At 47.2% G+C, this 72089-nt stretch overlaps 1 protein-coding gene across 1 annotated transcript; it reads left to right on the top strand.

Moving 5' to 3' along the window:
- Positions 1-23661: 23661 nt before the first annotated feature.
- On the top strand, positions 23662-70156 carry ALDH8A1 (aldehyde dehydrogenase 8 family member A1). Its single transcript, XM_063919724.1, has 7 exons — positions 23662-23837; positions 25413-25560; positions 39960-40115; positions 40193-40342; positions 43058-43314; positions 68305-68466; positions 69576-70156. The coding sequence occupies exons 1-7, from the start codon at positions 23700-23702 to the stop codon at positions 70026-70028; spliced, it is 1464 nt and encodes a 487-aa protein (XP_063775794.1). The 5' UTR covers positions 23662-23699; the 3' UTR covers positions 70029-70156.
- The last annotated feature ends 1933 nt before the right edge of the window (positions 70157-72089 follow it).

Here is a 72089-nt window from a genome sequence, read left to right as displayed (position 1 = left end):
AGGCTGGAAAAAAGAGGAGGGGGGCACTTTGGCGACGCAGTGAGTGGGAATTGACATAATATATATATAAAAAAGCGCTATCTGGATATATATATTTTTTTCCAGTGTTAAGCGCTGGTGTGTGCTGGCATACTCTTTCTCCGTCTCTCCTTAGGACCTGGTTGGGGTTTTGTCACCTTATAGGTTAATCCCTGTGTGTGTGGGGTGTCGGTACGTGTGTGTCGACATGTCTGAGGCGGAAGGCTTCTCCAAGGAGGAGGTGGAGCAAATGAGTGGTGTGTCCCAGTCGGTTGTGCCGACTCCAGATTGGATGGACATGTGGCATACGTTGCATGCAAGTGTGGCATCTTTACATAAAAGGCTTGATAAGGCTGGTTTAGGGGGGACATCAGGCGGTCAATCCTCAGATTGGACCGACTCACAGGGCCCGTCGGGGTCTCAAAAGCGTCCCTTAACACAAGACACTACTACCGTCACGGATTCTGATTCCAGTGTCGACTATGACGAAGTAAAATTGCACCCTAGGGTGACTAAAACCATTCAGTGTATGATTGTGGCAATAAGGGATGTGTTGCATATTGTGGATGAACCCTCGGTCCCCGACACAAGGGTACACATGTTTAAGGAAAAGAAACAGATTATTAATTTTTCCACATCTCATGAATTAAATGAGTTCTTTGGAAAAGCTTGGGAGACTCCGGATAAGAGACCGCAGATCCCCAAAAGAAATTTTATGGCATACCCTTTCCCTAAGCAGGACAGGGAGATTTGGGAATCACCCCCCACTGTGGACAAGGCCCTGACGCGCTTGTCCAAGAAAGTGGCGCTACCGTCTCCTGACACAGCGGCCCTTAAGGACCCTGCAGATCGCAGGCAAGAAACTACCTTAAAGGGTATTTATTCTCATACGGGTGCTGTGTTAAGACCGACAATTGCGTCGGCATGGGTGTGTAGCGCAATTGCAGCTTGGACAGATGAGCTGACAGATCAATTTGATACTATGGATAAGGATACTATATTCCTAACTCTAGCCCATATAAAAGACGCAGTCTTATTTATGAGGGATGCTCAAAGGGACATTGGATTGCTAGCTTCTAGGGCCAATGCCATGTCTATCTCAGCGAGAAGATCCTTATGGACTCGCCAATGGACGGGTGATGCGGATTCCAAAAAACATATGGAAGTACTACCCTATAAGGGTGATGTATTGTTTGGGGATGGGCTGACGGACCTGGTTTCCACAGCTACAGCAGGTAAATCAAATTTTTTACCATATATTCCCCAACAGCAAAAGAAAGCAACACCCTATCAGATGCAGTCCTTTCGGTCGCACAAGTCCAAAAGAGGTCGGGGATCCTCTTTCCTCGCCAGAGGTAAGGGCAGAGGCAAGAAAGCACCTGCTTCGGCAGGTGCCCAGGAACAAAAGTCCTCCCCGGCTGTTCCAAAAACCACAGCATGACGCTGGGACTCCCCCGAGGGAGTCCGCATCGGTGGGGGCACATCTTCGACTTTTCAGTCAGGCCTGGGTCAGTTCGGACCTGAATCCCTGGGTGTTGGAAATAGTTTCCCAGGGTTACAATTTGGAATTCGAGGATGTGCCCCGAGCCAATTTTTCAAATCGGCCCTACCAGCTTCCACATCGGAAAGGGATGTAGTGTTAGCTGCAATTCAAACGCTGTGTATACAGCAAGTGATAATCAAGGTTCCCCTGCACCAGCAGGGAAGAGGTTACTATTCAACCCTATTTGTGGTCCCGAAACCGGACGGTACGGTCAGACCGATTTTGAATCTGAAATCCCTAAACCTGTACATAAAAAGATTCAAATTCAAAATGGAATCTCTCAGAGCAATAATAGCCAACATGGAGGAGGGGGAGTTTATGGTGTCTCTGGACATAAAGGATGCGTACCTTCATGTCCCCATATATGCCCCCCATCAGGAATACCTGAGATTCGCTGTACAGGATTGTCATTACCAATTTCAGACGTTGCCGTTTGGATTTTCCACGGCCCCGAGGATTTTCACCAAGATAATGGCGGAAATGATGGTGGTCCTGCGCAAGCATGGAGTCACAATTATCCCATACTTGGACGATCTCCTGATAAAAGCGAGATCAAGGGAGAAATTGCTGAGCAGTGTGGCGCTCTCTCTGAGAGTGCTCCAGTAACACGGTTGGATTCTAAATCTACCGAAGTCACAGTTGATTCCGACAACTCTACTACCGTTCCTAGGTATGATACTGGATACGGAACAAATGAAGGTCTTCCTCCCAATAAAGAAAGCCCAAGACATCCAGAACATGGTCAGAGACCTGCTAAAACCGAAAAGGGTGTCAGTTCACCAATGCACTCGAGTTCTGGGGAAAATGGTGGCGGCCTACGAGGCCATTCCCTTCGGAAGGTTCCATGCAAGGACTTTTCAATGGGACCTTCTGGACAAGTGGTCCGGGTCCCATCTGCACTTACATCGGAAAATAACTCTGTCCCCAGGAACCAGAGTGTCCCTCCTGTGGTGGTTGCAAAGTGCTCACCTGCTGGAGGGTCACCGGTTCGGGATTCAGGACTGGATCCTGGTTACCACGGACGCGAGCCTCCGAGGATGGGGAGCGGTCACACAGGGAAAGACTTTTCAGGGTCTTTGGTCAGACCAGGAGTCCTGTCTACACATCAATGTGTTGGAACTCAGGGCCATTTACAACGGCCTTCGTCAAGCGGAGAGTTTTCTTCGAAACCTTCCGGTTCGGATTCAATCAGACAATGTCACAGCAGTGGCTCATGTGAACCGCCAAGGCGGGACAAGAAGCAGAGTCGCGATGGCGGAAGCCACAAGGATCCTTCGCTGGGCGGAAAATCATGTAAGCGCTCTTTCGGCTGTCTTCATTCCAGGAGTGGACAACTGGGAAGCAGACTTCCTCAGCAGACACGATCTCCATCCAGGAGAGTGGGGACTTCATCAAGAAGTCTTTGCAGACATAACATGTCTTTGGGGAACTCCTCAAATAGACATGATGGCGTCACGCCTCAACTAAAAACTTCGGAGGTATTGCGCCAGGTCTCGGGACCCTCAGGCAGTAGCAGTAGACGCACTGGTAACACCGTGGGTGTTCGAATCGGTCTACGTGTTTCCTCCTTTTCCTCTCATCACGAAAGTGTTGAGGATCATAAGACGAAGAAGAGTACAGACGATACTCGTTGACCCAGACTGGCCTCGAAGGGCCTGGTACTCGGATCTACAAGAGATGCTCACAGGAGACCCCTGGCCTCTTCCTCTGAGGGAAGACCTGTTGCAGCAGGGGCCCTGTGTATTTCAAGACTTACCGCGGTTACGTTTGACGGCATGGCGGTTGAACGCCGAATCCTAGCAAAAAAGGGGATTCCGGAAGAGGTCATCCTTACTTTAATAAAGGCTAGGAAGGAGGTGACGATAAAACATTATCACCGTATCTGGCGAAAGTATGTGTCTTGGTGTGAGACAAAGAATGCACCTACGGAAGATTTTCATCTGGGTCGTCTTCTCCACTTCCTACAGACAGGAGTGGATATGGGCCTGAAATTAGGTTCGGTTAAGGTACAGATTTCGTCCCTCTCGATTTTCTTTCAGAAGGAATTGGCTTATCTTCCAGAAGTCCAGACGTTTGTAAAGGGAGTGCTGCACATCCAGCCCCCTTTTGTACCTCCAGTGGCACCATGGGACCTGAACGTGGTGTTGCAGTTCCTAAAATCACACTGGTTTGAACCGCTTAACAAGGTTGAGTTGAAATTTCTTACCTGGAAGGTGGTCATGTTGTTGGCCTTAGCATCAGCAAGGCGAGTGTCAGAATTGGCGGCTCTATCACACAAGAGCCCCTACTTGATTTTTCATGTGGATCGAGCTGAATTGAGGACACGTCCGCAATTTTTGCCTAAAGTGGTTTCGTCGTTCCATATGAATCAACCTATTGTGGTGCCTGTGGCTACCGGTGACCTGGAGGATTTCAGATCCCTGGACGTAGTCAGGGCCTTAAAAATGTATGTAGCCAGGACGGCTAGAATTAGGAAAACAGAGGCTCTGTTTGTCCTGTATGCGGCCAATAAGATTGGCGCTCCTGCTTCAAAGCAGACTATTGCTCGCTGGATCTGTAATACGATTCAGCAGGCTCACTCTACGGCTGGATTGCCGGTACCAAATTTGGTTAAGGCCCATTCCACTAGGAAGGTGGGCTCTTCTTGGGCGGCTGCCCGAGGCGTCTCGGCTTTACAACTTTGCCAAGCGGCGACTTGGTCGGGGTCAAACACTTTTGCTAAATTCTACAAGTTTGATACCCTGGCTGATGAGGACCTAGCGTTTGCTCAGTCGGTGCTGCAGAGTCGTCCGCACTCTCCCGCCCGATTGGATGCTTTGGTATAAACCCCATGGTCCTTACGGAGTACCCAGCATCCTCTAGGACGTAAGAGAAAATAAGATTTTAAACCTACCGGTAAATCTATTTCTCCTAGTCCGTAGAGGACGCTGGGCGCCCATCCCAGTGCGGAAACTCTGCAAGACTTGTATATAGTTGTTGCTTACATAAGGGTTATGTTACAGTTGACATCGGTCTTGGACCGTTACTGTTGTTTTTGTTCATACTGTTAACTGGTTATGTATGTTCCAGGTTACATGGTATGATTGGTGTGGGCTGGTCTGAATCTTGCCCTTGGATTGCTAAATCCTGCCTTGTAGTGTCCATCTCCTCTGGGCACAGTTCTCTAACTGAGGTCTGGAGGAGGGGCATAGAGGGAGGAGCCAGTGCACACCCATAGTCAAAGTTCTTTTTAGGTGCCCTATCTCCTGCGGAGCCCATCTATACCCCATGGTCCTTACGGAGTCCCCAGCATCCTCTACGGACTAGGAGAAATAGATTTACCGGTAGGTTTAAAATCTTATTTTCTCTCTACAGGCTTCCCTGTGGGTCTGTCCCCGTGTTTGTGGCCAGTGTGTGTGTGTGTCGGTACTCCGTGCCGACATGTCTGAGCCTGGGTGTTCCTCCCCAGAGGAAGTTATTGGAGGTGCAGAGAGGGATTTAGGTATGACTCTGTCGGCGCAGCCGACTGCTGATTGGATGACTGCTGAGTACTCTGAATGCAAATGTGGCTTTATTATCTAAGAGACTGGATAAATCTGACTCGCAGACACAAACTTGGAGAAAATCCATGGAGTAGGCTTTGTCTCAGGTACAGACCGTCTCAGGGTCACAAAAGCGTTCTTTTACCCAGATGGCAGATACAGGTACCGACACGGACTCTGATTCCGATGTCGATTTCAATGAGGCTTCTTTACATCCACGGGTTGTCAAGAGTATTCAGTACATGATTATAGCCATCAAAGATGTTTTACATATATCTGAGGAACCTGCCGTTCCTGACACAAGAGTTTGTTTATTTAAAGGGAAAAGGCCTGAGGTAAAATTTCCCCCCTCTCATGAAATGAATGCGCTTTGTGAAAAGGCTTGGGAGTCGCCTGACAAACGATGGCAGATTCCCAAGAGAATTTTGATGGCATATCCTTTCCCCTCTGACGACAGGGACAAATGGGAGTCGTCTCCCAATGTGGACAAGGCTCTATCCCATTTGTCCAAGAAGGTGGCGCTTCCGTCTCCGGACACAGCTGTTCTCAAGAACCCAGCGGATCGCAAGTTGGAGACGACATTAAAGGGTATTTTCGTTAATACTGGTGCATTGCTCAGATCTGCTGTGGCGTCGGTATGGGTGAGTAGTGCTATTGCTAAGTGGGCTGAAAATGTGGCTTCTGATATGGATACCCTTGATAAGGATAATATTCTTTTGACTCTTGGTTATATCAAGGACGCTGCAGATTACCTAAAGGATGCGGTGAGGGATGTTGGCCTCTTGGGATCAAGAGCCAATGCCATGGCGGTCTCGGCCAGGAGAGCGCTGTGGATTCATCAATGGAATGCAGATGCCGACTCCAAGAAGAATATGGAAGCTCTCCCTTTTAAAGGTGGTGTCTTGTTTGGTGACGGCCTGGCTGACCTGGTGTCTACCGTTACTGCGGGTAAGTCCTCTTTTCTTCCTTATGTTCCCACACAACAGAAAAAGGCGCCCCATCAGCAGATGCAGTCCTTTTGGCCTAATAAATACAAAAGAGGTAAGGGCTCGTCTTTCCTCGCCTCAAAGGGTAGAGGAAGGGGAAAGAAGTCGCCTGCAGTGTCAGGCACCCAGGACCAATAGTCCCCCCCCCGCCTCTACCAAGTCCACTGCATGACGCTGGGGCTCCCCTGCGGGAGTCCGTACCGGTGGGGGGGGCATCTCCGATTCTTCAGTCAGGTCTGGGTTCAATCTGCACTGGATCCATGGGTCTTAGACATAGGGGTATATGCAATTGCCGGCGAATCGCGGCAATTTTTCGCCCGTTTTTTAATTCTACACAATTCGACCGTTGAATTCCGGCAGGTGGGTGCCGGAATTCAACATATTCAATAAAAAACGGATTCGATAGTCCCGCCATTGAAAAACGGCCGATTTGACGGATTTTGATTAGATTTAAAAAAAAAATTAAAAATTGGGAAAAAACTGTAAAAAACCAGAAAAAAAATTGCGTGGGGTCCCCCCTCCTAAGCATAACCAGCCTCGGGCTCTTCGAGCCGGTCCTGAATCTAAAAATCCGGGGGGAAAACTGACAGGGAATCCCCCGTATTTTTAAAACCAGCACCGAGCTCTGCGCCTGGTGCTGGTGCAAAAAATACGGGGGACAAAAAGAGTAGGGGTCCCCCGTATTTTTTACACCAGCATCGGGCTCCACTAGCTGGGTAGATAATGCCACAGCCGGGGGTCAGTTTTATACAGCGCATGTATGAAATAAACTTTTACTTTCACGGTGTCTGTGTCCTGTTTTTATTTGGGTATTTTTTTTCCAGTAGAACTACAGGTACCAGCGGGCCCGTTTTTCTCCCGCATGCTGGTACTTGTGGTTCTCCAAGTACCAGCTTGCGGGGGAGGCTTGCTGGGACTTGTAGTACTACTGGAAAAAACAATATTCTTTCATTTTTCAAAAGGCTATCAGGCCCCCATCCGCAGCCCTTGGATGGGGGGGACAGCCTCGGGCTTCACCCCTGGCCCTTGGGTGGCTGGAGGGGGGTACCCCTTGATTGAAGGGGTCCCCACTCCTCCAGGGTACCCCGGCCAGGGGTGACTAGTTGCGTATTTAATGCCACGGCCGCAGGGCGCTGTATAAAAGTGACCCCCGGCTGTGGCATTATCTAACCAGCTAGTGGAGCCCGATGCTGGTGTAAAAAATGCGGGGGACCCCTACTCTTTTTGCGGGACTGTCGAATCCGTTTTTTATTGAATATGTTGAATTCCAGCACCAACCTGACGGAATTCGACGGTTAAATTGTGTCGAATTAAAAAACGGGCGAAAAATTGCCGCGATTCGCCAGCAATTGCATATACCACTAGAAGTTTTATCAATTGCGATACGATTTATGTAATTTATCTTTTGACATGTGGATGCAACAACAAAAAATATGTGGGTAGGACGACCCGGACCTTTAAAAGTCAGGTTTTTAGAGCACCGTAGGAACATTGTTAATAGAGTGCAAACCCACAGTGTATCCAAACATTACGATGATTATCATAATGGGGACCCAAAATGTCTGAAAGTGTTGGGTTTGGAGTCTATCACTACGACAATAAGGGGAGGAGATCGTTATAGGTTGTTGTGTAAACAAGAGATATTCTGGATGTTTAAATTTTAACAGCATATTCCCAGAGGGTTTGAATGAGTCAGTAGAGCTCAATATAGTGATCTAGTTCTGTTTTTCTGCTGGAAATTTTTGCATGATTGAGGTATTACAAATGAGAGAGTTAAAATATGTTTTTTTATCAGTTAACTTATTGTTGTTGTCACGATCCGGGTATCTGGACGCCATTACTTACCCTTCAGATGCCTCCTAAGGCTGGCTCAGCATTCCAGGACCGGATCCCGCTGTTTCTGAGTTTCCACATGCAGAATGTCAGAGTGGTGATTTCATCAGCCGCGGCCTCCGCTGTGCCCGCGTGGTTAAATGTGCGCTTGTCAGTCTGGCGTCTCCTGTCTCCTGTGGCCGGCGTCGCCATTACTGTTTCAATTCTCACATGGATTACAAACCAAACTTCCCTCCAAGTGTCTGCATGGGCGCAGCCATCTTGGTTTTTGTCATCTGATCATTTCCACCAATCTGCTGTCTGTATTGTTGATTTGCATAATTGCCTAGCCAACCCCTTCCTTGCTGCAGGTATAAGTAAGCTGTGCCTGAACAAGGAAGGCGTCAGTGCTTTGGTTGTCTAACCTAGTTCCAGTTTGTCTCTCTCCTGTGGTTGTCTTCCAGGTTCCAGCTCCTGTCTCCAGACTTCTGCTATAGAGACCCGCACCAGCATTCCATCTGCGGTGTAGCCTGACTCTCCGATCCATTCTGGACTCACCTGTTTCCAGCTACAGCAATCACCTGCTTCCAGCCGAGCTTCCAGCAGTGTACAACTTCTCTTAAAGGGCCGGTGTCCTTTCTGCAGTTTACCACTCTCCACCGGTATTATTATTTCATCGCTCTCAAGTCAATCACCTGCTTCCAGCCCAGCTTCCAGCAGTGTACAGCTTCCCTTAAAGGGCCGGTGTCCTTTCTGCAGTTTACCACTCTCCACCGGTATTATTATTTCATCGCTCTCAAGTTCGTTTATTATTTAACTGGTTCCAGCCAGTATCCACTCCGTACCAACAACACTCTGGTTCCAGCCAGTATCCACAGCAGCCGTTTTACCTTCAGCAGCCCAGCCTTTCCTGGAACACCAGCTGGTACGATCCTGGGTTCTCTCCATTGCTACAGTCAGGCCTGGTAAGGACTTTCCAACTAGAAGATTATTAGAACTGTCTCACACTACCAGTGCCTGTGGCCCTTGCCACCCTGTAGTACCCAGGAACTGTATTATTGCCCTGCTGACTTTTATGTTTTCTTATTTTCTGCTGTGTTACGGAGTTTGTCATAATAAACATCATTGACTTTTATCCTGGTTGTCGTGGTCACGCCTTCGGGCAGTTATTCTACATGTTACTTACATGTCTAGGGGTCTGATACAACCTCCCAGGTTCCGTTACATCTCAGCCCCTACAACTGAGGTTGCCTCCCGTCAACTCAGGCCCTCAGTTGTGACAGTAAGCACTGACCTAATGAATCCAGCCGGAGACCAGGATCAAGCGGCCAGGCCGATGCAAGAACTGGCAGCCCGACTTGAACATCAGGAGGCTGCACAGGGCCACATCATCCGCTGTCTCCAGGATCTCTCCACACGGCTGGATGGGATTCAAACGACCCTCCGTGGACCTGGCACGTCCGGTGCGTCCACTACAGTGACACCAGCTGTAACCCCACCCACCTTACCCATTTCCAGTCCACATCTTCATCTTCCAACGCCAGCAAAATTTGATGGATCTCCAAGGTTCTGCAGGGGATTTCTCAATCAATGTGAAATCCACTTTGAGCTTCTACCTGGCAATTTCTTCAGTGACCGTACCAAAATTGCCTATATCATCTCCCTTCTCAGTGGCTCAGCCCTTGACTGGGCATCACCTTTATGGGAGAAGTCTGATCCCCTGCTATCCTCCTATACTGACTTTGTAGCTACATTCAGGCGCATCTTCGACGAGCCAGGCCGGATAACATCTGCTTCATCTGAGATTCTTTGTTTACGCCAGGGAACACGTACCGTGGGACAGTATCTTATACAGTTTAAAATCCTGGCATCCGAACTGGCATGGAACGACGAGGCCCTGTATGCTGCATTCTGGCATGGCTTATCAGAACGCATCAAGGATGAGTTAGCTACCAGAGACTTGCCCTCTAAGTTGGATGAGCTAATTTCTCTTTGCACGAAGGTTGATCTACGTTTTAGAGAGAGAGCAACCGAGCGAGGAAGATCATCTACTCCTAAATCTTCTGCTCCTCCTTCTCGTCAACCATCTCCATCCAAGGATGAGCCTATGCAAATTAGTCGTTCCCGTCTATCTCCTGCTGAGCGCCGAAAACGTCTCTCTGAGTCTCTCTGTCTCTACTGTGCAGCTCCGTCGCACACTATCAATGCCTGTCCCAAACGTCCGGGACTCCAGATCCTAGTTCGCCAAGGAGAGGGCCGGCTAGGAGTGATGATCTCCTCTCCATCTCCTCATGACTGTAACCTCCCAGTGTCGCTCCAAATTGCTCAACGTTACAGGAACGTCATTGCCCTCCTTGATTCCGGAGCAGCTGGGAATTTCATAACCGAAGCTTATGTTAAACGGTGGTCCCTACCCACCGAGAGACTGTCCTCGTCCATCTCTTTGACTGCCGTGGATGGCAGCAAGATTTTTGACGCAGTCATTTCCTTAAGGACTCTTCCAGTTCGTCTGAGAGTGGGAGTTCTTCATTCTGAGTATATTTCTTTTTTAGTGATTCCAAGAGCCACACATCCAGTGGTTTTAGGCCTTCCATGGCTCCGTCTCCACAACCCATCAATTGACTGGACGACTACGCAAATACTGGCATGGGGTCCCTCCTGTGCTGAGACTTGTTTAGCCAAAGTTCTTCCTGTTTGTTCTTCCTTCCCCAGGTCAACTGATGTTCCGCCTCCTCCATATCAAGACTTCACGGATGTGTTCAGTAAAGCCTCTGCTGATATCCTTCCTCCTCATAGAGAATGGGACTGCCCAATCGACCTCATTCCAGGGAAGGTTCCACCGCGAGGCCGAACTTATCCGTTGTCTCTGCCCGAGACACACTCCATGGAAGAGTACATCAAAGAGAACCTGGCGAAGGGTTTCATCCGACCATCTTCTTCTCCAGCCGGCGCAGGCTTCTTCTTCGTTAAGAAGAAAGACGGTGGTCTGCGTCCGTGCATCGACTACAGGGGTCTGAACGACATTACCGTCAAGAACCGATACCCTTTACCCCTGATTACTGAGCTCTTTGATAGAGTTAGTGGTGCAACCATTTTCACAAAGCTGGACTTGAGGGGTGCCTACAATCTCATCCGAATCCGTGAGGGTGACGAGTGGAAGACCGCCTTTAACACCCGTGACGGACATTATGAGTACCTCGTCATGCCCTTCGGATTGAGCAACGCTCCAGCAGTCTTCCAGCACTTCGTGAATGAGATCTTCAGGGACATCTTGTACCGCCATGTCGTGGTTTATCTAGACGACATCCTCATCTTTGCTAATAATCTCGAAGATCATCGTTTCTGGGTAAAAGAGGTTCTTTCCCGTCTCCGTGTCAATCACCTCTATTGTAAATTGGAGAAGTGTGTGTTTGAAGTTAAAACCATTCCGTTTCTAGGTTACATTGTGTCCGGTTCCGGACTAGAGATGGATCCTGAGAAACTCCAAGCAATCCAGAATTGGCCTATACCCTTAAGCCTCAAAGGGGTCCAGAGGTTCTTAGGGTTCGCCAATTATTATAGAAAATTTATACGAGACTTTTCCACCATTGTGGCGCCTATCACTGCATTAACCAAGAAAGGTGCTAATCCGTCCAAGTGGTCCGAGGAAGCTACACAGGCCTTTCACCTTCTGAAGCAACGGTTCATCTCTGCACCAGTTCTGAAACAGCCTGACACCGACTCTCCTTTTATCTTAGAGGTAGATGCCTCCTCCGTTGGAGTAGGAGCAGTGTTATCCCAGAGGGCCAAAGATGGACATCTACATCCTTGCAGTTTCTTCTCCCGGAAGTTCTCCCCAGCTGAGCGCAACTATGCCATTGGCGATCAGGAGTTGCTAGCCATCAAGCTCGCTCTGGAGGAGTGGAGATACCTGTTGGAGGGAGCTTCCCACTCAATCACCATACTTACCGACCACAAAAATCTTTTATATCTCAAAGGCGCACAATGTCTCAACCCTCGTCAGGCCAGATGGGCACTTTTCTTTTCCAGATTTGACTTTAAACTCCAGTTCTGTCCGGGTTCTCAGAATCGTAAGGCCGATGCCCTTTCCCGCTCATGGGAGCAAGAAAATGAGTCCGAGTCTGCAGACAAGCATCCTATTATTAATCCGTTGGCATTCTCCACGGTAGGGATGGACTCTACGCCTCCACCAGGGAAAAGTTTTGTTAAGCCAGTTCTAAGGAAGAAGCTCATGCATTGGGCCCATGCTTCCCGTTTTGCTGGACATACAGGCATTCAGAAAACCCTTGAATTTATTTCTAGGTCCTACTGGTGGCCAACTCTGAAAAAGGACGTTATGGAATTTATTGCCTCCTGCCCAAAGTGTGCCCAACACAAAGTCTCCCGCCAGTCGCCTGCGGGGCAACTGGTTCCATTATCTGTTCCCCGTCGACCATGGACCCATTTGTCGATGGACTTTGTTTCCGATCTACCTATCTGCAACAAGTTTAATACCATCTGGGTGGTAGTTGACCGGTTCACCAAGATGGCACATTTCATCCCTCTCACCGGTCTTCCGTCAGCTTCCAAGTTGGCTCAAGTGTTTATACAAGAGATCTTCCGACTTCACGGTCTTCCTGAAGAGATCATCTCGGATCGTGGAGTACAATTTGTAGCCAAATTTTGGCGAAGTTTGTGTCAAGCCCTCCAAGTCAAGTTAAAGTTTTCCACGGCTTACCATCCTCAGACCAATGGTCAAACCGAGAGGGTGAATCAGGACTTGGAGGCCTTCCTCCGTATATATGTGTCTTCCTCTCAAGATGACTGGGTTCAACTCCTTCCTTGGGCCGAGTTCAGCCACAACAATCAATACCATTCCTCATCTTCTTCTACACCATTCTTCATTAATTATGGATTCCACCCTAAAGTCCCAGAATTCCAACCGCTTCCCGCAACTTCTGTTCCAGCAGTGGATGTCACCTTGCGTCAGTTTTCAAATAACTGGAAGAACGTCCGCGCAGCCCTGCTTAAAGCCTCATTCAGGTATAAAAAGTTTGCCGATAGGAAGCGTAGAGCGGTTCCTGCTCTCAAGGTGGGTGATCGTGTGTGGTTGTCCACGAAGAATTTGAGGTTGAGAGTTCCCAGCATGAAATTTGCACCTCGCTACATCGGACCCTTCAAGATTGAACAAGTCATCAATCCTGTTGCCTACAGGTTACAGTTACCATCCTTCTTGAAAATACCCAGGACATTTCATGTTTCTTTGTTGAAACCGCTGATCCTGAATCGGTTTCATTCCGCACTTCCTCCAGCTCCCAAAGTTCAGACTCAACGGGGAGTCGAGTACGAGGTGGCCAAGATTTTGGACTCACGTTTCCGTTACGGTCAGTTACAATACCTCATTGACTGGAAGGGCTATGGTCCTGAAGAACGCTCTTGGACCAATGCCTCAGACGTCCATGCTCCTGCCTTGGTCCGAAATTTCCACGCAAAGTTTCCTTTAAAGCCTAAGAAGTGTCCTGGGGCCACTCCTAAAGGGGGGGGTGCTGTCACGATCCGGGTATCTGGACGCCATTACTTACCCTTCAGATGCCTCCTAAGGCTGGCTCAGCATTCCAGGACCGGATCCCGCTGTTTCTGAGTTTCCACATGCAGAATGTCAGAGTGGTGATTTCATCAGCCGCGGCCTCCGCTGTGCCCGCGTGGTTAAATGTGCGCTTGTCAGTCTGGCGTCTCCTGTCTCCTGTGGCCGGCGTCGCCATTACTGTTTCAATTCTCACATGGATTACAAACCAAACTTCCCTCCAAGTGTCTGCATGGGCGCAGCCATCTTGGTTTTTGTCATCTGATCATTTCCACCAATCTGCTGTCTGTATTGTTGATTTGCATAATTGCCTAGCCAACCCCTTCCTTGCTGCAGGTATAAGTAAGCTGTGCCTGAACAAGGAAGGCGTCAGTGCTTTGGTTGTCTAACCTAGTTCCAGTTTGTCTCTCTCCTGTGGTTGTCTTCCAGGTTCCAGCTCCTGTCTCCAGACTTCTGCTATAGAGACCCGCACCAGCATTCCATCTGCGGTGTAGCCTGACTCTCCGATCCATTCTGGACTCACCTGTTTCCAGCTACAGCAATCACCTGCTTCCAGCCGAGCTTCCAGCAGTGTACAACTTCTCTTAAAGGGCCGGTGTCCTTTCTGCAGTTTACCACTCTCCACCGGTATTATTATTTCATCGCTCTCAAGTCAATCACCTGCTTCCAGCCCAGCTTCCAGCAGTGTACAGCTTCCCTTAAAGGGCCGGTGTCCTTTCTGCAGTTTACCACTCTCCACCGGTATTATTATTTCATCGCTCTCAAGTTCGTTTATTATTTAACTGGTTCCAGCCAGTATCCACTCCGTACCAACAACACTCTGGTTCCAGCCAGTATCCACAGCAGCCGTTTTACCTTCAGCAGCCCAGCCTTTCCTGGAACACCAGCTGGTACGATCCTGGGTTCTCTCCATTGCTACAGTCAGGCCTGGTAAGGACTTTCCAACTAGAAGATTATTAGAACTGTCTCACACTACCAGTGCCTGTGGCCCTTGCCACCCTGTAGTACCCAGGAACTGTATTATTGCCCTGCTGACTTTTATGTTTTCTTATTTTCTGCTGTGTTACGGAGTTTGTCATAATAAACATCATTGACTTTTATCCTGGTTGTCGTGGTCACGCCTTCGGGCAGTTATTCTACATGTTACTTACATGTCTAGGGGTCTGATACAACCTCCCAGGTTCCGTTACATCTCAGCCCCTACAACTGAGGTTGCCTCCCGTCAACTCAGGCCCTCAGTTGTGACAGTTGTGTATTGTTAAATTGTGTACTCAGTGCCACTTTGATTAGTGTTTTAGCTCAATTAGTGGCTGGTTAACTTTGAAACAAGGTATCGCTTTCCATTCAACAGAAGTTCCACATATGTTTATTCTAGTGATGTGCACCGGAAATTTTTCGGGTTTTGGTTTTGGATTCGGTTCTGCGGCCGTGTTTTGGATTCGGACGCGTTTTGGCAAAACCTCCCTGAACATTTTTTGTCGGATTCGGGTGTGTTTTGGATTCGGGTATTTTTTTACAAAAAACCCTAAAAAACAGCTTAAATCATAGAATTTGGGGGTCATTTTGATCCCATAGTATTATTAACCTCAATATCCATAATTTCCACTCATTTTCAGTCTATTCTGAACACCTCACAATATTATTTTTAGTCCTAAAATTTGCACCGAGGTCGCTGGATGACTAAGCTAAGCGACCCAAGTGGCCGACACAAACACCTGGCCCATCTAGGAGTGGCACTGCAGTGTCAGACAGGATGGCAGATTAAAAAAATTGTCCCCAAACAGCACATGATGCAAAGAAAAAAAGAGGTGCAATGAGGTAGCTGTGTGACCAAGCTAAGCGACACAAGTGGCCGACACAAACACCTGGCCCATCTAGGAGTGGCACTGCAGTGTCAGACAGGATGGCACTTCCAAAAATAGTCCCCAAACAGCACATGATGCTAAGAAAAATGAAAGAAAAAAGGAGGTGCAGGCATCGCAACCGACACAATTGGACTCTCCTTGGGGATTTGTGATTTAGAAGAACGCACAGTTCTTTGCTGTGCTTTTGCCATCTTAACTCTTTTAAGTTTTCTAGCAGGAGGATGAGTGCTTCCATCCTCATGTGAAGCTGAACCACTAGCCTTGAACATAGGCCAGGCCCTCAGCCGTCCCTTGCCACTCCGTGTCGTAAATGGCACATTGGCAAGTTTACGCTTCTCCTCAGACGATTTTGATTTAGATTTTTGGGTCATTTTACTGAGCTTTATTTTTTTGGATTTTACATGCTCTCTACTATGACATTGGGCATCGGCCTTGGCAGACGACGTTGATGGCATTTCATCGTCTCGGCCAAGACAGTGGCAGCAGCTTCAGCACGAGGTGGAAGTGGATCTTGATCTTTCCCTATTTTACCCTCCACATTTTTGTTCTCCATTTTTTAACGTGTGGAATTATATGCCAGTAATATATCAATAGCAATGGCCTACTACTATATATACTGCGCACAACTGAAATGCACCACAGGTATGGATGGATAGTATACTTGACGACACAGAGTTAGGTAGAGCAGTGGCCTACTGTACCGTACTGCTATATATTATATACTGGTGGTCAGCAAACTGCAAAACTGAAATGCACCACAGGTATGGATGGATAGTATACTTGACGACACAGAGGTAGGTAGAGCAGTGGCCTTCTGTACCGTACTGCTATATAGTATATACTGGTGGTAAGCAAACTATGCAAAACTGAAATGCACCACAGGTATGGATGGATAGTATACTTGATGACACAGAGGTAGGTAGAGCAGTGGCCTACTGTACCGTACTGCTATATAGTATATACTGGTGGTCAGCAAACTGTGCAAAACTGAAATGCACCACAGGTATGGATGGATAGTATACTTGACGACACAGAGGTAGGTAGAGCAGTGGCCTACTGCACCATACTGCTATATAGTATATACTGGTGGTCAGCAAACTATGCAAAACTGAAATGCACCACAGGTATGGATGGATAGTATACTTGACGACACAGAGGTAGGTAGAGCAGTGGCCTACTGTACCGTACTGCTATATAATATATACTGGTGGTCAGCAAACTGTGCAAAACTGAAATGCACCACAGGTATGGATGGATAGTATACTTGACGACACAGAGGTAGGTAGAGCAGTGGCCTACTGTACCGTACTGCTATATAGTATATACTGGTAGTCAGCAAACTGTGCAAAACTGAAATGCACCACAGGTATGGATGGATAGTATACTTGACGACACAGAGGTAGGTAGAGCAGTGGCCTACTGTACCATACTGCTATATAGTATATACTGGTGGTCAGCAAACTGTGCAAAACTGAAATGCACCACAGGTATGGATGGATAGTATACTTGACGACACAGAGGTAGGTAGAGCAGTGGCCTACTGTACCGTACTGCTATATAATATATACTGGTGGTCAGCAAACTGTGCAAAACTGAAATGTACCACAGGTATGGATGGATAGTATACTTGACGACACAGAGGTAGGTAGAGCAGTGGCCTTCTGTACCGTACTGCTATATAGTATATACTGGTGGTCCGCAAACTGTGCAAAACTGAAATGCACCACAGGTATGGATGGATAGTATACTTGACGACACAGAGGTAGGTAGAGCAGTGGACTACTGTACCGTACTGCTATATAGTATATACTGGTGTTCAGCAAACTGTGCAAAACTGAAATGCACCACAGGTATGGATGGATAGTATACTTGACGACACAGAGGTAGGTAGAGCAGTGGCCTACTGTACCGTACTGCTATATAGTATATACTGGTGGTCAGCAAACTGTGCAAAACTGAAATGCACCACAGGTATGGATGGATAGTATACTTGACGACACAGAGGTAGGTAGAGCAGTGGACTACTGTACCGTACTGCTATATATATATATATATATATATATAGTTATACTGGTGGTCAGCAAAATTCTGCACTGTCCTCCTACTATATACTACAATGCAGCACAGATATGGAGCGTTTTTCAGGCAGAGAACGTATAATACTGGTGGTCACTGGTCAGCAAAACTCTGCACTGTCCTCCTACTATATAATACTGCTGGTCCCCAGTCCCCACAATAAAGCAATTAGCACACTGAGCACAGATATTTGCAGCACACTGAGCACAGTCAGATATGGAGCGTTTTTCAGGCAGAGAACGTAGATATTTGCACTTGCAGCACACTGAGCACAGATATTTGCAGCACACTGAGCACAGATATTTGCAGCCCACTGAACATAGAAACTGAGAGGACGCCAGCCACGTCCTCTCACGATCATCTCCAATGCACGAGTGAAAAATGGCAGCGACGCCGCGGCTCCTTATATAGAATACGAATCTCTCGAGAATCCGACCGCGGGATGATGACGTTCGGGCGCGCTCGGGTTAACCGAGCAAGGCGGGAGGATCCGAGTCTGCCTCGGACCCGTGTAAAATGGGTGAAGTTCGGGGGGGTTCGGATCCCAAGGATCCGAACCCGCTCATCACTAGTTTATACTACTGGCTGAGGCATGTAACTAAGTTGCAATCAGACAAGGAATTATCCACTGCGGTTCACGGACTGGTAGTCACGTGACCGCAGTGTAGTACATGAACATGTCATTGAGGTCTAGCTAAACAAGGAAGTTTCAACTGCGGTTCACGGTCCGGAAACCACGTGACCGCAGTGTATTACACGAACATGTGACCGCGGTTCAGTTAAATGAAGTATCCACTGCGGTTCACTTACCGGAAGTCACGTGACCGCGGTGTAATATATATGTCTAATTATGATACACAGACTCCGAGTTATGTGGCCCGGAGTTGCGGGTCACATTATCATAAAAAGACACAGCCAGAGGGTGTGTTTTACTGAAAATAAAAAAAAATGCGTGGTCAGAAACTGAGATACTGGACTATTTAGAGCCCATATTTTAATAAATCCGAATATCCGGGAAGAAATGAGGTATGCGGTTCACGTGTAGGAAGTCACGTGACCGCACCTGCGTTTCAAACACCGGAAATGATGCAAGATTTATGATCCCGGTATTTATACTATTTTCTGCTGCGGGGTACACTGGGCTCCACAAGGAAAGACATTGGGGTGTAGAGTAGGGTCTTGATCCGAAGCACCAACAGGCTCAAAAGCTTTGACTTTCTTCCCAAGATGCATAGCGCCGCCTCCTATATCACCCCGCCTCCGTGCACAGGAGCTCAGTTTGTAGTTGGTGCTTGCAGTGCAAGCATGTAACAGGAAGAGCTGCTCGCAGCAGCTCTATAAAAGCTTTTTCTGAGGAAAAAAGAAGACTATAAGGGCTGCAGCAGAGGCACAGATTGTGCTGGATGTCAGTAGACATTGCCTGCTGCAGCTCCATCTCTCACCCAGCGGCGCTGTACACTCCCGTACCCTGGTTGCCGGGTACCTACAGCAGGAGGCTCCGGTTTTCTTCCAAGTTAGTCACACACGGCTGGGGTTCTCCGGGATCGCGTGGCCGCACTTCGGGAGGAGGTAAGTGGGTCCCGCTCGTGGGACCCGCACTTTATCGCGATCCGGCGCGGCTGGTGGGAGGCGGGCCACACGCGCTGGCGGTGGACACTGTGGCAGTATAGGCAATCCCACTAGATCACCAGGACATGGGTGCAGGTCAGGTTTTATCTCTAAACCTTTTTTTACAAGTAGCCCGCAGTACCCAGTGGTTTTGCCAGCAGAGGGGATAAGGCTTAGACCTGGAGCCCCTCTCCCAGCCCCAGGGCGCCATTTTCTGCAAATGTTCCCGCCCTGGAGCTGCATATCTGTCTCTCCCTCACTCCCTGGCAGTGTCTGCGGCGCCATTATCCCTCAGCTCACTGTTCCTGGGAATGCTTGGGCAAATTCTCCTATGTTAACCCGCCTGGTTGTCAGTGCTGTGACTTTACAAGACACTTAAGTATTCTACCTGCCTTTTTTTACTCAGTGTTAGTTAAGAAAGAGTGCACTTAGTCAGGGTTTCCTAGTACAATTATACATCCATTTCTTACTGTTTACTGTTATATCTATTGTTATATAGCTGTGTAAGCTAGTCCAGTGCAGTATTATTGTTAGTAATAACCTCTGCATTGTACAGACTGTGACTATTTGTGTGTGCATTTGATAGCTGAGTGGTGTCCATTCGTGTCTTTCACTCAACCTGCTATCCCTATATTCTATAACCTGAGGGAGCTTGGTGCATCAGGTTTTATCTAATATAGGATTTTCACAAAGATATACTGTATTACGTATTTTTCTCTGTGATTTAGTCACCATATCTCTCCTTTATCTCTGCTGGTGCTGACTACACTGTGCAGGGGTTTGAGCTAGAGGTATTGTGCTGCTGACAAATTGTACTGTGTTACCTGATACTGCAAGTTATATCATGTCTGCTTCTGAGGGCAACGGTTCTGGGGCTGAACACACTGCCGGTGTTGCTGAAGCCGCAGATGCCTATGGAGGAGAATATAGCAGCTTTGGTCTCTGGTTCTAGGGGCTCCTTACCCCCCAGTGGGACGGTGGCAACGGGGGCAAATAATGACCCGCCGTGGGCCGCTTTTTCCACGCTTCTGCATACGCTAGTTCATAAACTAACACCCCCTATGGGACCCCCAATGCCGGTACAACCGTTTGTGGTCCCTGCAGCTAACCCGCCGTCGGCGGACGATTTATCTGCTCAAATAAAGAAGTTGAACCAGTCCCTGACTACTAAAAAGTCTGACCGTCGCTCGCCTACGTCCAAGGGGTTATTGTGCACCTGCAACCATTTTCTTTGTATGCAGTTCTACTGAAAGGTCTCCGCAGGGTCGCACCTCTCATTACTGGTGTGCACCCCAGGACCCCTCCCCTGTATACCTAATGCTGCGTATTTACATACACAATAGAAGGCCAGAGACCCCTTCTGCCTGGTGGTAGCACCCACGCCCACCTGTCCTATATACTGGTTTTAATTAGGTTCCTAACATTTCTTAGACTGCATGCAGAGCAAGGTGAGTCCTGCACAAATGTATATTGTATTATCAGATGGGGGTGCATTTCCGGGGTGTGGGTCCCCCTGGACTGTTGTGGCTGTTTTGCCTCAGGAGCAACACATACTGTATTAACACTTATTTTCATATTTACTTTCATCCCTATCGTGTGTTTTGTTTCAATGTAATTCATTTCCTACCTTCACTTTTCACTACTTTACCTCTCACTAATTTACCCCTGCTCTTTTCAGCAGACTCTCTCACTAACATATTTTTAATTTTTCACTATATATATTTTTTCACTTTTGTGTTGCCCTGGGATCACTCAGCTGCTTCATTTTGGAGGGTCCTGCGCCCTAGATTTGTTAGAGACCATCCGGTTTCTGTACCACGAAAAGGTTTGAGTAGTAAGTTAGTAACCCATGTTTTGAGGAGGAACCGGTACAATAACCTGTGCCTCCACCAACTTCTGGATGGCTCCCTGTAGGGTAGCCCTGTCTGCCGGCAAAGCTGGCAAACCTGATTTGAAGAACTTGTGAGGAGGGAGATCTCGAAATTCCAGCCGGTACCCCTGGGACACAATATCTTGTACCCAGGGATCCAGGCCGGATGACACCCAGACGTGACTGAAATGTCTGAGTCTGGCCCCCACCAGCCCTACCTCCAGACCGTGCGGTTGACCATCATGCTGAGGACTTTGGCGTACCTGAAGCAGGCTTCTGTTCCTGGGAACCCGCAGCAGCAGGTTTCTTTGATTTTGGTCGACCTCCTCTATAGAAGGTGTTGGGTGGTTTGGCCCTTCTTGTTTTAGCAACCCGAAAGGACTGTGATGCAGCTGAAGAAAAAGGTTTCTTCGTAGCAGGTGCAGCTGAGGGAAGAAAAGGTGACTTACCCGCTGTAGCCGTGGAGATCCACGCATCCAACGCTTCCCCAAAGAGAGCCTGACCTGTGTATGGTAGGGTCTCCACACCTCTCCTGGATTCCGCATCGGCAGACCTCTGGCGCAGCCACAGTCCTCGACGAGCTGAGACAGACATGGAAGATATTCCTGCAGCCATTGAACCTAGATCTTTCATGGATTCCGCCATAAATCCTGTAGAATCCTGAATGTTACGTAAAAACAATTCAACATCACTTTTATCCATTGTATCCAAATCCTCAAGTAATGTGCCTGCCCACTTTACTAGCTTTGGAAATCCATGTACAGGCCATAGTAGGACGTAGTATCGCTCCTGAAGCCGTGTATATGGATTTGAGCGTAGTATCAATTTTGCGATCAGCAGGCTCCTTTAAGGCGGTAGATCCTTTAACAGGTAAAACCACCTTTTTCGAGAGTCTGGATACAGATGCGTCTACTATGGGTGGGTTTTCCCATTTTTTCCTATCCTCAGGGAAGGGGAAAGCAACCATAACCCTTCTAGGTATCTGGAATTTTTTCTCTGGGTTTTCCCTTGCTTTCTCAAAAATAGTATTTAATTATTTGGACGCAGGGAAGGTTAGCAAGGCTTTCTTATTGTCAGTGAAGTAATCCTCCTCAACCTGCTCAGGTGTTGTATCAGCAATATTCAACACATCCCTAATAGTCTCTATCATCAACTGCACCCCTTTAGCAAGAGATGCGGCCCCCCTGAGCACATCCCCATCACCGTCTGCCATGTCAGAATCGGTATCCGTGTCATCTTGCATAATCAGGGCAAGAACACATTTGTGGGAACCTACAGAGGGGGGCCCTGAGGTAACAGAACCGGACCAAACTGCCAAAGAGTTCTGTAAAACCTGAGTTGCAGATTCATTCTGTGCAACCCTAGTAAAAATCTGATAAATCATAGATTTGATAGAGGATTACCATTCAGGCTCTCTTGCTGGTATCTGCGCTAAAACAGTACAATCCTGATTACATGGAATGAGATCATCCCGAGTGGACACATCCTCTGCAGCATATGACACAGATTCCCTGGACATAGCTAAATGGAGACCCCAAACACTCCACACACACACACACACACACACACACACACACACACACACACACACACGGATAGACAGAGTTTCACCCCGAAGAATGGCAAGAGAGACACAGAGATTGGAGCCAACCCACACACAGCGCTTTCAAGGTATAGGGAGACCCCAACCAGCGCTGACTATGCACCTTAATAGGTTACACAGTCTGTACACAGCCCCCCCCCTCCCCCTTTCTACAACCCCCTGGTACCGTAAGAGATAGCTGGAGTTGATATGGAGGGACTGCTCTTCACTGACAGAGTTTCTGCAGGCAGGAAAATGGCGCTGAACGCTGCTGTATCCGCTCTGAGGAGAAGCTCCGCCCCCTTAATGGCACTGTCTTCCCGCTCTACTGGAGATTATACTGGCCTGAGGAATCATGCTGGCAGCGATCCTGGGACCCTGACAGGCTTAGAGGTCAGTGTAGGGTGTAGGCGCTGGCTCAGGGCTCCCCTCAGCGCCACACTATGTATCGCTGAGCCCCGGAGCGCAGTTAGTACTGCGCTCCATACCCTGTTGCCGCCATTTTCACACCGGCTCCCCGCTTGCTAGGGGGGGCTGGAGACTGACTCGCCACTGATCTTATGGCTCTGTAAGAGGGTGGCGGCATGCTGCCGAGGTGAGCGATCACCTGTGGCTGGGAACGTTCGATCCCCTCAGGAGCTCAGTGTCCTGTCAGCGGAGATAGTGGCTCAGACTCCGCAGGGCGGACACTGCTCCCCCCCTTAGTCCCACAAAGCAGGGAGGCCCTAGCTGTGACCGGCTCCTCCGGGCACATTTTCTAAACTGAGTCTGGTAGGAGGGACATAGAGGGAGGAGCCAGCCCACACTCTCAAACTCTTAAAGTGCCAATGGCTCCTAGTGGACCTGTCTATACACCATGGTACTAATGTGGACCCCAGCATCCTCTAGGACGTAAGAAAAATTCGGCCTCTTTTGGGCATCACCTACTGTATCTCAGTGCATATTGTTTTTAATTACAAATGTTTTTACTTTGTGCAGGCATACAAACATTTTCCACATTTTATTTTTTTGTAATAGAACAATTTGCAACCATTTAATCACACCTTGATTTCTGAAGTATGCATTTATCACAGACCGTTATGTTTTCAACAGGCATGATTTCAGTGGAAGGTACAACTAACTGTATTTGCAGAGGTTGAATATTTGCAGAATGGGGTGGAGTTACAGTAACTTGGGTATGTTGCATAGTCCAAACTCCAGTTTACTCTGCCTGTTTTAAAGTATTGAAACTAGAACACGGCTCTCTGCTGCTAACATGGAGGGAAAAAAGACTCTTCTAGAGCTTCAAAATTACATTGGTGGGACATTTGTTCCAAGTAAAGCCTACATCAATTCATATGATCCTTCCATAGGTGAAATCTACTGCAGAGTGCCAGACAGTAGCAATGAAGAGGTAAGGAGGATGTCTTGTGATCATAGGGGGTGTCTTCATCTGCATACAGTATATATTGTCTAAACGCTAAATAAGCAGATCTGTATACAGTACATGTTGGATTTTTCAGTGCAAGAGAAAGGAATTTGACAACTTCCACTAATTTAAACAGTAGATAAAGTTACAGCACCAAATCTGTTTATCTTGTACTCAATATGTGTAGTTAGCTTAAAATGAATATTTGGAAGCATTAAAACAACTTGTGATCACCCATCCCCATGGAATCAATCACATGCTGCATTGTACTGTATCAAATGAAGGCATCTTGTACTGCACATCCAGTGTGTTTCGTAAATTGTACTGTCTGACTGCAGTGCATTACAAAGTAGGGGCACCCGGAGAGTTCAGCACTGAAACTGCAAGGCAGACAAATTCTAGACTGATGTCAAGTAAGGTTTAGTATGCAGGGTTGACCAACCACTGTATAGCCCCTGTCATCAATCATAAAAAGACCTTTCGAATAGAAACTGTGTATGCTCTATTGTCCACAAGTTATGCAGTGATCAGATGACTCTTACATTGGCCCTCATTCCGAGTTGTTCACTCGCTAGCTGCTTTTAGCAGCCGTGCAAACGCTAAGCCTCCGCCCTCTGGGAGTGTATCTTAGCTTAGCAGAAGTGCGAACGAAAGGAACGCAGGACGGCTACAAAATAATTTTGTGCACCTTCAGAGTAGCTCCAGACCTACTCTTAGCTTGTGACCACTGCAGACTATTTAGTTCCTGTTTTGACATCACGAGCACGCCCTGCGTTCGGCTAGCCACGCCTGCGTTACCCCAGGCACGCCTGCGTTTGTATCTGACACGCCTGCGTTTTTCCACACACTCCCCGAAAACGATCAGTTACCTCCCAGAAACACCCACTTCCTGTCAATCACTCTGCGGCCAGCAGTGTGACTGAAAAGCGTCGCTAGACCTTGTGTGAAACTGCATCGGCTGTTGTGAAAGTACATCGCGCGTGCGCATTGCACCCCATACGATGCGCTGCGAATGAAAGCAGCTAGCGATCAACTCGGAATGACCACCATAGTAAGATGTAGCACATGCAGCCAATTCCCAATGCGTTCTGATCATGTTAGATCACTGCAATCCAGTCTGGCCCTCCACTTGTGGCAAAATTGCTTTCAGATACTAGGATTGCAATGAATGAAAATAATTGTATTATAAGATGGAAAAATTACAGTTATATTCCCCATATGTCCTGGTTTATCTAGAACATTTACTATAACATGGAATCATTATTTTTTCCCCTCAGACTTAAGTTTATTGTCGGTTATATAGAAATATTAGGAATTTATTCATATTGCTGTTATTATACTGTATATATAGTACTGTATATACAGTATATTCCATAAAAAGAACCAACAAGTAGAATGATGAGACTTTACCTTTATCTAACATATCATCCATTGTGATAAATTGTATGTTATTTTACATTAAGAAATTTGCTTATTAGGCCCATTGGTCAATTATCATACTAAGGCTATAACCATATATGCCTATTAATGTGCAGCAGTGACAATGCTGTTTTTCTCAAGGTCAATGCTGCGGTCAGTGCTGCCAAAGCTGCATTTCCCATCTGGTCCTCCTGGAGCCCCCAGGATAGATCTGCTGTCATGAATAAGTTGGCTGACCTTATTGAGAGCCACATGGAGGAATTTGCACAAGCCGAATCTAAAGACCAAGGTGACCTGGAGGACTTCCCTCATTCCCATTAGTATAACATTGCATGTCTGAAAGATTCAATAATGCCTCTCTACAGTTATGTCCTGGCTCATATTTCAAAGTGGGGATGGACATCACCATAGATGTTTATCAAACATTGATTGTTTGGCAGAGTACCAATGTGACCGGGTTTTTTTGTTTTGTTTTTTTAACTGAATGTTGTTTAGCTGCTCCTGCAAGATGTCCCTTAGCCCTGCCCTCTCTGATTTGTCCACCTCGGTTACAGGTTCACACTTATGCCCCATTCGATGTTTCAAATCATCAATGGTTTTTCATCTATTGTTTCCGTCAATCAATGGTGAACAATGTAATGTTCATCCCTATATCGAAATCACAGTTTGGTAATTAATGCTGGGGTCCTGTATTAGGCTTCTATTGTGCTCCACCCTCTATCTAAAGCAGTGGTGGGGAACCTTTTTTCTACCAAGGGCCATTTGGATATTTATAAAAATCCTTCGGGAGCCATACAAAAATTATTAACTTAAAAATTAGCCTGCCCCCAGTAGATATGCCCCCAGTCAGTAGTTATGCCCCCAGTAGATATACCCCCAGTCAGTTGTTATGCTCCAGTAGATTTGCCCCCAGTAAGTATGCCCCCAGTCACTTGTTATGCCCCATTAGATATACCCCGTCACTTGTTATGCCCCATTAGATATACCCCGTCACTTGTTATGCCCCATTAGATATACCCCGTCACTTGTTATGCCCCATTAGATATGCCACCAGTCAGTTGTTATGCCCCCAGTATATATACCCCCGGTCAGTTATTATGCCCCAGTAGATATGCCTCCAGTAAGTATGCCCCCAGTCACTTGTTATGCCCCATTAGATATGCCACCAGTCCGTTGTTATGCCCCATTAGATATGCCCCCTAGTAGCGACGCTTACACACACACATTAAAAGAAACAAAAAACCACAATACTCACCAGCCCCGCTCCTGCTTCCGGACCGTTGCCCTCCGCCTGGCCGTTTGCTCCTAGAACTATGGGAGAGAAGTCATGACATCTCTCCCATAACACCGCACAGCAGCACACGCACACTGCCAGAGCTGGAAGCCGGAGCTCAGGAGTGAGCTCCTGCCTCCGGCTGCTACTGAGGGTAAGAAGCCAGGGGCCCACTAGTAACAAAATCTCAGCGGGCACCCGGCTGGGTGAGCCTGGCCGGGCCGGATCAAGTGGCTCTGCGGGCCTTATACGGCCTGAGGTTCCCCACCCCTGATCTAAAGCAAGGGTTAGAGATATTTATCTTTCTGTTAATAGCTTCTCTTTTTGCTTACATTCACAGCTATACCCTGTATACATGGATGCTTTTACAATAGGTAAAGAAATGAACCAAACTGCAATAAAATGTGATGTAAGCACTTATCGGGGGAGATGTAGAGTAGGATTCAGAACGTCTCCAGATTTTGGAGGGTTAGCAGATAAAGTGAAGGCAAAACCCAGCTGGCTTTTGTCTCCTTGCACAAATCATTGTTCATACTTTCATTCTCCATCATTGTGCCTGCTATCAGCAGTGGTGGTTAGGGGGCACTTAATACATGAAATATACTTATCCAACAATTTTGTTTCCCCCATGGCGTCCCCTTACAGGGTGCAGCTCACCGAGATGAAGGAGAATCAGTCAGTAGTGTCATACATGTGAAGTCGCTGCTGCTGCTTCTTCTTGTCAGTATCACACAATGTCACAGCCAAGCACCACATTGACAGTGTAAGAAGCCAAGGAAGCTGCATCCACCTCCTAACAATCAGCAGGGGCTGGGGAACCCCAGGGCTTTCACTGGCCATGTTATTATTCCTTAACCATAGCTGGTTGCAGGGCCGTTTCTAGACAATTTGGCTCCCAGTGCGAGATTTCAAAATGCGCCCCCCCCCCCCTATTGCTCTAAAAAAAAAAAAAAAAGTGTGCCCCCCCATATAGCCATAAAAAGAAAAAGCATGCGCGCGCCGTAGGCGCGCGCGCTCCCGACAAGGGTGTGTGGCCTGATTAAAATGGGCGTGGTCTCATTAAAGTGGGCATGGCCTCATCTGATATCATCACACCCACCACAGTACGGAAAAAATAAAAATGTCCCCTTTTTACACATTACAGCAGGCAAGTGTCCCCATATTACACAGCGCGGCAGGCAGGTGTCCCCATTTTACACAGCGCGGCAGGCAGGTGTCCCCATTTTACACAGCACGGAAGGCTGGTATCCCCATTTTACACAGTATGCAGGCAGGTGCCCCCATTTTACTCAGTACGCAGGCAGGTATCCCCATTTTACAAAGTGCAGCAGGCAGGTATCCCCATTTTACACAGCGCGGCAGGCAGATATCCCCATTTTACACAGCACGGCAGGCAGATATCCCCATTTTACACAGCACGGCAGGCAGATATCCCCATTTTACACAGCACGGCAGGCAGATATCCCCATTTTACACAGTACGCAGGCAGGTGCCCCCATATTACACAGTACGCAGGCAGATGCCCCCATATTACACAGTACGCAGGCAGATGCCCCCATATTACACAGTACGCAGGCAGATGCCCCCATATTACACAGTACGCAGGCAGATGCCCCCATATTACACAGTACGCAGGTAGGTGCCCCCATATTACACAGTACGCAGGCAGATGCCCCCATATTACACAGTACGCAGGCAGATGCCCCCATATTACACAGTACGCAGGCAGATGCCCCCATATTACACAGTACGCAGGCAGGTTCCCCCATATTACACAGTACGCAGGCAGATGCCCCCATATTACACAGTACGCAGGTAGGTGCCCCCATATTACACAGTACGCAGGCAGGTGCCCCCATATTACACAGTACGCAGGCAGATGCCCCCATATTACACAGTACGCAGGCAGATGTCCCCATATTACACAGTACGCAGGCAGGTGCCCCCATATTACACAGTACGCAGGCAGATGCCCCCATATTACACAGTACGCAGGCAGATGCCCCCATATTACACAGTACGCAGGTAGGTGCCCCCATATTACACAGTACGCAGGCAGGTGCCCCCATATTACACAGTACGCAGGCAGGTGCCCCCATATTACACAGTACGCAGGCAGGTGCCCCCATATTACACAGTACGCAGGCAGGTGCCCCCATATTACACAGTACGCAGGCAGGTGCCCCCATATTACACAGTACGCAGGCAGATGCCCAGATATTACACAGTACGCAGGTAGGTGCCCCCATATTACACAGTACGCAGGCAGGTGCCCCCATATTACACAGTACGCAGGTAGGTGCCCCCATATTACACAGTACGCAGGCAGATGCCCCCATATTACACAGTACGCAGGCAGGTGCCCCCATATTACACAGTACGCAGGCAGGTGCCCCCATATTACACAGTACGCAGGCAGGTGCCCCCATATTACACAGTACGCAGGCAGATGCCCCCATATTACACAGTACGCAGGCAGGTGCCCCCATATTACACAGTACGCAGGCAGGTGCCCCCATATTACACAGTACGCAGGCAGGTGCCCCCATATTACACAGTGTGGCAGGCAGGTATCCCCATAGGCAGGTGCCCCCATATTACACAGTGTGGCAGGCAGGTATCCCCATAGGCAGGTGCCCCCATATTACACAGTGTGGCAGGCAGGTATCCCCATAGGCAGGTGCCCCCATATTACACAGTGTGGCAGGCAGGTATCCCCATAGGCAGGTGCCCCCATTTTACACAGTGCGGCAGGCAGGTTTCAAGCTGAGGAGAAGGAAGGGGGAGAGGGGGGGAGAGAGAGAGAATACTTACGTCTTCCCGCTCTTCGGTCCCGCCGCCTCACGTCCCGCGCCGGCCGCCTCCTCCTTCTTGCTTCTCCTTCTCGCCTCTCCCGAGCGCTCCTGCTCGGGGGGCGGGGCTTTGCGGAATGACGCGTTTGCGTCGTGACGTCACGACGCAACGCGTCATTCCGCGAAACTCCGCCCCCCGAGCAGGAGCGCTCGGGAGAGGCAAGAAGGAGTAACTAAGTGCCGCGGCGGGCGCCCCGTGCAGTTGCACGGCTCGCCCGCCCCTAGAAACGGCACTGGCTGGTTGTTATGTTGAAATAAAGCGAGTATAGGTGGTAAAAACAAAACAAGGGGTCTAGGTACTGAGCCTTGGAGAGAGATAAAGTACCATCCCATCAACTATCATTTTTCAAACACAGCCTGTGAGATGGCAGTCAGGAGCTGGTTGGCTGGTACTTTATCTTTTATCCACTGTATCACTCTCCAAGGCTTCATACACAGACCACTAAATCTCCTATATTTAAAATGGAATCGGATTTTGAAATGACTAGCTGTGGTCAGGTTGCAGCTACATACACAGTGATAGGAACTGTACCGGCGGCAAACACACATGAAATTACCTTCTGCTCGCCCAATCAGAAGGTACGCCTTTCCTCCTGCCTATAACTACCTTTCATTATCAAAAAAGTGCACTTAAGGCTAGGGTGTTGCTTGGGGTTGGCGATCAGGGTCAGGCTTTTGGGGTGTTTTTCACTCTGATGGCGTCTGGGTAGGTTTTTATTTTTGTTTTTCAGATTCCTTCCACCTTACGTTCACCCCATCTGTAACCATTTACTCTTCTGAGTATGCCCAATATGGCATCCCTGCTCTAGCTTTACAAGACCGAAGCGATACAGGCAAGTGCAAATGTAGGTCTAATTGAGGTCCTTGATGAATCCTCACACATGTGCCACTGGCGTGCGCAGCACATTTTATTAGGGGGTGCACCGTCGGAGGGGTGTGTCTAGCACCGCCTTTTGGCCGTGTCTAGCACCAACTATTGATGGTCAATGTATATAAAATATCCACCTTTGTACCAAGCCTAATAAAGCAGATACATTGTCAGATGTTGTGGTGTGCACCAAACACCCCTGATGGCACTCACTGCAATTACACTGCTCCCCCTCAGCCTGTCAATGCTGCTGCCGACCGCCTGCCAGTATTGAATTTGCCTTCCTAAGAGGAACGCTGGCTGCATGCTGATCCTCATCAGTGGCTGGCATTGGCATAGCATAGAAGGAGAGAGGTGGGCTTGTGGCGGGTGTGACGGGTGGGCGTGCGAGCAGCATGACATAATCATGTCACATAACGCTGTTTTTGTACATGGAGGTGGAGCTGGGAATTTGAAAGCCGGTGTCAGTGGCACCCTTGATTAACCCAGGCGTCTGGTCAGTAATGCAATCCTGACAGGGTGGAGCGCAGAGGGGACAGTAATCAGCCTGCTCGGCAATCGCTGCATCAGGCATGTGAGATCGGGGTGCCAGACATTAGGGGGTGCCTGTGCGCACCAGGCACCCCCCCTGCGCACACCTAAGCACATGTCCCTTCATAATCACCAGAAACAAGAGATCACATCTACTGTATTTAGAACTGATTTAAGTACACAACTTTATAACAACTTTCACAGGTTTCCTACTTTCCTAGCACTTTTATAACAATGAACACATGTTGGGATTTACGTACATAGAAACCTCAGCAAGTTTTTCCTCTGCACGGTCAAATATTCTTGCAGCGCACGTATTCACATGTATTTATTTTTCAGTCACTTTATATAAGGTTTTGTAGGTTTTTGGGGCCTATTCATTATGCTAAAGTTTTTCATTGACCATGGGTGCCGGAAGCAATTCATCATTGCTCCAGGGAGGAGACAGCTGGTCCAAACATCAGCTGCCATGCATATCTTCTCACCACTACTTTTGTAGAGTTGAAACTTACCACTGCTGGGTCACCGAATGGTCGACATGCATATGGTCGATGTGGTCAAAGGTCGGCATGTCAATGGTCAACACATGAAAAGGTCGACATTGAGGTTATTTTTGTTATTTTCTTTTAATTCCAGCACTTTTCATACTTTAACATCCACGTGGACAACAATTGGGAGTAGCAAGCCACCCATGGGGCTATGGTGCAGTAATTGGGGACCCACGTGCTGAAAGAGAATTTTTTACACAAAAAAAATAAGATTTTACTCACCGGTAAATCTATTTCTCGTAGTCCGTAGTGGATGCTGGGGACTCCGTAAGGACCATGGGGGGAATAGACGGGCTCCGCAGGAGACTGGGCACTCTAAGAAAGATTTGGTACTACCTGGTGTGCACTGGCTCCTCCCTCTATGTCCCTCCTCCAGACCTCAGTTAAGGAAACTGTGCCCGGAAGAGCTGACATTACAAGGAAAGGATTTTGGAATCCAGGGTAAGACTCATACCAGCCACACCAATCACACCGTATAACTTGTGATAACCATACCCAGTCAACAGTATGAACAACAACAGAGCATCATACAAACCTGATGCAACCATAACATAACCCTTATTTAAGCAATAACTATATACAAGTATTGCAGAAGAAGTCCGCACTTGGGACGGGCGCCCAGCATCCACTACGGACTACGAGAAATAGATTTACCGATGAGTAAAATCTTATTTTCTCTAACGTCCTAGTGGATGCTGGGGACTCCGTAAGGACCATGGGGATTATACCACAGCTCCCAAACGGACGGGAGAGTGCGGATGACTCTGCAGCACCGAATGAGCAAACACAAGGTCCTCCTCAGCCAGGGTATAAAACCTGCAGAACTCTGCAAAAGTGTTTGAACCCGACCAAGTAGCTGCTCGGCAAAGCTGTAATGCCGAGACCCCTCGGGCAGCCGCCCAAGAAGAGCCCACCTTCCTTGTGGAATGGGCTTTTACTGATTTTGGAGGCGGCAAGCCAGCCGCAGAATGAGCCTGCTGAATCGTGTTACAGATCCAGCGAGCAATAGTTTGCTTTGAAGCAGGAGCACCCAGCTTGTTGGATGCATACAGGATAAACAGCGAGTCAGTTTTCCTGACTCCAGCCGTTCTGGCTACATAAATCTTCAAAGCCCTGACTACATCTAGTAACTTGGAATCCTCCAAGTCACGAGTAGCCGCAGGCACCACAATAGGTTGGTTCATATGAAAAGATGACACCACCTTTGGCAGAAATTGCGGACGAGTCCGTAATTCTGCCCTGTCCATATGGAAAACCAGATAGGGGCTTTTACATGACAAAAGCCGCCAATTCTGACACACGCCTAGCCGAAGCTAAGGCCAATAGCATGACCACTTTCCACGTGAGATATTTTAACTCCACGGTCTTAAGCGGCTCAAACCAGTGAGATTTCAGGAAACTCAACACCACGTTAAGATCCCAAGGTGCCACTGGTGGCACAAAAGGGGGCTAAATATGCAGCACTCCCTTTACAAACGTCTGAACTTCAGGTAGAGAAGCAATTTTTTTTTTTTTTAAGAAAATAGATAGGGCTGAAATCTGGACCTTAATGGACCCCAATTCTAGGCCCAAAGTCACTCCCGACTGTAGGAAGTGAAGGAAACGGCCCAGCTGGAATTCCTCTGTAGAGGCATTCCTGGCCTCACACCCAGCAACATATTTTCGCCGTATACGGTGATAATGTTTAGCCGTCACGTCCTTCCTAGCCTTTATCAGCATAGGAATAACCTCATCCGGAATCCCTTTTTTCTACTAGGATTCAGCGTCCAACCGCCATGCCGTCAAACGCAGCTGCGGTAAGTCTTGAAACATACAAGGTCCCTGCTGCAACAGATCCTGCCCTAGAGGCAGAGGCCATGGGTCCTCTGTGAGCATTTCTTGCAGCTCTGGATACCAAGTCCTTCTTGGCCAATCCGGAACAATGAGTATTGTTCTCACTCTTTTCCTTATGATTCTCAGCACCTTGGGTAAGAGAGGAAGAGGAGGAAACACATAAACCGACTGGAACATCCACGGTGTCACTAGTGCGTCTACAGATATCGCCTGAGAGTCTCTTGACCTGGCGCAATACCTCTGTAGCTTTTTGTTGAGGCGGGATGCCATCATGTCCACCTGTGGCAGTTCCCACCGACCTACAATCTGCGCGAAGACTTCTTGATGAAGTCCCCACTCTCCCGGGTGGAGGTCGTGCCTGCTGAGGAAGTCTGCTTCCCAGTTGTCCACTCCCGGAATGAACACTGCTGACAGTGCGCTTACGTGATTCTCCGCCCAGCGAAGAATTCTGGTGGCTTCTACCATCGCCACCCTGCTCCTTGTGCCGCCTTGGCGGTTTACATGAGCCACTGCGGTGATATTGTCTGACTGAATCAGAACCGGTTGGTCGCGAAGCAGGGCCTCCGCTTGACTTAGGGCATTGTATATGGCCCTTAGTTCCAGGATATTGATGTGAAGGCAAGTCTCCTGCCTTGACCACAGCCCTTGGAAATTTCTTCCCTGTGTGACTGCCCCCCACCCTCGGAGTCTTGCATCCGTGGTCATTAGGACCCAGTCCTGAATGCCGAAACTGCGACCTTCGAGAAGGTGAGCACTCTGCAGCCACCACAGGAGAGACACCCTGGCTCTGGGGGATAGGGTGATTAACCGATGCATCTGAAGATGTGATCCAGACCACTTGTCCAGTAAGTCCCATTGGAAGGTCCTCGTATGGAACCTGCTGAAGGGAATGGCCTCGTATGATGCCACCCTCCTTCCCAGGACTCGAGTGCAGTGATGCACTGACACCTGTTTTGGTTTTAATAGATTCCTGACCAATGTCACGAGCTCCTGAGCTCTCTCTATCGGGAGATAAACCCTTTTCTGGTCTGTGTCTAGGATCATACCTAGGAGAGGCAGATGAGCTGTAAGAACCCACTGCGACTTTGGAATATATAGAATCCAGCCGTGTTGCCGTTACACTTCCAGAGTAAGTGATACGCTGTTCAGCAACTGCTCTGTTGATCTCGCTTTTATGAGGAGATTGTCCAAGTACGTGATAATAGTGACACCTTGCTTCCGCAGGAGCACCATCATTTCCGCCATTACCTTGGTGAATATTCTCAAGGCCGTGGAGAGACCAAACAGCAACGTCTGAAATTGGTAATGACAATCCCGTACCGCAATTCTGAGGTACGCCTGATGAGGTGGATAAATGGGGACATGAAGGTATGCATCCTTTATGTCCCAAGTCACCATAAAATCTCCCCCTTTCAAGCTTGCAATGACCGCTCTTAGCGATTCCATCTTGAACTTGAACCTATTCAGGTATATGTTCAGGGATTTTAAATTTAATATGGGTCTGACCGAACCGTCTGGTTTCGGGACTACAACATGGTCGAATAATAACCCCCTCCTTATTGAAGGAGGGGAACCTTGACCACCACCTGTTGAAGATACAATTTGTGAATTGCAGTTAACACTGTTTCCCTCTCGTGGGGGGGAAGCCGGCAGGGCCGTCGGTGAGGGGGCATCTTCTCAAAGTCAAGCTTGTATCCCTGAGACACAATATCTATTGCCCAGGGATCTAACAGGGAGTGAACCCACTTGTGGCTGAACTTACGAAGGCGTGCCCCCACCGGGCCTAGCTCCGCCTGTGGAGCCCCAGCGTCATGCGGTGGATTTTTGTAGAGTCCGGGGAGGACTTCTGTTCCTGGGAACTAGCTGTGTTGTGCAGCTTCTTTCCTCTGCCCCCGCCTCTGGCAAGAAAGGACGCACCTCGGACTTTCTTGTTTCTTTATTCGAAAGGCTGCATTTGATAATGTTGTGCTTTCCTAGGCTGTGCAGGAATATAAGGCAAAATATCAGAATTACCAGCTATAGCTATGGAGACCAGGTCCGAGAACCCTTCTCCACACAATCCTCAGCCTTCCATATGCCTCTTAAGTCGGCATCATCTGTCCATTGCATATTCTACAGGACACGTCAAGCAGAAATCGACATAGCTTTGACTCTAGGACCCAGTATACTCATGTCTCTTTGGGCATGTTTTATATATACATATCTCTTAAGACAGCATCTTTAATATATATATATATCTCTATATATACATATATATATGTATATGTATACTAGGGTCTCAATCTCTGCTGATATGATAAGGTACCTGTCCACGCTGCCAGAGCACTATAAACCCATGCTGACACAATCGCCGGTCTGAGTAGTGTACCAGAATGTGCACGCTATCTGCAGGATCCCTGAGAATAGCTAGGGCTACCTTCTGGGCAAACGTGACACCCTAGGGGAAGATTCCCATCACATCCTGGCCCTAGTGGGGAAAGGATACTGCCTGAGAATTCTTTGTGGGAAGCTGCAGTCTCTTGTCTGGAGATTCCCGCTCTTTTTCCTCATGAGAGGAGGGAAATTTACCTCGGCTTTCTTCCCCTTAACATGTGTACCCTTGTGTCAGGGACAGATGAGTCATCAGTGATATGCAAATCATCTTTTATTACAATAATCATATATTGAATACTTTTCTGCCATTTTGGCAGTAACTTTGCATTATCGTAGTCGACACTGGAGTCAAACTCCGTGTCGATATCAGTGTTTATTATTTTGGATAGTGAGCATTGTGAGACTCTGAAGGTCTCTGCGACATAGGGACAGACATGGGTAGATTTCCTGTCTGTTCTCTAATCTGTTGTGCAATAAATTCACCTGAGCACTTACACATATCTAAACAGATGTCGACGTTGTCGACGGAGACACCCTCTCACACACATATTTGCTCTATCTCCTCCTTAGGGGAGCCTTTTACTTCAGACATGTCGACACACACGTACCGACACACCACACACACAGGGGATGCTCTATTTGAAGACCGTTCCCCCACAAGGCCCTTTGGAGGGACAGAGAGAGAGTATGCCAGCACACACCCCAGCGCTATATGACCCATTAATCACACAGTAACTTAGTGTTAACCCAGTAGCTGCTGTATATATTGTTTTTACGCCAATTTTATGTGCCCCCCCTCTCTTTTTCACCCTCTCTATCGTGCTTCTGCAGGGGAGAGCCTGGGGAGCTTCCTCTGAGCGGAGCTGTGGAGAGAAAATGGCGCTGGTGAGTGCTGAGGAAGAAGGCCCTGCCCCCTCAGCGGCGGGCTTCTGTCCCGTGATTGTGTAAAAATAATGGCGGGGGCTCATGCATATAACAGTGTCCAACTGTATATATGCTGCTTTTGCCAGGAGGTTCTTAATTGCTGCCCAGGGCGCCCCCCCTGCGCCCTGCACCCTACAGTGACCGGAGTGTGTGGGTTAGTGTGGGCGCAATGGCGCACAGCTGCAGTGCTGTGCGCTACCTCATATGAAGACAGGAGTCTTCTGCCTCCGATTTTGACGTCTTCTTGCTTCAACCCGCCGGCTTCTGTCTTCTGGCTCTGCGAGGGGGACGGCGGCGCGGCTCCGGGAACAGACGACAAGGTCAGGTCCTGTGTTCGATCCCTCTGGAGCCAATGGTGTCCAGTAGCCTAAGAAGCGCAACCTAGCCGCAGTTAGTAGGTTTGCTTCTCTCCCCTCAGTCCCACGTAGCAGAGAGTCTGTTGCCAGCAGAAGCTCTCTGAAAATAAAAAACCTAACTAAAATACTTTCTTATTAGCAAGCTCAGGAGAGCTCACTAATGCGCACCCAGCTCGGTCCGGGCACAGATTCTAACAGAGGTCTGGAGGAGGGGCATAGAGGGAGGAGCCAGTGCACACCAGTAGTACTAAATCTTTCTTAGAGTGCCCAGTCTCCTGCGGAGCCCGTCTATTCCCCCCATGGTCCTTACGGAGTCCCCAGCATCCACTAGGACGTTCGAGAAATAGTAAAAACTCGTGTCAACCTTTTCATGTGTCGACCTTTGTCATGTCGACCATTTGGTATATACCTTCTTACTGTTGACCCATTGATCCATAACCATGTGATATATACTTTAAACAAGTATGGCACCTTTAGAAATCCCATGTATAGGAGCCTAAGTATTTAAGTACAGTTTGTTAGGAGTTAATTAGTCTAGTACAGGCCTGGCCATCCTATGGCTCTCCAGTTGCTGTGGAACTACAAATCCCAGCATGCCCTGCCACAGTTTTAGAATTCCCTGATAGCAAAACTTTGACCAGGCATGCTGGGGCTTGTAGTTTCACAACAGCTGGAGAGCCACAGGTTGGTCAGACTTGCTTGAGTAGGAAGAGTGTGCTGCTGGGAACTTTTGTTAGGCGGACATCCCCTACTGTGGACAACTACTCAAAAATAATGGTTACGGGGAATTTGTATTAAACTTAATTTGTTGAGATGGCAAAACTATAGTTTGCATTGAGTTACACACTTTTTCATCACTATTGAGACAAAGTACAAACCACTTCATTTGCAAACAAATGTAAAGATGCTATAGAAATATTTGCAGAAAATGAGTCATTAACAAACGAAGTTTGCCTGCAAATCCCAAACTGGGAAAGTTTGCTTGTATGCTAAAGGAAATGAGTTTGCATAAACCTAAGAAGGTTTGCACTACATGTACTAGAATAAAATAAGCAGGGTATTTCCAAAGACAACAGTACAGTACTTACGCCTCTGCCTTCTTTGTACTGTAGATCAGCCATTTCCTCTCAAAGGTACCTGTTCTAAATGGTATTCTTTGATGTTTTACCTGTATTTATAAAAATTGTACATGTAACCTGTATAATGTCATTTCCCAGAAACCATGCAAATGTGTGCAATGAGAATGCTGGCACAATTTAGAGGGGATTTGTGTACAGTATGTACACAAGGTACTGTATACACTAGCATGTATGGATTAAGCTGGGTACATACTGGCCGATATATCAGCCATTCTATTGAACAACTGGCGTTCACAGACCTATCGTGTCGGCCCTGCTGCACACCCAGTGACCAGTATATCTACAGATATATTGGTGCATCGTTGTGTGTGCGGGCGGTCAGCCCGTACTACTGTCAAAAGTGACCTACAGTAGTCCTTGCCAGCCACTTCACCCAGACTCAGTCTTGCAGATACTCAGAAAGTATGTCTGCTCCTTTGAAGAATGTAAGCCAGGTGACAGGACTGTTTTATTTGTAGGTGACAGAGGGAGAGTGGATGTAGACACATAGCATTTGTGCTCCTTTTCCCAATAGGTGAAGGGGAGATAGTCTTTTGCTTCCAGGAGATCTAATGTAGCTACCTGTGTATTGACGAAGGGTTTGTATGTGAATGTGGCTGGTGGTCTGTGTTGTAATTGGGTTTACATGGCATGCTGGCGATAATAATGTGGATGACTGTCAGTGAGTCATCTGGATCTGGCGGTCAGAATCCCAGCTCCGGATTCCAGACACGAGGCCAAAATACTGGTGCCAGAACACGACACCAGCCAAAATGCCCATGCGTGTATCCCGACACCCCAAACATAAGTATGCGGCCCCCTATACTGTTAGCCTGCTGCGGGGTGGGGGAGGTTAGGTTAAGGCACCCCCGGGGACGATTAGAGTTAGGCTGCGTGGAGGGAGGGAAGGGGTTAGGCACCACCGGGAGGAATTAGGTCTAGGCTGCGGGAAGGGGAGGTTAGGTAATGGGGGATTGGGAAGGGGGGGGGGGGGGGGGGGATGGTGGAGGTAATATTTGGGGAGGGTAAGTATTCTTATCTACCCCCTATCAGGTTTCTCTCCATTGGGATGCCACTGTCTGTCTTCTGACCGCTGTCATCCTGACTGCCGGTAACATGTATAACACCCATAAGGATTATTGCTTGGAATCTGGACAGATAAATTAAGGACTGAGAGAATACACATAAATTATGTTATTTTGTCAATATAGTTGGACCTATAGTGAGGTAAACAGATAAAGGCAAAATGTTCTGAATAAAGTATGCAGTGGTAGTTTTATAGAAAATATCTACATTAAATCTTGGTAAATTAAAGTGTTTAAATCTGCTTTTATATCATATACATCTCTAAGTACACTTCAGTTTCTACTGGAGACAATCAACCTTGTGTCAAGTGTCTTTTTCTCTCAACTCTGGGTCTTAATTGCAATGTGACAAATCCCGACTGAGTCTGTATCTGTATATGCAGTGCTATGATGCAGCGGACGTGGCTTTTTGCATGCCAAGTTTCGTTGTGCATATGTACAGAGTCAGCCTCAGTCGCACACAGGTATACAAATGTCACATATCAAATTAATCAGTGTAGTCCTTTGAAGTGGTTTTGTCGCAGTGCATTGCAATTAAGATGCATATTCAAGCAAGCGAGCCTCCACTCAGCGTGGCTCATTCACGCAAGGCATCTCGTGCCGCATGGCGTATTAAGGCTAGGTGTATGAGCACACATCTGTATCTTACTGACTTATAACATTACTGCCATAACAGTTCAATGTATATTTAAAAACCAAAGATTTTTCTTGCAATAATACTCAAATTGACAGCTGAAAGATCAGAACAGTGACTTGTAAAATGAGTGAATGATTGCAGTCAATTCTGAAATTGCACACTTGTGTCTAGTTCTGTCGAGGGTTGGAAAATTAGCAATGTCTTGGAGAACTGCAGGAATGAAGTTCTGGGTTAATGCACTTTGTAAGTTACAGTGTATTTAGAAAAAAAATCATCTTCTTACCTTTCAGGCAAAACAGTGACATTTGCTCGGACTATAGATATACCACGAGCAGCGTACAACTTCCGATTCTTTGCCTCTTCCATCCTGCACCATACTACGGAATGCACACAGATGGATCACCTGAACTGCATGCATTACACCGTGCGCACCCCTGTTGGAGTTGGTAATGTTTACAAGGCAGAGGTTGGTCAGGACCAATTACATTAGATTAGTTATGCTAACTGTCTCTGTTCCTCTCAGCTGGTTTAATCAGCCCCTGGAATCTGCCCTTGTACTTGCTGACTTGGAAGATTGCGCCTGCTATTGCAAGTGGGAACACAGTTGTGGCAAAACCAAGTGAGATGACCTCAGTCACAGCATGGATGATGTGCAAGCTCCTGAATGAATCAGGTAACTACATGTAAAATATTGGTTTAATAGCACCAATAACTCGACCATGTTTTGCAAATAAGACCATATATAAATGATAAGTGTGTTTGTGGTGAAAAATGATAGACTCTGGAGAGGGACAAAATTAGCTGGTAGCTGTGATTTGTGGGAGTGGCTCTTTCTCTGGGAGGAGTCTTGTGATCTTATTGCCAAAACAATATCCCCACGGGTTGTGTGTCTATTTTCCCTTCGTGACAAGGACCAGGAAGTGACCACAGAAGAGGGCGGAAGTTCTCTATTGCCCTTACAGCACGTTAATGTTTCATCCATTCTCTGTTTGTTTTGTCTATGCACCACTGTACCTTCGCAGGCTTGCTTTGCTCGCCACGCTTCGGGCTCAGTGTCTCGCTCCGCTTTACTCTCCACAGGTTACTATCAGGATCAGTGCAAGGCATACTTGCCTACCTGACCCTCTCCATGAGGGAGAAAATGCTCTGTTCCTGGACTTTCCTGGTAATGTATGATTGCCATCACCTGTGGTGAAACACCTTTCTTATCAATTAACTAGCTCACCACAGGTGATGGCAATCATACATTACCAGGAAAGTCCAGGAACAGAGCATTTTCTCCCTCATGGAGAGGGTCAGGTAGGCAAGTATGGTGCAAGGATAGGGCAGAAAGACAGGATGAGCAAATATAGGGCAGACAGACATGATCAGCGCAAGAATAGTGCAGACAGACAGGATCATGTAGTAGGAATTGAATGGAGGTGGAAACATTCGCCATATATGATAAGACATTTCTGTCAATCAGCAACTAGAAACCATGTACAGTAAGGCAGCTTTCAAGACAAAAATGTGCCACCTAGCGTACTATTGTATGTGCACATACACGCCCTTGTGAAAATAATAATCCATAATGTGATCTTTGTGGCTACATGCTTAAATGAAGCATTATCAAATTCTTATACAGATATTTTCACCTCCAGAGTCAGTATGGATATTTTCATTTGCCACATAAAAATTCACTCAAATTTAATAGAGATCATAGTGTAGTATATAACTATAATATCTATATATTATGCAAAAACAAATATGCATGTACAATGTATAACAAATAAACACTTCTTATCTGAGTGTAATCTACATCAGAGAAAAGTGCACACTGGATTCCAGGTTGAGTTCTCAAAGTATTATCCTGCAGATAATAAGTGAGTATGATGATAATCATGATTATCAACACGGTTCGTCTTGGCACAAATAATGGCAATAAAACTTCCTCACTTTCACATGGGTGAATATATTGTACTACAATATAGGAACAAGAGTAGCTTGTAAGCTTGCGAGCAGGGCCTTCCTACCTCTATGACTGTTATCACCCAGTTTATTATTGTTATTTCAAATTGTAAAGTGCAACGGAATTTGCTGCGCTATATAAGAAACTGTTAATAAATAAATAATAAATAAAGAGTACAGGTGCACCATACTCATATATTGGCCAATATATGCCAAGAACCTCGGATATGATGATGGTTATAATTTTAATAATGTATGGTGCACCTCCACTCTTGTTCCTATATTGTAGTGCTAAGTCCCAGCAAGGTAGCACATCCCATTATAAGAAGCTAGGGTGTGCAGTCCAGGCCACCTCTCCACAATATATTCTTGGGACGCCCTCATTCTGGATTAGCACCCCACCCACTGCCTCTCAGGCTTTTAAACAGGGAACTAGCACATGCTGACTGCACAAAATAGGTAAGATCCTTTCAATTATATAGAAAGACAGTTTCCGGGGAGAACTTTTGGGGTGTGGGGCTCCTTGGATTGCTCTGGCTGGGACACTTTAGGGCATCACCACCTTATACTTATTTCTAACGCCTATATCACCCTGTGTTTGTTTTTATTTATGGAGCATTTTTCACACATATTTTACACTTGTAACACTGATCAGCTAACTTCACTTCCTAACATTCTGACACCTTACTACTGTCCTCTTTCTAACACTCAGCAGCTTCTCTCACTTGCCTAACACTGATTTCTCACTTCTATCCCTCATTTGTGTGATGCCCTGGGGTGTTTTGGTGGTGTACTGCGCCCCAGGGGCACACCCTTATAATGTTAGGGACCTGTCTGATGAGGTCACCGTGAAGTAGGTGGGCAGGCTCATATATTGGCCAATATATGCCAAAATCCTCGGATATGATGGTTGTTATAATTGTAATGGTGTATGGTGCACCTGCACTCTTGTTCCTATATTGTAGTACTAAGTACCACCAAGGTAGCACATCCCATTATAAGAAGCTAGGGTGTGCAGTTCAGGCCACCTCTAGTGAATATATTGTACATAGAGCACTAGGAGGTGCATGTTTGTCTTTGGAATCTTCGTAGAGTTCATTGAGTTGCAGCAAGGGTATACTCTGAATATTGAGGATTGGGGCACATTTATATTCTAAACTTTCTACTGACCATATATATACGGGAGGCATTTGATATGCCGGCTGTCAGGATCCCAGTGCCCAGCATACCGGCGCCGGGATCATGACAGCCGGTATACCGACACGACACCCCTGGAGGGAGAATAAATAGTGTTGCACGCCACCATGACCGCAAGGGGCTCTTTTGCGCTTACCCCGTATTCCGATAGCCGGCATAACGTAGTACACCCCAGGTGTGTGTGTGTGTGTGTGTGTGTGTGTGTGTGTGTATGTATATATAACATTTATTCTCTTACTTCTAGGTCTCCCACCAGGTGTTGTAAACATTGTGTTTGGTATTGGCCCAAGAGCTGGAGAGGCGCTTGTGTGTCACCCCGATGTGCCCATTATCTCCTTTACTGGCAGTACTGTGACTGCCCAACGCATTATAGAGAAGAGCGCACCATACTGCAAGAAATTATCATTGGAACTTGGCGGAAAGAACCCAGCTATCATCTTTGAAGATGCAAACCTAGACGAGTGTATCAACACCACTGTCAGGTCAAGTTTTTCCAATCAGGTAAGAGAGAAGTGTCTATTTCATATTCCAAATGCTTACATTCAATAGTATTGGCCACATCAATATCAGCTGTAACACATGCGTCTTGTAAGAAGCTGATTCCCATTACAGTAAGGCGCATAAAAACAGTATTAGTGTACCAAGAGACTACTTACAGTGCAGATACAATGATACAACTAAGGGGGGTACACAAGGAGCGATGTTTACTTAATTTCTAAGCAATCTGACTAGATTGCTTAGAAATTAACACATCGCTCCGTGTGTAGGGGTGCCGGCGACAGCGATGCGCGTCCCTGTGCGCTTCCCGCTGTGCTGAGCGGGGGGAGAGATGTGTGCTGAGCAGTCTGTGATAGATCGCTCAGCACACGTCTCCGGGAGAAATCTCCCGTGTGTAGCCCCCTTTAGAAATGCAGTTGCGGTTCGAGTTCCACCGGCTCAGGCACTCTTAGTGGCAGTCTGCCTGATTCTGCAGGTGCGGCACATTTAAAATGTGCTGAGAGATTCGAATGTGAGAGATGAAATCTAAATTGCAGGTTAAAAATAAGCCAGTATTAACCCTGCATGCAAAAAATGTATGTATTTACATCCCTTACTTTATTCCCATATCATTTCTAATATCACAACTCTGCTGTAATGTGGTTGGGTTGACAAGACTTAGGTCGACAGTGTCTAGGTCGACCACTATTGGTCGACAGCGATTCTAGGTTGACAGGGTCTCTAGGTCGACATGGTCTAGGTCGACAGGTCAAAAGGTCGACATGAGTTTATAAATCTTTTTTGGTGTCATTTTTTGCCGTACAGTAACCGGAAACCCCAATTAGTGCACCGCGTTCGCTCACCATGCTTCGGGTTGCGTTCCCAATCGTACTCCATGTGGATCGTAAAGTATGAAAAAGTTCAAAAAAAGAACAAAGATGTGAAAAACTCATGTCGACCTTTTGACGTAGAACATGTCGACCTAGTTACTGACGACCAATAGTTGACGACCTAGAGACCGGATACCGTCTGCCATTCATAACAGAACTTATTTATTATTATTATTATCATCTCAATAGCTCCACTATGATTGGAAGAAAGTAAATTAAACTTTATTGAGACCCTTTGCTGATAGTGCTAGGCCGCAGATGAGTAGAGTTTTTCCATAGAAAGGAACACTTGACTGGTAAATTACAGCACAATGACGAAATAAACCTGTATTGCTGCTATAAGTGGAGATAGAAATCTTTAATTAGTACACCTGTTTAATAAATAGATCGCTGCTACTGGCGGTCATATTTTGGGGGAAATCTGCAGAATGATTGTGCATGTGCAGGAGATCACAAAAGTTGATGGTATCTTTTTAAATATATAGCCCGAAAGATGGCATAAGTAGCAGATATATGAGTTAGCACTGCTCTGCACGCACTGCAGTATATTTTGGATGTACGGTCTGCGGCATGAGGCCAATGTACGCAACCTGCAGCCATTTTACAGTATCTAGGACAAAAGGGGCACAGGGTCCTGAAGAGATCCCTCTTTCCATTGGGATATGCCTGCTAAAGCCATCTGATTATGGCATTAGCAACTGGAGAAAACTAGGGATGAGCAGGTTCGGTTCCCGAGGAACCGAACCCCCCCGAACTTTGCGATCCGAGCTGGGATCCGAGTCAGGCTTGGGAATTTCCGCCTTCCTCGGATCCCAAAACGAGGCAAAAATAGGATTTTAATACCTACCAGTAAATCCTTTTCTCTTAGTCCGTAGAGGATGCTGGGGACACTTCAAGAACCATGGGGTATAGACGGGATCCGCAGGAGACATTGGCACTTTAAGACTTTTAAGGGTTGTGAACTGGCTCCTCCCTCTATGCCCCTCCTCCAGACTCCAGTTATAGGAACTGTGCCCAGGGAGACGGACATTTTCGAGGAAAGGATTTATAGATAACTAAGGTGGGACACATACCAGCTCACACCTCAAACACGCCGTACAACATGGCATTTAACAAAACTCCAGTCAACGGCAAGAACAACATCAGCAACAGGCTGACTACAACCTAACACAACCAGTGTGTAAACATAACTAATAACTGCAGATAGAGTCCGCACTGGGACGGGCGCCCAGCATCCTCTACGGACTAAGAGAAAAGGATTTACCGGTAGGTATTAAAATCCTATTTTCTCATACGTCCTAGAGGATGCTGGGGACACTTCAAGAACCATGGGGTTTATACCAAAGCTCTAGAACGGACGGAAGAGTGCGGATGACTCTGCAGCACCGAATGACCAAACATGAGGTCCTCATCAGCCAGGGTATCAAACTTGTAAAATTTCGCAAAAGGGTTTGAACCCGACCAAGTAGCTGCTCGGCAGAGTTGTAATGCCGAGACTCCATGGGCAGCCGCCCAGGAAGAGCCCACTTTCCTGGTAGAGTGGGCCTTTACTGATTTCGGTAACGGCAATCCAGCCGTAGAATGAGCATGCTGAATCGTATTCCAGATCCAGCGTGCAATAGTCTGCTTGGAAGCAGGTGTTCCAATCTTGTTGGCAGCATACAGGATAAACAGAGCCTCTGTTTTCCTAAGTTGAGCCGTTCTGGCGACATAAATCTTCAAGTCCCTGACAACATCTAGGGCTTTCGACTCCGCTAAGGCGTCAATAGCCACTGGTACCACAATAGGCTGGTTCATGTGGAACGATGAAACCACCTTCGGCAGAAATTGCTGACGAGTCCTCAACTCCGCTCTATCTTCATGGAAGATTAAATAAGGACTCTTGTGAGACAAAGCCGCTAACTCAGACACCCGCCTTGCGGATGCCAAGGTCAACAGCATGACCACTTTCCACGTGAGAAATTTCAACTCAACCTTCTGTAAAGGTTCAAACCAGTGTGTTTGAAGAAAATACAACACCACGTTAAGATCCCATGGTGCCACTGGAGGCACAAATGGAGGTTGGATGTGCAAAACTCCTTTCACGAAAGTCTGAACTTCTGGAAGGGAGGCCAATTGTTTTTGAAAGAAAACCGATAAGGCCGAACTTTGTACTTTAATCAAGCCTAACTTTAGGCCCGCATCCACACCTGCTTGCAGGAAATTGAGAAAACGCCCTAGCTGAAATTCTTACATAGGAGCCTTCTTGGATTCACACCAAGACACACATTTCCTCTAAATACGGTGATAATGTTTAGACGTCACTCCTTTCCTAGCCTGAAGAAGTGTGGGAATAACTTCATTGGGAACACCCTTTCGGGCTAGGATCCGGCGTTCAACCACCAAGCCGTCAAACGTAGCCGCGGTAAGTCGTGGTACACGCGCGGCCCCTGTTGTAACAGATCCTCTCAAAGAGGAAGAGGCCAGGGATCTCTTATGAGCAATTCCTGAAGATCTGGATACCAAGTCCGCCTTGGCCAGTCCGGAGGAATGGAGATCACTTGAACCTTTGTTCTTCTTATGATCTTTAGCACCTTTGGTATGAGTGGAAGCGGAGGAAACACGTACACCGACTGAAACACCCATGGTGTTACCAGCGCGTCCACCGCTATTGCTTGAGGGTTCCTTGACCTGGAACAATATCTCTGAAGTTTCTTGTTGATGCGAGACGCCATCATGTCTATTTGAGGAATTCCCCAAAGATTTGTCACTTCTGTGAAGACCTCTTGATGAAGACTCCACTCTCCTGGATGGAGATCGTGTCTGCTGAGGAAGTCTGCTTCCCAGTTGTCCACTCCTGGAATGAAGACTGCCGACAGAGCGCTTGTATGTCTTTCCGCCCAGCGGAAAACTTTTGTGGCCTCTGCCATTGCCACCCTGCTCTTTGTTCCGCCCTGGCGGTTTATGTGCGCTACTGCTGTTATATTGTATTAGTACGGGCAGGTTGCGAAGAAGACGTTCCGCTTGAAGAAGGCCATTGTAAATGTCCCTTAACTCCAGAACGTTTATGTGTAGTCGAACTTCCTGGCTTGACCATCTTCTCTGGAAGGTTTCCCCCTGTGTGATTGCTTCCCAGCCTCGGAGACTCGCATCCGTGGTTACTAGGACCCAGTCCTGGATCCCGAACCTACATCCCTCTAGGAGGTGAGAACTGTGCAGCCACCATAGGAGTGAGATTCTGGTCTTGGAGGATAGGACTATTCTCCGTTGCATGTGCAGATAGGATCCGGACCACTTGTCCAATAGGTCCCACTGAAACACTCTGGCATGGAATCTGCCAAACTGAATGGCCTCATAGGCCGCCACCATCTTGCCCAGCAACCCGAGTGCATTGATGAATTGATTTTCTCGCTGGTTTCAGAATTTGTTTTAACAAACTCTGAATTTCCAGAGCCTTCTCTTCTGGAAGAAAAACTCTCTGTAATTCCGTGTCCAGAATCATCCCCAAAAACAACAGCCGCTTCGTCGGATTCAATTGTGACTTCTGCAGGTTCAGGAGCCAACCATGTTGTTGCAGCACTGTCAGGGAACGTGCAATGTTCTGCTCCAGCTTGTCTTTGGATCTCGCCTTTATCAGGAGATCGTCCAGGTACGGGATAATCGTGATTCCTTGCCTGCGAAGGAGGACCATCATTTCCGCCATTTCCTTGGTGAAAATCCTCAGAGCCGTGGACAGACCAAACGGCAACGTCTGAAATTGGTAATGACAATCCTGAGTAGCAAACCTCAGGTAAACCTGATGCGGAGGAGATATGGGGATGTGTAAGTAGGCATCCTTTATGTCGACCGACACCATGAAGTCCCTTTCCTCGAGACTGGAGATCACTGCTCGGAGAGATTCCATCTTGAATTTGAAGTTTTTTGTGTTTTTTTTTTTAAATTCTTAATTTTTGCGTGGTTGAACAGATTGGGCAGACAATACAATAAGAAAAGGGACACACGGTCAAGAGGACCAACGCCCAACAATAACCACATTTTTAAAGTGAGGAACAAAAAAAAAAAACAATCAAAGGTAAAACATTGGTAACAAAGTATCAAATATGGGGGGAAAGGGGGAGAAGGAAGAGGGGGAGAAGGGGAGGGGGAAACCACGGTGTATTCAAGGCATGGTATATATCCTGAGGAAAGTCATAAAAGAAAAGGGGAAAGAGAAGGAGAGCAAGGGAGAGACAAGAGAGAATAAGAAAAAAGAAGAAAAAAGAAAAGGAGAAGAGAAATGGAGGAAGAGCAGTAGTCGATGTTCATGGGTCTGCGGATGGAGCTAGGAAGAAGAGGGGAGATGCGGCGATCTACATTCAGCAACGAACCAGGGGGCCCAAACCTGCTCAAAAACGTCACTCCGATCGTGGAGATAATATGTAATCCTCTCCATTGAAGCAATATGCCAAATCTTGGCTTTAAGGGACATGAGAGAGGAGGGAGAGGGGTTTTTCCAATTAAGAGCTATCAGCGATTTTGCCGCAGTTAGGATGTGTGTAGTCCGTTTTTGGGAGAATTTATCAAGCATCGGGGGAGGGTAACACAGCAAAAAGACCCAGGGGTCTTTTAGCACGGGGGAGTCCAGAAGGGAGTTAAGGAGGGAGAGGACTAGATTCCAGAAGGAAACAATGACAGGGCAGGTCCACCATATATGAAGCATAGTGCCTCTACATCCGCAGTTCCTCCAGCAGTTAGGGTAGGAAGACGGAAAGAATTTATTAAGTCTATCAGGGGTGTAGTACAAACGGTAGTAAATCTTGTAAGCCGTCTCTTTGAAAGCGGTGGCAATTGAGCATTTAGCAATCCCCAGTCTCATGTCCTCCCAGTCCTCGCACTCCAGGGGAGGCCCAAGATCACGCTCCCATGCGAGTTCGTGGGACCAGGAGGAGGGAAGGGAAGAATCCAGTAGAAGGGACTAAAGTTGGGAAATTAAGCCTTTGGAGAGGTGGGAGTTTATGCATAAACGTTCAAAGGGGGTAAGATCACGGAGCAAAGCGGAAGAAGGCAGGGAACCTAAAAAGTGACGGATTTGTAAGAATTGAAAGGTATTAAGTAAGTGTGAGGGGGTCTTCTGTTGGAGATCAGATAGGGAGAGCCATTGACCCCGGTCGGCAAAATCAAACGGGAATTTGAAGCCCAGCTGTATCCATGTACAGAACCTCGTAATCAAGAATCCAGGAGGAAACATAGGGTTCTGCCAGACAGGGGTCAAGGGTGAGGGGGTAGTGGTAAGAGCCATCTTCAGAGAGTGGGAATCCCAAATTCTAAGATTAAATTTAATAGTGGGGAGGAGTTCGGAGGTTGGGGGTCAGGAGGTAGGGGGCAAACCCCATAAGGGGGTCAGGTCCGGAAGGTTGACGTAGGCTGCCTCGATATCCAACCAGGATACGGACCCCGGAGGAGCGTAAGAGGTGACAATATGGGAGAGATGAGAGGCAAGGTAATAGAGTTTAATATCAGGAAGACCCCTACCGCCTGCGGAGGTTGGTCTTTTCAGAGAGTTGGCAGCAATGCAGGGGGGGGGATCTGTGATTCCAGATAAAGCGCACGAGGGCTCGCTGGATAGTACGAAGGAAGGAGGCCGGGACAGCCACAGGCAGGGTCTGAAAGAGATAGAGCCATTTGGGAACTATGCTCATTTTAACCGCTATGATCCTACCCAGCCACGATATAAAGAGACTGTTCCAGGACATCAGGTCAGCGTGTGTTTTGGTGAGAAGGGGTGGGAAGTTTTCATGGAAGAGAGTGTCGTAATGGGAGGTCAGATAAATCCCCAGGTATTTGATCTTCGTAGGCTGCCATTTAAAATTGAAGTTGGCTCGAAGGGATTCAGCTTCTCGTTGGGGGACATGAAGCAGCATAGCCTCGGACTTGGAATAATTGATCTTGTAGCCTGATACAAGGCTATAAGAATGCAAAACTGAAAATAAATTTGGGAGCGAGATAAGGGGCTGGGTCAGGGAAAGTAGAATGTCGTCAGCAAAGAGGGAGATTTTAGGATCGGTGCAGCCTACTTGTATACCATGTATACCTTGATGGACTCTAATTTGAGAGGCGAGTGGCTCAATAATAAGGGCAAATATTAGCGGCGATAGAGGGCACCCCTGACGCGTACCATTTGATATGCGGAGCGGGGCAGATGGGACGCCATTGATTAAGACTGTGGCAGAGGGGGTGGAGTATAGTGCCAGAACACCAGTGAGAAAGACACCAGACAAGCCATAGGCCTCGAGGGCGGCTCTCAAAAAACTCCAGGAGATCCGGTCGAAAGCTTTTTCAGCATCCAAGGAGAGCATGATAGTGGGGGATCCCCTGGAGTTCGAGATATGTATAAGATCGATAGCACGTCTGGTGTTATCCCTCGCCTGGCGGCTCGGTATAAAACACACTTGGTCATAGTGGACAAGGGAAGGGAGATATGGGTTAAGGTGATTGGCTAGGATATTAGCAAAAAAATTTAAGTCCAGGTTCAGGAGGGATATAGGTCGCTAGCGCAGTTAAGGGTGTCCTTGCCTTCCTTAGGGATCACCACAATTCTGGCCTCTAACATCTCCGGTGGAAAAGAGTCGCCATGAATAATCCTATTAAACAGGGACTGAAGGTGGGGGGAGAGAAGGTAGGATTTTTTTTTGTAATAAAGAGCTGTGAACCCATCCGGGCCAGGGGAATTACCACTCTTTTGCATGAGTATAGTTTGGGCAATTTCCTCCACCGAAATCTCACTGTTAAGATGATCCATGGCGTCCTGAGGTAATCTAGGTAAGTTAGAGGCTGAGAGAAAGTGGGAGATTAGATCAGAGTGTGACGGAGAGGAAGAACTTGGCTTGGTGGGTGGGAGGTTGTACAAGTCGGCGTAGTAGGATTGGAAGGCAGCCCTAATGGCGGCAGGGTCATGTACTAACTGGTTGAGAGGGTCCCTTATAGAGATAATGTTAGTTTTGGCTCTCGTGGAGCGGAGTCGTGCTGCCAGGATCTTGTCTGCCTTATCTCCCTTCTCATAAAAAGACTGGCGAAGCCATTTGAGACGTTTAGCCACTCGTCTGGAGAGAAGGAGGTCGAGTTCCGCTTTGACAGTACGGAGTTCAGACAAGATAGCCTGGTCGGAGGACGCCTTGTGCTGGGTCTCAAGGGTGTGGAGTTTAATAGAGAGTTTGTTAAACTGGGTGAGTGACTGTTTTTTGGCTGTCGAGGCCAGGCTGATGAGGTGCCCACGAAGAACTGCCTTGTGTGCCATCCAGAGAGTGGACCTAGAAATGTCAGGGGAGTCGTTCAGAGTAAAATAGTCAGACAGCTTGTCCCGAAGATGGGAGCGCATCTCCGGGTTGTGAAGGAGGGAGTCGTTAAGACACCATGTCATGGGGTTTGGGGCGAGGGAGGAGACCCGAGAGGTCACAAGAGATAGGGGCATGGTCAGACCAAATTAATGGGTGTATATGGGCAGCGTGGAGATTCAGAGCAAGGTCGTGGCTGAGCAGGACCATATCAATGCGGGAGTAGGAATTATGAGGAACAGAATAGAAGGTATAGTCACGCGCAGAGGGATCTTTTATCCTCCAGGAGTCATAGAGAAGCTGGGAACGCATGAGACGGAGGAGGGACCTAGAGCGGAGAGAGTCCGACAGGGAAGCAGAGGGTAGGGAGGGAGAGCAGTCTATATTTGGATTTAAAACAGAGTTAAAGTCCCCCAGCAAGTATGAGGTCGCCTTGTCGGACTAGAGTGAGGACGGTATCTAGTTTTGCAAAAAATAGTTTCTGTCGTTGGTTAGGGGCATAGATGTTAGCTAAGGTGCACAGTTTGTTGTTAAGTTTCCCCACCAAGACCAGAAACCGGCCTTCCTTATCGGCGTGGGAATCTAGAAGCTCAAAGGAGAGGTGACAGGCAAATAAGATCGCGACCCCCCGTTTTTTGGCCGAATAATCACAGGCATGGTAAGAATCAGGGTAAGGTTTACATTGTAGCGTAGGGTGGGAGTTATGTAGGAAATGCGTCTCCTGGAGGAAGACCAGGTCGCCCTTATGGAGTTTAAGGGAGGTGAAGAGCTTACCTCTTTTTTGAGGGCTATTCAGGCCTTTCACATTAAAGGAGAGTACCCGGAGACCCATGGGCAAACAGCAAAGAGGTAGGCAGAATAGAAAGGGAAATACCGACGCCGGAATCCCGACCGCCACAATCCCGACATATTCTCCCTCCGTGGGTGTCCACGACACCCATAGAGGGAGAATATAATAGTGTGCCGAGCGTAGCGAGGCACCGTGCCCGCAGCGTGGCGAGCGAAGCGAGCCCGCAAGGGGCTGCGTTCCGCTCGCCACCCCTGTTGGGATTGTGTGGTCGGGATTCCGGCGTCGGGATTTCGACCGCCGGGATTCCGGCCGGCGGCATTTAGTACTGATCCCAATAGAAAGAGTATAGAGTTTTCAAAGTAGGGCAGGGAGGAAGAGAAATAGAAGAGAGGGATACAAGGCGTAAGACAGCATGGTCAGAAGGCAGGGAGGAAGGAAAGGAAATCGGAAGGGAGGGGAGGGTAGTTGGTCATCCGGCGGTAGGGGCCAGGACCGGTGGTGCTGACAGGGGGAAGGGGTACTAGGTGTCGGGAAGGCACCTAGGTCAGCAAGAGGGCTAAAAGCCCTAAGGGGGCGCGGCATGGCATCCAGACGATGCATCACAAAACATGTAGCAAAGGGTAGGAAGCAGACCCCTGGAAAGACCTGGAAAGCTATAGAGAAAACAGGAACGAGAAACGAGGGAGCGCCAGCTCCAGAGAGAAATGGAGGAAGAGAAAAAAAAAAAAAACAGAGCATGGAAAAAACAGATCAACACGTTGTAACAAGGGGTAACAACATAACATTCGAGAACCGACTAAGGGATCAGGGAATCAGGGCATGAAGAAACTAAAGTCAAACAGCTCCCCGGCTAGGGAGTACGACCAAGGAAGGTCGACTCAAATATAGATACAGGTCGTCAAATCAGAAAACTTGAAGTCCATCGGGGAACTGGAGGTGGAGCCGGAGAGGATGTAGAAGCTGGAACCGTGAACCACTCCGAACGGGGGAGGCGGGGGTGAGTTCCGCTGTGTCCGCAGAGGTAGGCGTGGAGCAGAAAGGTCCTGTTCAGTGGTCGGGATACTCGGCTTGGAGAGCAGCGATTGGGCTTCGTGTAGGTTTCTAGCCGTGAGCAGCTTCCCTTGATTCCAAACCACAGGATACAGAAGGGGAAACCCCATCGGTACTTAACATTGTGTTGGGTGAGTAGGGAGGTGATGGGCTTAAAGTCCCTACGTTTAGCCAGAGTGAGCGGGGACAAGTCCTGGAAGATCTGCAGGGAGACATTCTGGAAGGACACAGACCCCAGTCGTCGGGCTTCTCTCATAACGGCCTCTTTCGCAGTGAAGTAGTGCATTCGGAGAATGACATCCCTGGGCTGAGAAGAGTCCTGGGAACGAGGTCGAAGGGCTCGATGTGCTCGGTCCAGGAGAAGATGGTCTTCAGGGCTGTGAGGGGATAGGTGGGCAAAGAGGCGCTTCAGGTAAAGATCAAGGTGGGTCGCTTCAACCTCTTCAGGAATACCCCGAATCCTCAAATTATTTCTCCTCGCCCTATTGTCTTGGTCTTCATGCTCCTCCTGCAATTGGGCAACATCTTGGCGGAGTTGGTGGAAGTCGGTCTCGACCGATTGTTGGAACGTCACCACCTCCTCCACTCTCCGTTCAAGTTGATCAGTTCTGGAGCCAATTTCGGCAATATCGGACTTCAGGGAGTGGAGAGCCTGGACAGAGGTCTTAACATCCCGCATCTCCTTATGGAGGAAGAGAAAGTCCCTATGGGTAAGGGGTGTGAGATCGTCATCTTCGGGATCGGAGTCGGAGGGACCATGAGGGTGTTCAGGAGCATCGGACCTGTTCTTGGCCGGAGTGCTTTTTTTAGTAAGGAATGGCGTAAGGTCAGATCCCTGCCCTCCCACCCACCCTTATGTTGTATAAACAGGACATGCACACTTTAACGAACCCATCATTTCAGCGACAGGGTCTGCCACACGACTGTGACTGAAATGACTGGTTGGTTTGGGCCCCCACCAAAAAAGAAGCAATCAATCTCTCCTTGCACAAACTGGCTCTACAGAGGCAAGATGTCCACCTCATCATTATCCTCCGATTCCTCACCCCTTTCACTGTGTACATCCCCCTCCTCACAGATTATTAATTCGTCCCCACTGGAATCCACCATCTCAGATCCCTGTGTACTTTCTGGAGGCAATTGCTGCTGGTGAATGTCTCCACGGAGGAATTGATTATAATTCATTTTGATGAACATCATCTTCTCCACATTTTCTGGAAGTAACCTCGTACGCCGATTGCTGACAAGGTGAGCGGCTGCACTAAACACTCTTTCGGAGTACACACGGGAGGGAGGGCAACTTAGGTAGAATAAAGCCAGTTTGTGCAAGGGCCTCCAAATTGCCTCTTTTTCCTGCCAGTATACGTACGGACTGTCTGACGTGCCTACTTGGATGCGGTCACTCATATAATCCTCCACCATTCTTTCAATGGTGACAGAATCATATGTAGTGACAGTAGACATCATGTCCGTAATCGTTGGCAGGTCCTTCAGTCCGGACCAGATGTCAGCACTCGCTCCAGACTGCTCTGCATCACCGCCAGCGGGTGGGCTCGGAATTCTTAGCCTTTTCCTCGCACCCCCAGTTGCGGGAGAATGTGAAGGAGGAGCTGTTGACGGGTCACGTTCCGCTTGACTTGACAATTGTCTCACCAGCAGGTCTTTGAACATCTGCAGACTTGTGTCTGCCGGAAAGAGAGATACAACGTAGGCTTTAAACCTAGGATCGAGCACGTTGGCCAAAATGTAGTGCTCTGATTTCAACAGATTGACCACCCGTGAATCCTGGTTAAGCGAATTAAGGGCTCCATCCACAAGTCCCACATGCCTAGCGGAATCGCTCTGTTTTAGCTCCTCCTTCAATGTCTCCAGCTTCTTCTGCAAAAGCCTGATGAGGGGAATGACCTGACTCAGGCTGGCAGTGTCTGAACTGACTTCACGTGTGGCAAGTTCAAAGGGTTGCAGAACTTTGCACAACGTTGAAATCATTCTCCACTGCGCTTGAGTCGGGTGCATTCCCCCTCCTTTGCCTATATCGTGGGCAGATGTATAGGCTTGAATGGCCTTTTGCTGCTCCTCCATCCTCTGAAGCATATAGAGGGTTGAATTCCACCTCGTTACCACCTCTTGCTTCAGATGATGGCAGGGCAGGTTCAGGAGTGTTTGCTGGTGCTCCAGTCTTCGGCACGCGGTGGCTGAATGCCGAAAGTGGCCCGCAATTCTTCGGGCCACCGACAGCATCTCTTTCACGCCCCTGTCGTTTTTTAAATAATTCTGCACCACCAAATTCAATGTATGTGCAAAACATGGGACGTGCTGGAATTTGCCCAGATGTAATGCACGCACAATATTGCTGTCAACGTTGATGTCACAAATCCCCAGGAGAGTCCAATTGGGGTAAGCCATTCTGCGATGATGTTCCTCAGTTTCCGTAAGAGGTTGTCAGCTGTGTGCCTCTTATGGAAAGCGGTGATACAAAGCGTAGCCTGCCTAGGAACGAGTTGGCGTTTGCGAGATGCTGCTACTGGTGCCGCCGTTGCTGTTATTGCTGCGGGAGGCAATACATCTACCCAGTGGGCTGTCACAGTCATATAGTCCTGAGTCTGCCCTGCTCCGCTTGTCCACATGTCCATGGTTAAGTGGACATTGGGTACAACTGGATTTTTTAGGACACTGGTGACTCTTTTTCTGACGTCTGTGTACATTTTCGATATCGCCTGCCTAGAGAAATGGAACCTAGATGGTATTTGGTACCGGGGACACAGTACCTCAATCAAGTCTCTAGTTGCCTGTGAATTAACGGTGGATACCGGACACACGTTTCTCACCACCCAGGCTGACAAGACCTGAGTTATCCGCTTTGCAGCAGGATGACTGCTGTGATATTTCATCTTCCTCGCAAAGGACTGTTGGACAGTCAATTGCTTACTGGAAGTAGTACAAGTGGTCTTCCGACTTCCCCTCTGGGATGACGATCGACTCCCAGCAGCAACAACAGCAGCGCCAGCAGCAGTAGGCGTTACACTCAAGGATGCATCGGAGGAATCCCAGGCAGGAGAGGACTCGTCAAACTTGCCAGTGACATGGCCTGCAGGACTATTGGCTTTCCTGTGTAAGGTGGAAATTGACACTGAGGGAGTTGGTGGTGTGGTTTGCAGGAGCTTGGTTACAAGAGGAAGGGATTTAGTGGTCAGTGGACTGCTTCCGCTGTCATCCAAAGTTTTTGAACTTGTCACTGACTTCTGATGAATGCGGTCCAGGTGACGTATAAGGGAGGATGTTCCTAGGTGATGAACGTCCTTACCCCTACTTATTACAGCTTTACAAAGGCAACACACGGCTTAACACCTGTTGTCCGCATTTGTGTTGAAATAATTCCACACCGAAGAGGTGATTTTTTTTGTATTTTGACCAGGCATGTCAATGGCCATATTCGTCCCACGGACAACAGGTGTCTCCCCGGGTGCCTGACTTAAACAAACCACCTCACCATCAGTATCCTCCTTGTCAATTTCCTCCCCAGCGCCAGCAACACCCATATCCTCATCCTGGTGTACTTCAACAGTGACATCTTCAATTTGACTATCAGGAACTGGACTACGGGTGCTCCTTCCAGCACTTGCAGGGGGAGTGCAAATGGTGGAAGGCGCAAGCTCTTCCCGTCCAGTGTTGGGAAGGTCAGGCATCGCAACCGACACAATTGGACTCTCCTTGGGTATTTGTGATTTAGAAGAACGCACAGTTCTTTGCTGTGCTTTTGCCAGCTTAAGTCTTTTCATTTTTCTAGCGAGAGGATGAGTGCTTCCATCTTCATGTGAATCTGAATCACTAGCCATGAACATAGGCCAGGGCCTCAGCCGTTCCTTGCCACTCCGTGTCGTAAATGGCATATTGGCATGTTTACGCTTCTCCTCAGACGCTTTTAATTTTGATTTTTGGGTCATTTTACTGAACTTTTGTTTTTTGGATTTTACATGCTCTCTACTATGACATTGGGCATCGGCCTTGGCAGACGACGTTGATGGCATTTCATCGTCTCGGCCATGACTAGTGGCAGCAGCTTCAGCACGAGGTGGAAGTGGATCTTGATCTTTCCCTATTTTAATTTAACCTCCACATTTTTGTTCTCCATTTTTTAATGTGTGGAATTATATGCCAGTATCAATAGCAATGGCCTACTACTATATAGAAACATAGAAACATAGAATTTGACGGCAGATAAGAACCACTTGGCCCATCTAGTCTGCCCCTTTTTTATTTTATCCTTTAGGCAATCTCAACCCTTTTTTAACCTTAATTCTTTGTAAGGATATTCATATGCCTGTCCCAGGCATGTTTAAATTGCCCTACAGTCTTAGCCTTTACCACCTCTGATGGGAGGCTATTCCACTTATCCACTACCCTTTCTGTGAAGTAATTTTTCCTTAAATTTCCCCTGAACCCCCCCCCCCCCCCCCTCCAGTCTCAATATATACTGCGCACAACTGAAATGCACCACAGGTATGGATGGATAGTATACTTGACGACACAGAGGTAGGTAGAGCAGTGGCCTTCCGTACCGTACTGCTATATATACTGGTGGTCACTGTCAGCAAACTGCAAAACTAAAATGCACCACAGGTATAGAATCTAGATGGATAAGTATACTTGACGACACAGAGGTAGGTAGAGCAGTGGCCTTCCGTACCGTACTGCTATATATATATACTGGTGGTCACTGTCAGCAAAACTCTGCACTGTACTCCTCCTATATAATACTGCTGGTCCCCAGTCCCCACAATAAAGCAGTGTGAGCACAGATATATGCAGCACACTGAGCACAGATATGGAGTGTTTTTCAGGCAGACAACGTATACTGGTGGTCACTGTCAGCAAAACTCTGCACTGTACTCCTCCTATATAATATACTGGTGGTCCCCAGTCCCCACAATAAAGCAGTGTGAGCACAGATATATGCAGCACACTGAGCACAGATATGGAGTGTTTTTCAGGCAGACAACGTATACTGGTGGTCACTGTCAGCAAAACTCTGCACTGTACTCCTCCTATATAATACAGCTGCTCCCCAGTCCCCACAATTAAGCAGTGTGAGCACAGATATATGCAGCACACTGAGCACAGATATGGAGTGTTTTTCAGGCAGACAACGTATACTGGTGGTCACTGTCAGCAAAACTCCGCACTGTACTCCTCCTATATAATATACTGGTGGTCCCCAGTCCCCACAATTAAGCATTGTGAGCACAGATATATGCAGCACACTGAGCACAGATATGGAGTGTTTTTCAGGCAGACAACGTATACTGGTGGTCACTGTCAGCAAAACTCTGCACTGTACTCCTCCTATATAATATACTGGTGGTCCCCAGTCCCCACAATAAAGCAGTGTGAACACAGATATTTGCAGCACACTGAGCACAGATATGGAGCGTTTTTCAGGCAGAGAACGTATAATACTGGTGGTCACTGGTCACTGGTCGGCAAAACTCTGCACTGTACTCCTCCTATATAATATACTGGTGGTCCCCAGTCCCCACAATAAAGCAGTGTGAGCACAGATATATGCAGCACACTGAGCACAGATATGGAGTGTTTTTCAGGCAGACAACGTATACTGGTGGTCACTGTCAGCAAAACTCTGCACTGTACTCCTCCTATATAATAGAGCTGCTCCCCAGTCCCCACAATTAAGCAATAAGCACAAATATTTGCATCAACATTAATAAACGGAGAGGACGCCAGCCACGTCCTCTCCCTAACATTTCCAATGCATGAGTGAAAATGGCGGCGACGCGCGGCTCCTTATATAGAATCCGAATCTCGCGAGAATCCGACAGCGGGATGATGCTGTTCGGGCGCGCTCGGATTAACCGAGCCATACGGGAGAATCCGAGTATGCCTCGGACCCGTGTAAAATGGGTGAAGTTCGGGGGGGTTCGGTTTCCGAGGAACCGAACCCGCTCATCACTAAAATAAACCCGATAAATTTTTATTCACTACATTTCACTTTGTTTTTAGTTTCACTACGATTCTAATATTAAACCACCCATGATAGTAATGAGATGTTAATTTGATGAAGTAAAGCTCTATTTGTTTGATTTTATTTTATTTAATGCACTTCTTTGAGCAAAACAGATTGCTTAGAAAGGCAACACTGGCTTATAGCATCCACCGAACAAGCCGTATATAAGTGTTGCTGTTACAGTGTTTATACACAAATGACCCACTCATGTTTAGGAAGCTAGAGCTGTGAAATAGTAGCAGTGGTAGCAACAAATGACAATTAAAATTTAGCGAATATTCCCTTTTCTCTTACGTCCTAGAGGATGCTGGGGACTCCGTAAGGACCATGGGGATAGACGGGCTCCGCAGGAGACATGGGCACTTTAAGAAAGACTTTAGATCTGGTGTGCACTGGCTCCTCCCTCTATGCCCCTCCTCCAGACCTCAGTTTGATACTGTGCCCAGTGGAGACTGGGTGCTTTTCAGAGAGCTCTCCTGAGCTTTCTGACAGAAAGTATATTTGTTAGGTTTTTTATTTTCAGGGAGCCTGTTGGCAACAGACTCCCTGCATCGAGGGACTGAGGGGAGAGAAGCAGACCTACTTCTGTGAGTTTCAAGGCTCTGCTTCTTAGGCTACTGGACACCATTAGCTCCAGAGGGAGTCAGAACACAGGTCTCACCCTGGAGTTCGTCCCGGAGCCGCGCCGCCGTCCTCCTCACAGAGCCGTAAGATAGAAGCCGGGTGAGTATGAGAAGAAAAGAAGACTTCAGAGGCGGCAGAAGACTTCATGATCTTCACTGAGGTAACGCACAGCAGTGCAGCTGTACGCCATTGCTCCCACACACCTCACACACGGCAGTCACTGTAAGGGCGCAGGGGGGGCGCCCTGGGCAGCAATATAAACCTCATTTCTGGCAAAAGAGATATATATATACAGCTAGGCACTGTATATATAAAGAGCCCCCGCCAGTTTTTATTATATTTAAGCGGGACAGAACCCTGCCGCCGAGGGGGCGGGGCTTCTCCCTCAGCACTCACCAGCGCCATTTTCTCCACAGCACAGCTGAGAGGAAGCTCCCCGGACTCTCCCCTGCTTATCCACGGTGAAAGGGGGTTTCAGAGAAGAGGGGGGGGGGGGCACATAATTGGCAGCAAATAAAAGTATTACAGCGCTACTGGGTAAACACATTGTGTGTTTTTCCTGGGGTATTAGCGCTGGGTGTGTGCTGGCATACTCTCTCTCTGTCTCTCCAAAGGGCCTTGTGGGGGAACTGTCTTCAGATAAGAGGATTCCCTGAGTGTGTGGTGTGTCGGTACGTGTGTGTCGACATGTCTGAGGTAAAAGGCTCTTCTAAGGCGGAGATGGAGCAAATGTGTGTGTGTGGTGTCTCCGTCGACAACGCCGACACCTGACTGGATATGTGTAATTAAGTGCTGAGGTAAATTTCTTGCACAAAAGATTAGAGAACAGACAGGGAATCTACCCATGTCTGTCCCTATGTCGCAGGGACCTTCAGAGTCTCAAAACGCCCACTATCCAAAATAATAGACACTGATACCGACACGGAGTCTGACTCCAGTGTCGACTACGATGATGCAAAGTTACAGCCAAAACTGGCAGAAAAGTATTCAAAATATGATTATTGTAATAAAAGATGTTTTGCATATCACTGATGACCCATCTGTCCCTGACACAAGGGTACACATGTTTAAGGGGAAGAAAGCTGAGATAACATTTCCCCCCTCTCATGAACCAAATGAATTGTGTGAAAAAGAGCGGGAATCTCCAGACAAGAAACTGCAGTTTCCCAAAAGAATTCTCATGGCGTATCCTTTCCCTGCTAGGGCCAGGATACAATGGGAATCCTCCCCTAGGGTGGACAAGGCGTTGACACGTTTACCCAAAAGGTAGCGCTGACATACCAAAATACAGCTACCCTCAGGGATCCTGCAGATAGCATGCAGAAAAGTACTTTGAAGTCCATTTACACACATTCTGGTACACTACTCAGACCGGCGATTGTGTCGGCAGGGGTTTATAGCGCTGTAGCAGCGTGGACAGATACCTTATCAGCGGAGATTGATACCCTAGATAAGGATACCATGTTATTGACCCTAGGATATATAAAAGATGCTGTCTTATATATAAGACATGCTCAAAGAGACATTGATCTACTGGGTTCTAGAGTCAACGCTATGTCGATTTCTGCTAGACGTGTCCTGTGGAACATGCAATGGACAGGTGATGCCGACTAAAAGAGGCATATGGAGGTTTTACCTTACAAGGGTGAGGAATTGTGTGGAGAAGGGCTCTCGGACCTGGTCTCCACAGCTATAGCTGGTAAATCTGATCTTTTGCCTTATATTCCCTCACAGCCTAAGAAAGCACGACATTATCAAATGCAGTCCTTTCGGTCGCAGAAAAACAAGAAAGTACGAGGAGCGTCCTTTCTTACCAGAGGTAAGGGCGCAGGGCACAGCTAGTTCCCAGGAACAGAAGTCCTCCCCGGCCTCTACTAAATCCACCGCATGACGCTGGGGCTCCGCTAAGGGAGTCCGCCCCAGTGGGAGCACGTCTTCGACTCTTCAGCCACATCTGAGTTCACTCACAGGTGGATCCCTGGGCAATAGAAATTGTTTCTCAGGGTTACAAGCTGGAATTCGAAGAGGTGCCTCCTTGCTGGTTTTCCTTATCGGCCCTACCGGCTTCTCCCCCAGAAAGGGAGATAATATTAAATACAATTCACACATTGTATCTCCAACAGGTGGTGCTCAAGGTTCCCCTCCTTCAACAAGGAAGGGGATATTACTCAACCTTGGCTGTAGTCCCAAAACCGGACGGTTCGGTCAGACCTATTTTAAAATTAAAATCTCTGAACCTATACTTGAAAAGGTTCAAATTCAAGGTGTAAATCGCTCAGAGCGATCATCGCCAGCCTGGAAGGGGGGGATTTTATGGTGTATCTAGACATAAAGGCTGCATACCTTCATGTTCCCATTTATCCACCCCATCAGGCGTACCTGAGAATTACGGTACAGTATTGTCATTACCAATTTCAGGGTAATTGGCGGAAATGATGGTGCTCCTACGCAAGCAATGAGTCACAATTATCCCATACTTGGACGATCTCCTAATAAGGGCGAGATCAAAAGAGCAGTTGTTGAACAGCGTGTCACTTTCGCTGAAGGTATCACAGCAACTCGGCTGGATTCTCAATATCCCGAAGTCACAGTTGGTTCCTATGACTCGTCTGCCCTTCTTGGGTATGATTCTGAATACGGACCAGAAATGGGTTTATCTTCCGATAGAGAAGGCACAGGAACTAATGACTCTGGTAAAAAACCTATTAAAGCCAAAACAGGTGTCAGTGCATCACTGCACTCGGGTCCTGGGAAAGATGGTGGCATCTTACGGGGCCATTCCCTTCGGCAGGTTCCATGCGAGGACTTTCCAATGGGATCTACGGTACAAGTGGTCCGGATCACATCTACAGATGCATCAGTTAATCACCCTGTCCCCTTGGGCCAGGGTGTCTCTCCTATGGTGGCTGCAGAGTGCTCACCTTCTGCAGGGTCGCAGGTTCGCCATCCAGGACTGGATTCTGGTAGCCACGGACGCGAGCCTCCGAGGTGGGGGAGCAGTCACACAGGGAAGAAACTTCCAAGGTCTTTGGGTCAAGTCAAAAAACTTGTATTCAAATCAACATCCTGGAGCTGAGGGCCATATACAACGCCTTTCGGCAAGCGGAAACATTGCTTCGCGACCTACCGGTTCTGATCCAGTCAGACAACATCACCGCAGTGGCTCATGTAAACCGCCAAGGCGGCACAAAGAGCAGAGTGGAAATGGCAGAAGCCACCAGGATTCTCCGCTGGGCGGAAAATCATGTAAGCGCATTTTCAGCAGTTCATTCTGGGAGTGGACAACTGAGAAGCAGACTTCCTCAGCAAACACGACCTGCATCCAAGAGAGGACTTCTTTAGGAAGCCTTCGCACAGATTGCAAGTCAGTGGGAACTGCCACAGATAGACATGATGGCGTCCCGCCTCAACAAGAAGCTACAGAGGTATTGCACCAGGTCAAGAGACCCTCAGGCAGTAGCTGTAGATACCCTAGTGACACCGTGGGTGTTCCAGTCGGTCTATGTATTTCCCCCTCTTCCTCTCATACCCAAGGTGTTGAGAATGGTAGGAGGGAGAGGAATGAGAACAATCCTCATTGTTCCAGATTGGCCACGAAGGACCTGGTATCCGGATCTGCAGGAAATGCTCACAGAAGATCCGTGGCCTCTTCCTCTAAGACAGGACCGGTTGCAACAGGGGCCATGTCTATTCCAAGACTTACCACGGCTGCGTTGGACGGCATGGCGGTTGAACGCCGGATCCTAGCGGATAAGGGTATTACGGATGAGGTCTTTCCTACGCTAATAAAGGCTAGGAAGGACATGACATCTAAACATTATCACCGTATGTGGCGAAAATATGTTTCTTGGTGTGAGGCCAGGAATGCTCCTACGGAAGAATTCCATCTGGTCCGTTTCCTTCACTTCCTGCAAACCGGAGTGAATTTCGGCCTAAAATTAGGATCTATTAAGGTTCAGATTTCGGACTTATCCATTTTCTTTCAAAAGGAATTGGCCTCTCTCCCTGAAGTACAAACTTTTGTGAAGGGAGTACTGCATATTCAGTCTCCTTTTGTACCTCCGGTGACGCCTTGGGACCTTAACGTGGTGTTAAGTTTCATTAAGTCACACTGGTTTGAACCAGTTAAAACGGTGGAGTTGAAAAATCTCACTTGGAAGGTGGTCATGTTATTAGCCTTGGTTTCGGCTAGGCGAGTGTCGGAATTAGCGGCTTTATCACATAAAAGCCCCTATCTGGTTTTCCATATGGATAGAGCGGAATTGCGGACCCGTCCTCAATGCCTGCCAAAAGTGGTTTCATCCTTTCATATGAACTATTGTGGTGCCTGTGGCTACGCGTGACTTGGAGGATCCCGAGTCCCTTGATGTGGTCAGGGCTTTGAAAATTTACGTGGCCAGATCGGCTACAGTCAGAAAAACAGAAGCACTGTTTGTCATGTATGCAACCAACAAGATTGGTGCCCCTGCTTCAATGTAGACTATTGCTTGCTGGATCTGTAACACGATTCAGCAGGCGCATTCTACGGCGGGATTGCCGTTACCTAAATCGGTCAAGGCCCATTCCACTAGGAAGGTGGGCTCTTCTTGGGCGGCTGCCAGAGGGGTCTCGGCGCTACAGCTGTGCCGAGCTACTACTTGGTCGGGTTCAAACTCCTTTGCAAAGTTCTTTAAGTTTGATACCCTGGCTGAGGAGGACCTCCTGTTTGCTCAATCGGTGCTGCAGAGTCATCCGCACTCTCCCGCCCGTTTGGGAGCTTTGGTATAATCCCCATGGTCCTTACGGAGTCCCCAGCATCCTCTAGGACGTAAGAGAAAATAAGATTTTAAACCTACCGGTAAATCTTTTTCTCGTAGTCCGTAGAGGATGCTGGGCACCCGTCCCAAGTGCGGACTACTTCTGCAAGACTTGTATATAGTTATTGCTTAAATAAGGGTTATGTTATAGTCTCATCGGTCCTGGACTGATGCTATGTCGTTTTCATACTGTTAACTGGATAGTATATCACAAGTTATATGGTGTGATTGGTGTGGCTGGTATAAATCTTGCCCTTGGATTAACAAAAATCCTTTCCTCGTACTGTCCGTCTCCTCTGGGCACAGTTTCTCTAACTGAGGTCTGGAGGAAGGGCATAGAGGGAGGAGCCAGTGCACACCAGATCTAAAGTCTTTCTTAAAGTGCCCATGTCTCCTGCGGAGCCCGTCTATCCTCTAGGGACTACGAGAAAAAGATTTACCGGTAGGTTTAAAATCTTATTTTCCAAATGATTAACTTCCAGGTCCGGTTTCTACCACACGATGGTGCTATTGTACATAGTGTGAGAGACAGTTGACTTATGATACACAATGTAATTTACAACTTGATATGGTAATATTCGGCTTGTATTTTGGGCATGTAGATAACATTAAATAATTAAGTTGAATTAATGAGAAAATGTAGAACAAAATGTGTTTAAAGTTTAAATAAGCGCTATTAGTACAAACAAACAAACAAAAATACTCAGATGTAAAATATAGCAGTTTTTTAATTAGAAATCAATTCAACATTACACAACTCAGTATACTAGAGAGAGAATCAAAAGCAGGTCACATTTGTAGAAGATGTAACGATCCTGTTCTTTAGGGCGTACAGTTTATCCAGGCCAATGAGGGACAGTGAAGATTACATTTTTGCATACCTCTGTAGACGTTCTTGTTCTCATTGGCAAGGATATGTGTACAGCCCAAGAAAAAGGGTTATTTAGTTGCCAAGGATATTTGAACAAGTTTAGAGTATTTTGGGACTGCTGAATGTAAAAACTAGTCTTTTTTTATTTTATTTGGCTCTAGTTCTTGAGATAGTGAATAGTATACTTGATTAATAGGGAACCTAGCCATAACGTGTGCATATGGGAATCTACAGTATCAGAACATTCTAGAAGGTGGGACACATAAATATTCTCGGTGATCACTCCGCAATCATTCTAGAATATTCCCTCTCTGTATGTAACTGATTGGCTGCTGTCAGTTGGTAGCTGAGCGATTTGTGTTACCTATTGTGTTTTTCTCGATTCTTGTCATTTATCTAAAAAATTAGAGCCAATCTAGCAGCACCGATGTCCTATTCACAACCAGCACCACAAAGTTTCCCCATCATTGTAATATGATTGGCAATAAAATGAGTGTTGATCAGTGTTATCATACAGCACAGCTTATAATGCACAGCTACAGATAAGAACATGTACAGGTATATTTATCCATTTTCTGTATCCAGCAGTGGCACTTTCAGTAACATACTGCATTGCAGAGATTCTGTAGTAAGTATAACTGCAGTTTAATATTCTGTACATACATCATGATGGGGATTGAAAACCTGTATCCCCTGCAAAGTTTTGGTCAGCCTTTGGCAGAAGTGTAATGCTCCAGTCATGGCTTACTGCCCAAAGCTTTTATCCCCATTCTGCACATGTTTCTGCACAGTGCATAGGTCAAAGTAAGTCACTAGGACTTGTGGCGGCCATATTATTGGTGACATACACCTGAGCCCAGCAGATAACTGTCATTGCAGACGGTGATATAATGTGTCACATATAAATGCAGACCCTCCACCTTTCCCGCCCATGTTTATGAAAATCAGCCATATTTTTATGCTACTCCAGATAATGCTACAGTGTCTGTTTAGCATAGGGGAATGGGTGTGGTATGGAAGGTAGATCGTAACTAGGTCGACGGTGTCTAGGTAGACCACTATTGGTCGACAGTAACTAGGTCGACAGGGTCTTTAGGTCGTCATGGTCTAGGTCGACAGGTCAAAATGTCAACATGAGTTTTTTATGGTTTTTTGGTGTTGTTTTCTTCGTAGAGTAACTGGGAATCCCAATTAGTGCACCGTGTCCCCTCGCATGGCTCGCTTCGCAGATTACCATTCCAATCGTAGTCCACGTGGATCGTTAAGTATAAAAAAGTTATAAGAAAAAAAAATCGTGAAAAACTCATGTCGACCTTTTGACATAGAACATGTCAACCTAGAGACCCTGTCGACCTAGTTACTGTCGACCAATAGTGTCAACTTAAACACTGTCGACCTAGTTACTGTAGACCTAGAGACCGGATCCCTAGGGGAATACCCGGAGGAGCTCAACCAGCAGCCTTCTGGGGAGGAAGCAGAAAGAGGTCAGTAAGTACCTCAGTTTAATACATTGACAGCAGACCATATTCCCCATACCTGAGTATGTGGAAGCAATATTACATGAGAACTATAGGGCTGCCAGAGAAATCATAATAATAAATCAGGCAACACTTTGATAACCCCTTTTAGCGCATAAAGGGCCTAATTCAGGGGGTCATTCAGACCTGATCGCTCACTAGTTATTTTTTGCAGCGCTGCGATCAGATAGTCGCCGCCTATAGGGGAGTGTATGTTTGCTTTGCAAGTGTGCGATCGCATGTGCAGCTGAGCACTACAAAAAAAAGTTTTGTGCAGTTTCTGAGTAGCCCAGGACTTACTCAGCCACTGCGAACACTTCAGCCTGTCCGGGACCGGAATTGACATCAGACACCCGCCCTGCAAACGCTTGGACACACCTGCTTTTTTCCAACAACTCCCAGAAAATGGTCAGTTGACACGCAGAAACGCCTTCTTACTGTCAATCTCCTTGCAATCGGCTGTGCAAATGGATTCTTCGTACAATCCATTGCCCAGCAACGATCTGCTTTGTAGCCGTACGGCGCGCATGCGCATTGCGGTGCATATGCATGCGCAGTTCTGACCTGATCATAGCGCAGCGAAAATTCCTAGCGTGCGATCACGTCTGAATGACACCCTCAGGCCTGTTTGTAGCAGCAAATTTGTTAGCGGATGGGCAAAACCATGTGCACTGCAGAGGGGGAGGCAGATATAACATTGGCAGAGACAGTTAGATTTGGATGGGGTGTGTTCAAACTGAAATCTAAATTGCAGTGTATATTGTTTCTGTGCAGCGTAAATACTGGCTGCTTTATTTTTACACTGCAATTTAGATTTCAGTTTGAACACACCCCACCCAAATCTTACTCTCTCTGCACATGTTATATCTGCCCCCCCTGCAGTGCACATGGTTTTGCCCAACTGCTAACAAATTTGCTGCTACGATCAGGTCTGAATTAGGCCCAAATTGTGGAAAAAAGTTATCACTGCATAATCAATTAAGCCTGTAATAACATATAGCGTAAATGCTTTTATAACGTCACAACCCTAAAAGAGGGACACTTGTAGAACAGAATAGATAGCTTTGAATTCAAAATAAGGGTTATTAAAATGTATACTTTTATACAGAAAAATTACCAATATATGAGTGAACTAATTCTCATTATGATTGATGTCATCCCACAGGGAGAGATTTGCCTTTGCACAAGTAGAATTTATGTTCAGCGGTCAATTTATGAGGAGTTTCTGAAAAGGTTTGTAGACACCACAAGAAAATGGAAGGTGGGCACCCCCTCTGATCCTACAGCCAGCATGGGAGCTTTGATTAGCCAAAATCATTTAGCAAAGGTAATTTTGTCTTATTCACAGAGACTCTAGCTACTGTATGAAGGAATTTGTGCAATCATTTTATACAGTGACATGTGGTGAGGTGAGGCAGAGCCTTTCCTATCATACTAACGTTTCTGCCAGTGTTTTGATTGCATAAAGTATATGAAAAATACAAATAATATGTTAGAAATATCTTCTTTGTACTATTCCAATCATTTTTATAATCAAAACTCTGGAGTCAAAAGTCTATGGCAGGTGAGGCACTCCTATCTTTTCTGCACATCTCTGATCAAAACTCAGCGAAATTCTAGGTGTTTATACTGCTGCACTTTTGTATAATGCCCACACAAACCCTTTGGCTCATATATTGTGTATAAATCTGGCTCTGGTGCTAGCCAGTGCCTCCTGAGCCATTTACCTCACCACACATCCCTATGTTTTAATGACCTTGTATTAATGTGGATAGGAACTGAAATGTATTCACTAGGCAATTGTCAGGGTTTAGTCTGAAATACTTACAATCAAAATCCCGACATTTAAATACCAACAAGGGAAAAAATTCTGACATTTAAAATGTCAACAGGTCAAAAAGTCGGCACAATTTTTTTGTGTGTGTGTGTATGTCGACATAGTTTACATGGACACCATATAAGTGTACCGTGTCCCCTTGCATGGCTCGCTGTGCTCGGCACACTATTATATTCCCCCTCCAGGTCCACTGGGATGAACAAGACAATTTAAATGAAAAATCATGAAAAACTCATGTTGAATTTTTGACCTGTCGACATTTTAAATGTCAGTATTTTGACAAGTTGGTATTTTGACCTTGTTGGTATTTTGACTTTCGGTCAATGGTTGTCGGTATTTTGACCGTTGGGATTTTGATTGTAGGTAAATTGAGCGCATCCCCAATTGTCAGATAAGAGCTACTTTTTCTCAGCTACTAGGAGATGAATGTCGTTAAAAAAATTTTATTTCCTTACCTAGCAATTAATACGTTTCAGTAGTTTCAGCCTACTATGCTCTTCCAATTTGTCTTATGGTGTTCTGTTGTTGGGGAAAAGTGTTTTGAGTCATATGCGAGTTGATAAAAGCAATGTGTAACTCTGAAATGATCCAACCACCAGGTGAAGAGTTATGTCAAGAAGGCTTTAGAGGAAGGTGCCACTGTTGTGTGTGGAGAAGGTGTGGATTCCTTAAACATCCCACCAGAAAACCAAGGTGGCTATTTCATGCTGCCTACAATTATCACCGGATTGAAAGAAGAGTCCTGTTGTATGCAAGAAGAGATCTTTGGGCCAGTAACATGTGTAGTCCCATTTGATACAGAAGAAGAAGTTATTGGAAAAGCCAATGGAGTAAAATATGGCCTGGCAGCGACTATCTGGACAAGAGACGTGGGACGCACCCACCGTGTCGCTAAGAGATTGCAAGCTGGTCTTGTGTGGACCAACTGCTGGCTTGTAAGAGACCTTAACCTACCATTTGGTGGTATGAAAGCGTCAGGTCTGGGAAGAGAGGGGGCAAAAGATTCATATGAGTTCTTCACTGAAGTGAAGACTGTCACAATAAAACATTAATGTATTATTGATTACCAAGCTGAATGCTTTTCCAGAATAAACTGCTCAGATTGGTTTGGTATATACACTGTATGCGTCATTTATTGTAAACATAATATCCATACGAATAAAAGAAAGATTGGCTTGTATCATGTACATGTGGGGAGATTTATAAAAACTGGTGTACAGGTGACTTTGCAAAAAATACTGTTATCCCTAATAACTAATCAAATTTCAAAATGTATTTTGTGTTAATTCAGTTTATAGAAATAAATATTCTAAAAAGGAATTCATATTCTTGCCTTGGGGATTTAGAATTGTGGGTAAGTTTCTAACATGACTTAAGTAAAAAGGGGCTTGATACATAGGCCTCTCAGGTAACCTGTTTTCCTGTAAATTCTCATCCAACTGCTATGACTATAGATGCAGGGCTGCCATCAGAAAGTGTAGGGCCCAGTACAGATGTAACAGACAGGGTCTCCCTCATCGGTCCAACAAGGTATTGTGCTCAGATCAAGCACATGCTATGATGCCTCTTCCCACATGACATACATATCATATGGAGCTATTTGATATGTATGGTATTTCTAACTATATGAAGCTAGGCGTGATTGTCAGTATAAAACCAATGCAGCTAAGCAGGTCTATGTAGTATGTGGCTGTAAACTACATAGAACTACAGTAATAACTAAGTTGCAATGATTAGCTTCATGTCTAAGGTATCTGACTGTAATGTATGAGGTCCTGGGTTTGATTCCTGGTTTGATACGAATTAGAAAAGTGTATTTGAAGTATAAGAGTAATTCAGAGTGCACATATGCTCCTGTAAGCATGAGAGCCTGTCCGTCTGCCCCACCACCCACACAACAGCAGAACATTGAACCCTGACAAAGGGGCCCGCAGCTGCTGTATGAAGATATATAGTAAATAGATGCCTCCTGTATGCTTATGTGAGCCACTGCTGTCTCCGTAGATGCAGCATTGGATCACTTGCCTGAACATCGACCATCTGAGTATCCCTCGAGTTACTCATCATGGCAGGGCTGTTGATGCTTGCAGGGCCAGTCAAGCTGCATCCAAGGACGCTGCCACTGATCTAACAATTCCTAGAAAATGGGGATAACCAGCCCCATTTTCAGATACACTGCCCAGTTTCTTCCACCCCTCGTCTCCAAACGCCGGCAGCCTGTCAATCAGGCTGCTGCTTGGGGGCACTGCATTTGAGGATGCAGGACCCGTTTCCCACATGTGCAGAATAGGTCCTGCACATGCACAGCTGATTCACAATCGGACATGTACATAAACCATCGCCTTTACGTTTATATCTCTGAATCAGGCCCTCAATTAGGACAGTAACATTTATGCATCAAAATATAAGTTTCTTACTGCAAATACCCATATGCTGTAGGTACACGGGATCAGTACGAAATCCCGCTGGACGGGATCCCAGCGGTCGAAATACCAACACCGGAATCCCGACCACACAATCCCGACAGGGGTGGCAAGCTGAGTTGGTGAAACTATCTGCTCAGGTACTCGGCAATTGGTCTCCAGAATAACTCCATTACCCATCAGGATCCGCCTCATCAAATGTCATACATCTGCCTTCAGGTGATTGGCTCTGTCAACTAACAGGCGTCAGCTCCACTCTTGTTGTCGCCACAGTCTCCAATTTTTCCTGACCTTGTCACCGCTGCTGCCAGCTACTCCTGGTGAGAATTCCACTGCTCCTTGCTGGATTGGTGACACAGCCAAATTTACCTGGGGCCACCACACAGGTCTTCCTCCTGTCAGTGGTACCTGCTGATTTACTCTGACTATTGCTCCCAGGTTTCCTCTAGATATTGTGGTTTCTTCCCACACTACAAAAACATACTGATAGGGTTAGTTGGAATCTGACCAAAATTAATACTAGTGTATAAGTGCATTTTGTGTATTATGGAATTTAGACTGCAAGCTCCAATGGGACAGGTACTGATATGAGTAACATATAGGGGCATATCCAATTAGGTATGAGGTTTTGCCAGCCAAAAAAATTCACGGACCTTATGCCCAATTTTGGATTATCCGTGATTAATTGCT

This window comes from Pseudophryne corroboree, chromosome 4, assembly GCF_028390025.1.
Source record: "Pseudophryne corroboree isolate aPseCor3 chromosome 4, aPseCor3.hap2, whole genome shotgun sequence".
NCBI classification, from domain to species: Eukaryota; Metazoa; Chordata; class Amphibia; order Anura; family Myobatrachidae; genus Pseudophryne; species Pseudophryne corroboree.
This window is presented reverse-complemented; position numbering and strand designations above follow the sequence as displayed.

Excerpts from the sequence above, each read along its gene's own strand:
- ALDH8A1 (XM_063919724.1), top strand. The coding sequence starts at position 23,700 with ATGGAGGGAAAAAAGACTCTTCTAGAGCTTCAAAATTACATTGGTGGG. Across the intron at positions 40,116-40,192 it reads GCGCACCCCTGTTGGAGTTG|CTGGTTTAATCAGCCCCTGG; the intron begins GTAATGTTTACA and ends TGTTCCTCTCAG. Across the intron at positions 40,343-43,057 it reads CAAGCTCCTGAATGAATCAG|GTCTCCCACCAGGTGTTGTA; the intron begins GTAACTACATGT and ends TCTTACTTCTAG.